Below are 72,089 nucleotides of genomic sequence, written 5' to 3' on the forward strand. Positions count from 1 at the left end.
CCATCTTGCTCTGAATTTGCGGTTCTTACTTTTAGACCTGCAATGTTTTGGTGCTACTTATGAACCACTTTTCCTGTTTCGGAACTGGTGCTTTGGGTGTCGAAAGACAGAGAACTGATTAGAAACTAGGCTCTGGCTCTGAACCAGCACTCAAACTGCCTTGGTGGAAAAGGGGCATCAGTTCTGTCTTTTGGTGTCCGTCCTGTCATCTGACAATGTAATCATCTCTCTGTAGATAAGCCGATGCAGATGAATCAAGCTCTCTTCATGTTGAACGGCAGGAGTGGTTATGTGCTGCAGCCGCCAATCATGAGAGATGATAACTTTGATCCTTTTGACCGGCACTCTCTGAGAGGAGTGGAGCTGATCACGCTGAGCATAGAGGTACAAATGCCCTGCCGCACTATAGGACCAAGTGGACATGGGTTATCTGCCAATTAGTGTTAATTTTGTCAGCTATTTTTAAATTTAGTCTTAGTCTTGTGTCAAATGTACTTTTTAGGTTTTATCATATTTAGTCAACCTTGTCCTGTTTTTGTTCAGTGAAGTTTTAGTTGACAAAGTGTTTTAGTAGTTTTAATCAATGAAAAATTTTCTTCATGCTCCGTAATGGATAAACTGATAATAATGATTATTTTGCTCAAAATTATAATTGTAAAAAAGAAATTTAGTTTTACATTTCACCAGAATTATTGCACTTTTAGCTATGAAATCAAGAGAATGTTGTCTCATACGTACGGTTTATTTCACTTCATCTATTTTTCTGATTTATTATAGGCTATTTATCGTATATATTAACGCTCTGTCTATATTATGAAAAAAAGGTAAAACTCAAAAATTAAAACAGTGAACTTCCTAATAGTAATTCCAATAATTCCAAATTACATTAATGTTTTTCTATTAAAGCAACAGCAAAAAAAGACTTTGTATTGCCACACAGAGGTTGCACAAGTGCATTTATTCAGCAACAATAATCACAATTTAGTCGAGATCCATGTTTAGATTTATTACCGTTCATCACTGAGAATGTTTGATCGCAGATTTAAAGCAAACAGCACAAGTGAAGGAACACAGACTGAGTGAATGACACTTTCATTTAAGCAGAATATATAAAATGGAGATCGCTGAACTCCAGCTAACTTGTTTTTCCAGAGAGAGTGCGTGCGCATGGTTGCCAGATTGCAAAGATTAAAAGGGTGATTGATTATGATTTCACTTTTTTTTTTTTTTTTTTTTTTTTTTTACTTTAGTTAGTGTGTAATGTTGCTGTTAGAGCATAAACAACATCTCAAAGTTACGACAAATTTATCCACTAACCATTCAGAAACATCCAGATGCATTCTAAAACTTCTTACAACAGTCTCCATCAGTGTCCGACTCCGATTTGAACAATGTAAGGCTGACAATCGTCATTTTGGCTGTGTGAGATTCTCCAGCTTTGTTGTTGTTGAGCAACTGAAGCGTGAGCTGTTGTTAAATCTCCGCCGGGAGCAGCAGCTCATTTGCATTTAAAGGGACACACACAAAAATTGCATGGTTTTGCTCACACCCAGATAGAGGCAAATTTGACAAAAATTGATAAATGATCTGTGGGGTATTTTAAGCTGAAACTTCACAGACACATTCTGGGGACACCAGAGACTTATATTACATCTTGTTAAAGGGGCATTATAGGTCCCCTTTAAGTAAAACACTAGGCAGAAAATGTGACCTTTTGATAGAAAAGCTCTGATTGAGGATTTAAAATCTTGAAATCTGGCAACCGCAAACATGACAGATTGTAGAGGCTTGTTGAAAAACAATCTGCAATATTTTGTCGTCTTTTTATTCGACAAAAACAAAGAGTGATTTTGGTAAAGGTTTTTTATATTTTTAACTACATTTTAGTCTAGTCTTTTTTTTGTCAATGAATATTCCATGTTGATATAGTCACAATTATTGTTTAATGACGTTGTTGTCACCTCACATTCGTCTTGTCTTAGCATTTGTCAACAAACATTTTTCGTCATAGATTTAACACTTCGTCAACGAAATTAACACTACTGCCAATTCCGATAAGTTGAAAGTGACCAAATTTGAAGGAAACTGAACGTTTGTGTGTTAAGGTTTTGGGAGCACGCCACCTGCCCAAACATGGTCGAGGTATCGTTTGCCCTCTCATCGAGATTGAAGTTTGTGGAGCAGAATATGACAACGCCAAACAGAGGACTGACTCTGAAGGTGAGGTGGACATGAACAAATATTATAGGGGTATGTGGGATCACCTGGGATTAAAGGAGCTGTAAGCATGTAGAGTTCATTTGTACAAATTTTTTTTCCTGTTTTACTCTCAGCGGACAACGGTCTGAACCCCACCTGGCCCAGGAAACCCTTCCGATTCACCGTGTGCAATCCTTCTTTTGCGTTTCTGCGCTTCGTGGTCTATGAAATCGACATGTTCAATGACCAGAACTTTCTTGCCCAGGCAACGTTCCCCATCAACTGCCTCAAAACAGGTACGGCTCCCAAATGAATGACCAAACGGAACTGCTCTAAATTAATCAGGGGTGTCCAGTTCTGCTCTGCTTCCCAGAGTTTAGCACCAATCCTGATCAAACCTGAATCAGCTAATCAAGGTCTTTAGGATCACTAGAAACTTCTAGGCAAGTGTGTTGGGGTTGAAGCTAAAGTCTGGAGCAGGATTTGTCACCCCTGAAATGAATATTGCAGTAATCGCCCCTGAGTTTGGAAAAACCAGTGTCACTCCTGTCCGTCTTTAGGCTACCGTTCGGTCCCGCTTAAGAACAGCTACAGTGAGGATCTCGAGTTGGCATCCCTGCTAGTGCACATGGACATCATCAGAGGAAGGGTGGGCTATGAGATCATAGTATGTAGAAACACACCTCAGTAACATCATTTACTAGACTAAATGAATATGCTGTATCGTAATGGCAATCTCTTTTCCTCTGCAGCATGAGAACGGCGAGATGTTGAGTCCATTCTCGGCAGCAGGGGCAATTGGCGTGGCCATGCAGGTGGGCCGGGAGCGTATGGGGGACACAAGCTCAGTTTCCTCCACGTCCTCCATGTCACCTCTGCCCTCGTCTCCGGGTCAGGCCCTGGGATATCGCGGTCGGGAGGGCTCGTTTGAGGCCCGATACCAGTCACCTCTGGATGACTTCAGAGTGTCACAGGAGGCGCTGTTGGACCATGAGAGCAGGAGGTGTGTTTAGCTTAAAGAGCCTGCTTTTGAAAAAGATGCTGCATTGTCAAATAATACACAGCTTGTATTTGTGATGAATACTTCCGTATTGACATAGAGAAAAGAAAAAAATATTGGTTAAGATTTGGGATGTCATGAGAACCAATTCTTTGGTACCAAGTCGGTATCAACGTTTTAAAATCCTGATGTTTTTCTACAGTACCGTAAGTAACGATGGTACCAAATGTTTATGCACTATAACATGTAGTAGGGCTCCAGACTGCGCCTAAAACGGTCGCATTTGCGACTAAAAATATTAATTTGCGACTGATATTTTTGCTGAGGTCGCCATTGGCGACCATACAAATTCACACGTTATGACTAAAATTTGAATGTTATTTGCGTGTTCCGTGACCAGTAGCCTATCACATCATTTGTTGTGTTGACGTAATTAAATGAGATGCTGCATGTGAATGTTTCACTGAGTTAGAGCGCCGAAATATGAACAGGTAGAGAAAAATTTCACACACCAAACAGACGCCAAAGAACTAGAGCTGATGAAAGCCGACTGTGTTGTCGCCTGCGTCGTTGCAAAACAGCTGCATTTGAACCGATTTGAACACACCGTTCTGCTCCTGCGTAAAGGAGACAACTGCCTATTTCTTCATATAAATTCGTCTATATTCGTCATTCAAAAGGGCTCTACAGACTGCAGATACACACACAATGCATCGCGTGCTTACCGTTTTGAATATCAATCATGCTCATACTCATCAGATAAATTTAAGGTCATTAAAAGTCTTCAGTGCCTTAAACAGTATAACAAGAGTATAAACGATCATTTTAAGGCGTCTTATATTTTGTGGATGGAAAAACAAATCGCGATACTCCCAAATGTGATTATTATTAATTTCACAACAAATGTGAGCGCTGCATGTTTTAAAGTCAAAAGATGGCGCTGTTGCGCGTTCTTCAGAGCAGCTCGCATTCAATGATTAGCGCACATTTGTCAACCGATTGCTTATGAACTAATGCTGATCAATTATCACAAAGTTTACTTTATATTATTTATTTTATATTGTGTTGTAAACGGTTGTGGCAACGTAATTATTTAATCCTCATCTGAACTTGAATGAGCAGCAAAAGTAAAGCAAAGACATTTCAAAATAAGAGTCCTGCTGTATTTCAAAGTAATCAAAGTCGAGCAGTATGTATATCAATTGCCCCTGTTTGTTGTTTGGTTACAAAAACCAAATTTAATATATTTATATATTTATTTCCGTATATTTATATTTTCATTTGATTCAAAGTAAACTGTTGTAGCTTCAGGAAGGAAGGACTAAGAACATTATTTGACACATTCAATATAAAGATTTTATAAATGTTATGAATAAATGTTAATACTAACATAAAAATCTATAAAAACTAAACAGACATGTTTAAAAACAACAAAAAACTAAAACTAAAAACAAACAAATAAAAATTAAAACTTAACAAAAAATGAAAGCAGAAAATATAAAAATCAAATCGGATTCAAAATATTAACAAAAACTATAATATTATTAAGTAAAAATAGTGACATTCATTTCCCAGAAAAGTCACAAGATGAAAGAGCTGAAACTGTAAAGGGGAGATATATAAACACAACAGGATGACTAAAAGTAAGTGATTTAAAATTTTAAGTTCATTGTTGTGTGGCTCTTAAAAAAATTATTTGGTGCCTGTTTTTTCCTCCTATAGGAGCCAATGGCTCCTTAATGAATTTTTTTGTCTAGAGCCCTGATGTAGGTTGAACCCAAACATATTATCAGAGCAAATCAGAAATGTTAAAACTTTCTGTGAGATGTAATTTCACAAACAGTGATTCAGCGGTACCGTGTCTTCTCTCTCTCTCTCTCTCTCTCTCTCTCTCTCTCTCTCTCTCTCTCTCTCTCTCTCTCTCTCTCTCTCTCTCTCTCTCTCTCTCTCTCTCTCTCTCTCAAAATGCGCAAATGGCTTCACATCCATAGTATCCACATTGAATTTGAAAATGAAAATTGTCATTAATTACTCACCCTCATGTCGTTCTACACCCCTAAGACCTTTGTTCATCTTCGGAACACAAATTAAGGTATTTTTGATTAAATCTGATGGCTCAGTGAGGCCTCTATTGAGAGCAAAGCCACTGAACCTCTCAAGGTCCATAAAGGTACTAAAAACATATTTAAAACAGTTCATGTGAGTTCAGTGGTTCTACCTATCGCCAAAATACAAAATAATGACTTTTCAACAATATCTAGTGATGACCGATTTCAAAACACTGCTTCAGAGCTTTACGAATCGAATCAGTGGTTTGGAGCGCCAAAGTCATGTGATTTCAGCAGCTTAGCCGTTTGATAGGAGAACCGAATCACTAATTCGAAACAAAAGATTCGTAAAGCTCAGTGTTTTGAAATTGGCCATCACGAGATATTGGTGAAAAGTATTTTTGTTTTTTTGGCGCACAAAAAGTATTCTCGTCGCTTTGTAATATTAAGGTTGAACCACTGTACTCACATGAACTGATTTAAATATGTTTTTAGTACCTTTCTGGATCTTGAGAGGTTCAGTGGCTTTGCTCTCAATAGTGGCCTCACTGAGCCATTGGATTTAATTGAAAATATCTTAATTTGTGTTCCGAAGATGAATGAATGACATTTTTGGGTGAACTAACCCTTTAATCTCTATTTAACTTATACAGTGTATACGTGACTATGCAGAGTTATTTTATATTTGATTATTCAATTTCTGTGTTGTTTTTACTTGAATACTACTGTTAGACCTACCTGAAAAAATATACAGCATTGTTTAATTTATATCTTTATTCTATTGTATTTATGCTACTGCTTCTGTTTATTCGTTCTTGTTTTATTACCGACTATTGCAACAAATTACCTCATAAAAACACAAATACATTGAGTAAGCAAACATTTCGGATGTGAAAATTGTAATTTCTGTTTAAAATATGTATAAAAATGCCCCCCCCCCCATTAAAGGAGTTAATGTTTAAGTATTGTTCCTTTTCTTTTTTTTTTTTTTTTTTAACCGTGGTATCGACTTTGTTATCGAGTATTATGTACTTTTGGTGGTATCACTACCAACTACTATATTCTTGGTATCGTGACATCCCTAGTTGGGACTTGGTCCTACCCATCAGTTGTTGATTGAATGGAGGCAGATCTGAATTGTGGCCAAAAACGCCCACATCACAGGAACGGGCCTGTAAATTGACATTTCTGTATGACGTTTGATGCAGATAAATCTGAAATCAGTGTTATTACAGTAGGTAATAGAGTGGAGCAGGGATATGGGATATTTTGGATTATTGCAGAAAATAAAGGCTATGACCGACAAAAGCTTATTATTCTTATTCTTATTGTTTATCATGATCATCTTCACAAATTAACACAACTTTTATGAATTTTGAGGCCTAAATACAATTGGCAGAAGTCAAAAGCTAAACGTAGGTTATAAACGAATTACACCACGATCACATGACTTCAACGTCACCATAATTAAGCTTCCGACAACTCTTTCAGTCTTAAAAGCATTTTTCCTAAAGGTTTGAGTTATAGAAGTTTGCAAGAGCGATTATAAACACAACAAGACTATGAAAGCGACTAATGACAGTGAGTACAACTGACAACCTCTATAGTCTCATTTAGACACGTTTGCAACCGTCTTTTTCAGGACAAGTAAAAGCTTTTGAAAAATCACAAGAGGGTTTAACTGATGTTTTTTTTGTCGTAGAATAAAACATGAAAATATCTTGTGTTCACCACAGACCTTATTTAAAGCATTGAACCAAAAACCCATTCAAAAAATCCAGAACGTGCTAAAATGCAACTCGTTTCTGGGTTTTGGTCTACAAAAATACATCATCCCTGCACCACTCTATAGAACAGCACATTTAAATTATAAAAATCTATTATCAACTGCGGCTGGTTGAATTACTTCAGATGGTCTCTTCCTGTCTGAGTTGGTGGTTCTTGGCAAAAGTAAGCTGTGATGTGGACCAAATATGATCAAAAGTGGTTACATTTGAATTTCTTTTCCCTCGTAGGCTTCGCAGGGCTCGTGTCAGCGCCGACAACCGTGCGTAAACGACCGGCTGAGCGTACGACAGATGGACAGAGCAGACGCAAGGCCAGCGACAAGGTTCCTTCAGAGCTGATGATGTCAAGGACTGCCGTGAAACCCGTTTCTATGGAAATCGCCAGTGTTTTTGGACAGATCTCCCTCTCTCTGCGACTCTCTCCCGCTCAGGGCCGTGTGAGTGGCAGAGGGACTTACGGGGCATGAATGGAGCCTTAGCTCATGGACAGAAATGAACAAATATCTGCTTAGCTACAATCCGAACCTGCGGCGGAAAGGACAGGGGTGTTCTGATACAGCGCAAGACTCGAGGACAGGGCCAGTGTTTCAGAATTGAGTTGGGGCTGTATCATTCATCACTTTGAAACCGATTCCAGGTTAACTTTTATGGAGTAATAATACTTTTCTTTACTCTGTCTCTGGCTTATATATAAATATATAAATGTGTGTGTGCGCCCCATTTTGCTGTCAGTTAGAAAAGCGTTGCAGCTGATCTGCTCTCAAAGAGCCTCTCACTCCACATTTTTATTTCAATTCATATTGATTATTTTTATTATTTAAACATCTGTTTTAAACTTTCATAATGTTATTGTTTTTGTTTTGTTTTTTCTATACGAGTATGTTTCTAACATGAGGGCTTGGCCTTTTTAATTGCGTTTCTCACGCTTTCTCTTCCCTCTGTCCGACTTGATGGACTGAAGTGTTTGATGTGTCCCAGGATGCACATGTTCTTGTTTATTTTTTCAGGCAGGCAGATGGCAGATCTCATTGAAGTAGTCGCCGTCTGAGCTTCAGGAAGACATTCTTCAACATTTAACTCAAGAACAGCCTTTATTTTGTTTTAAAATAAAGTTATGAAGTTATCAAGTGACCAGAGAGCAATATCACTCTCCTTGTTTTATGTTTTGCCAGTCTGCACGAGTGGACTTTAATTCACAAACAGCTCAGGTGGGGTTTTTAGGCTATGGGAGCTTTGGAAATGTTGTGTATTTAGTTTACAGAACAGAACTTGGACCATCTCATTTCAGAACATTTTTATCCCTCTAAAACCATTTCTGTGATTTATCATTTAAAGTTCCTCCATTTTAGCAATTGAAATGTCTTGTTCCTGAAGGCTTTTTATTATGTGTTGTCTTATCAGATCAAAAAGGGAGGAAATGTTATGTATGATTTAGTACTTTTAGTAGTGTGTTAGCCATTGTGTCTGTTTAAAGAAAGCCAAAGGTAGACTGTGCAGGTGGTGTAAACAAGAAATTGGGACCAAATACTTTTGTCTCAGTACATTGGGTTAGTAGAACTCACTGAATGTTGAATACTTATGGGGGAAAAAGGACATGATCTTTGAGATGTGTTGATAATGTGTTTTTTTTTTTTTAACCCCCTACTGTGGATAAGAGAGGGCATTTTTGGTCATTCCTTCTTTTGATGTATACCCTGTGCCAAGCAGTCATTTAGTTTTGCATTATGCCATAGTATTGCTCTAACACAAGTTGTCATTAATTGATAAACAAGCTAAGACTGCTAAACCTCAGTATTTACAGTTGATGTACAGTAAAAACAAGGCCATATTTATTGTAGTTCTGATAAAAGTTTCATGCAGTTCTCTTGTTTAGCCAGTAGAGGTTGAGATGTTACTGATCTGCACACATATACACATGCCATGTAGTTCTGAGAATCATTCAGTCTCCAACAACCATATACAGAAGCCATTGTGATGCTGTGTTGTACTATTTTTTTTTTTTTTTTTTTTCCATCACTGATGCTTTACCTGGCTTTCCATTTGATCATGGAGCAAGGTGACTATGCAGAGGTTGTTTGTGCTTGGCAGCGCCCCCCCTTTTTAGAAATGTTTTTTTTTTTTTTTTGCCTTTTGGCTGTAAAGTTATGGCGCTTTTGTCAGTATTTATTTGGTTCTGTGCATCAAAGTCTGAAAGATGCTCCAGAAGTTTACTCAAGTTATATTGTAACGTTGTATGTTCCCCTGATTGAGCATATGCAGAAATGTTATTTACGTTGGAAATTGGAGAAGAGGGACATTAACAGGTTTGCGTCTTTGGATACATGCATAAATTCTGTCATTCCTCTTTTCTTTTTTTTTTTTCCCCTAGTTAGTCTCTGTGGTTTAGTGTATGGCAATTTTTCGATCTAGAAATATTACAGAAAGACACAGGGACCATAATCACGGAGTTTTGAAGAAAAGACAAGGCCAAACCTCTTCAGAGGGAATTCACCTGCATTTATTCCTAATTAGCCAACATTCCCTCAATTAGTTTTGAGTGTTAAATTCCTTTCCCTGAACTTCTGTAGCCCTTCTCCAGTCTGTAAATTAGTGTCTGCTAATTCCTTGCATCATTCATGTGCCTTGGTGTATGTATACATATATACATCAACGAAAGATCCCCTGTTGGACATGTATGCCTTTTTCTATGCTTTCTTGCATCAATGTTTTGTTACCAATGTTCTTATTTACAAACCAAGCCTTTTCTGTAATGTGCCTATGCTATATTGGAGGAAGTACACATTTTAATTTTGCTTTTCATATGAAACATAATCAAGCCTGAGAATAAAGTACTTATTCAACAATGAAAAAGTGATATATTTTTTTTTCCAAAGCCTGAAAATCCATGACCTTTTTTATTAAATTTATTCTGCAAATAATATTTGTAAAAATCATACAAGCCTAAGCGTTCACACTGGTGAATCTATCATGATTTTACAGTTTTCTTTTACTTTCAATGACATTTCAGGAAAAAAAAAAAAAGGTGCTGTGGTATTGATGCTCACCTACAGCACACAACTTAACCTCTCTGAGGTGCAATTATGTCAAGTCATATTTTAAGAATTACAAAAGGGCTCAATGAGAGCTGTGCAGTTTACGCTTCGTACACCATCATTTCCCTAAAAATGGCAATTCCTCTCCAGAAGTAGTAGAACGAAAGAAATACACATTCAAGAAAAACTCTGGACTTCAACTTGGGCGTCTCGCTTCTCAAAGCCAATGTCTGTTTTCCCCTCTATTCTGTCCAAATAGAAAAAGCAGCTGGCTGGTGAAGGGGTGTATCCTGACCTTCAACAATCCACACCATGTCTTGAACAGTGGGACAGCTAGTAACTGTTGGGTGAAAAAGAAAATGTTCATTATAGAAGAGAGATTTTTTTTTTGCAGAGGTATCCTCCAGTGCTCCTGTTAAAGTTTCATCTGACATTTAAAAAAAAAGCCTTCAAATAAAGGTCGCATGTGCTGTAATCCCGTAGGGTGATATCTCTTTACATCCATTCATGCATCCACTCTCCTCCTCAGTCAGACTCTGCAAAAAAACAAAACAAACAGTATTAAACAAGAATGACTTTATACTGTGCACAATCTGAAGGCTAATTTCTTTTAATCCCTCCAATTCACACATCCTCAAATAAGCTACAATGTAATTCATTTGATGGCTAAGTTGGCAGAAAATGAATCACCTTGTTTAGTATTAGTTGATATTTCAATTGTTGACTCTACGGTTTGATCCTTTGAGATTAGGCTGCTTCCTGACTGCCCCACCTTTACATCTTCATGGTCTGGATTCTGTGACATTAGAGCAGCTTCAGTTGGGGTTGCAGATGATGACCCAGTCATCACACTTCCTGTGTTCTCAGAGTTCCTTTCCTCCAATAAAAGTGGTGTCTTATTTGCAAACCACCGCCGGATTGACTCTTCACCTAACCCACTTGACTTGGCAATCTCCTCCAACTTAGTCTCATCTAGTTTACCATGTGTGTCTAGGTGCTCCTTTAGAACACTAATGCTGGCTTTCTGAAAGTCTTCCTCATCTACCATGGTCTGGTAACTCTCAAGCCACTTGAGCTGACCATTCTTCAGAACATAGCGGCAATCTCCAAACCAACGTACCACCTCTGGTCGTGGTAGGCCCGTTTTAGCTATCAGTTCATTGTACTGGGGACTACTGGGCCAGTGGGTGCGTGCAAAGACTTGCTTCAGCAGGTGGAGCTGTTCGGGTGTTTTTTTACCTCGGTATGGGGAAGTCTGAGAGATAGATTGTGGCATCTTGGTAGCTTCAATCAGTTGACTTCCCTCAGGCTCACCTTTTCCATTAGATTCAGTAACTTTCAGCATTTTGAGATTGATCTTGATAGGGTTAACTTTTGGCTCAGTACCGGTCTCATCCCTTAGTTTCTCCTCTTTGACTTGTGTTTCTATGGAGGAATCTTCAGCTTCATGTGTCTCCTCATTGCTTGTTTTTTCCTTTTTTATTCCATCCCCCTCTTCCTCTCCCACTGTATCATCATCTTCCCTTTCTGCCTTCTCAGCTTCCTCTTTCTTCTTCTCTGCTGCTACCCTCCTTCGCCGCTCAGCAAACCAACCATGGATCTCGCGGCGAGTCATCTTGGTTTCTGCTCTTAACCGGTCAACTTCTTCACTAGATGGATCTGGTTCCTGTGCAAAGCTGGCTTCCAAAGCACGAACCTGATGAGGCTCTCGCTCCTTGTACCGTATAGCCGTGAAATCTGGCGATGGGGGTCGTGGAGGACGCCGTGTGGGAGTTGGTGGTGATGATGTTTGTGAGGGGCTGAGAGGTGACTGCTGGGGAGTTTTGGGCCTCTCCGGGGGTGAACTGTTTTCTGACAGGTCTACAGCAGCAAGTGTATCAAGCTGGGAAATGCTACCACCAGCTGTAACAGTTTGACCACTGCCACTTGACCTTGAACCCTTCAGATTCCGGAAGTGATAGCGGCGGTCACTGAACCATTTTCGTACTTCACGTACAGACAAACCAGTTAGGCTTATAAGTCTGTCTACTTCCTCTTGATTAGGAAACTGGTTAACAAGGAAGCTCTCCTTTAGGGCTGCCAGCTGTCCCTGGGACTTTTTGGTTTTGTTAAAGCTGGGGTCCAGGAAGTTATTGGAGGAGAAAATACGAGAGTTCATAGAGACAGGACATGGGGAGTCTGATTTACTTGGTATTGTGCTATCTGTTGTAGTTGTAGATGCCAAGGTAGTGGTTGGAGTGGTACTGGCAGATGGAATATTGTTCTTGCCGTTATTGTTGCTTTTAGCCTCAGAATTGCCTTTACCCTCACTTTTCACAATATTACCGTTGCTCTGAATGCAAGTGCCATTAGTGCCTGCTGTACTGACCTTAACATTGCTGTTGCTATTTGACTTTGCAGTGCTACTTCCACCAACACTGATTACACTAGCCTGGCTACATAAGCTGCTAGTACTACTAATACTGCTTGAACTGCTGCTAGCACTAGCACTGCTGCTACTACTGCAATTTCCACTACTACTGCTACCAACAGTGCCTAAAACCATGCTGATTCCTTTATCAGCTACCAGGGCTGCAGCGGGTCTGGCCTGCATCATAGGTTTTGCAGCAGCCTGAGGTTTGGGTGTGACCGCTAGTGCAACAGGGGCACTGCTGACCTGAATTCCATTAGCCATCATTGGTTGGGTGACAATCACCCCTCCTTGTCCAACCAGGCTACCTTGCAAGATGTGAGGGATGGCAGTTGTACCCAGAACTGTGATAGTTGGCTGAGTAGCAGTGTGGTGGGTCTGACGTTGCTGCTGGCCAATGGAAGGTGCTGCCTGTATGATTGTATTGAACATTTTTCTGCGGGCATCTTCTATTTCCTCAGGAGACCAGCTGATTCCTTGTTTTAGCCTCTGTGCTGTGAACCAGATCTTGATCTGCTCCTCAGGATACTTGGTGACAACAGTAAGGTAGCAAAGCTCAGCCTTGGTTGGATAAGGGAACTTGCTAAAGGATGTCTTTAAGAAACTGCTATTGTCCATGGATGCATTATAGGTAGGAATGCTGCTGAGAGGGATCATCACTTTTGGAAGATTCTTAGTACTTGATGATGAAGAGGCTGAAGAGGAGTGGGATGAGGAGACTGGAGCAGAGTGCTGATTGAGACTTGTGTTCTGCACAACAGACACAACTTGTGTAACAGCCGTCTTCAGCATGGGTAAAGCCCCAGAGCCATTAACAATCTGTATGGCTGATGGCAGAGCAACTTTGCTGGCTGCTCCACTGTGAACAATAGTGGGCACATGGGTGACTGTAACTGCAGGAGAGTCATTTTTCCCCACCGCTTTAGTAATAGAGGGTGGCGGGTCATCAGTGGCAGGGTGGGAAACAACAATCCTTTTGGGTTCTGATTTACCCTTCAGCATTTTCATGATTGGTGTTTTGGTTATGGATATCTCTGTTTCTTTAGAGCTAGTGCTTTCACAAGGTTCCATGCAAAGACTCTGCTCTACCATGATCCTGTTGTCCTTCTTTTTGAGCTGAAGTGTGGTGGTTATTGTACTAGGATGGACACGGGCATTGTGCAGAGCTAAGCCCTCAAATTTTGCAGCACTTATCCCACAATCCACACAAAGAAAACAGGGGTCAATGCGGAAATCTGGGTGCCCACTGTAGACATGATCAAGGAAAAGATTTAGGTCCTGTGTCTCAAAGTTACATGGCTTACAAGTGTAAATGCCGCCATCTTTATGGATATCCCCTGCTTCTTGCCCAGAGGACTCACCCAAACTTTCACTGCCTTTTGCACTTGTTTCCTCCCTGAAGGAAAAGCCAATGTCCTTGGTTGGAGGGGACAGTCTGTCCCGTTGAAAGTCATCCTGCAGATGCATGGTTTTTATAGGAATCATGCATGGAACGGTGGACTTCCTCTTGCTAGCCATGGTTTTGTCTACTTAAGTCTCCAGTGAGATTCCTGATTACTTAAGGTTATCCGCTCTTATAGAACATCCACTGATAACTTGGTGATGGACATGATCATCAGTCCATTATAAAGTATTCTGTGTCCTTAATGGCAATGTGTATCAGGCATCAGAACAACAATCTGTAAAGACAAAAAACAACAGCATTTAACAACCACAGAATTCAAGATCAATTTAGTTATTATACTAACAAAAAAACTGCCTATTGGCCTAAATGTTTTTCACACTGAAGGAGAAGAGCTGCTTTGTCTGTCTCTGATGGCTGAGCCACTTTCAAAGAACCTTTTACAGCCTCTCATTCTGTTCTCAAAACCCATCACACCCCATTTTTTTTTTTACTTTTGTAGTTTAAGTGAATGGCATACTATCAATCAAACCTGATTGATCTGATCATACAAAAAAGTCAGAAAAAACAACAACATTTCATTTCAACAATTAAGTTCAACAGTGTATTCACCAAACAACAACAACAACAACAACAAAAAACAGTAAAAAAAGCCACTGCAGTACATTTCTGCTTCTAATGGCTTGTTAACAACTGCTAGATATATAGGCCACTTCTCTCAAATTCACTAATCTTTGACTGCAGCAAGCAGACACGTAAGAACAGGGCAGCACAGTTTCTTAGCTGCAAGTTAACCATCTAACGGAAAGGGGTTTGGTGGGCCACAAATAGATAGAACAAATCATAATAAGAGAGGTCCACAACGATGCCAATGAGAACATGTTTCCAATAAGAGAATACTGTAGAGTTATCTATGACCGATAAACAAGCTGAAAAGTCTTCTGGGAGTACTACAACTTTACCCAATTCTACCATGTTACATAAGGACAAAGAAAGGTTTAGTCCAGTGATCCTCAAATAGTAGGCTGACATAATGACAACGGTAGCACCATTTTACCGTTTCTACAGTTTAAAGTGAGCAGTGTGTCAAAACAACAGAGCAGTACACACCACAAGCCCTCAGGCTAGTTTATGGTAATAAACTTTTGCATTGCTTCTCTCATGTTAAAGAAGTAAAGCGCCACATTAAGAGCTGCAGATGATACAGTTATTTTGAACAGCAAAATAGATTAATGCTTTCGCTAAAACACTGCATAAAATGAGAATGCAGCAAATACAATTATTTATCTGTCATACATATATGACTACGACCATTCAAATAAACAAGTTTTTTGACAAGACGTTTTTCCAACCCGATCTCCTAGTACTATGTATCTATAGCATGAATTTATGTTTGTATTTGCCGTGTTATTTATACGCAGATATTACTTTTTACGTGCATATGATATGCATTGTTAACCCTTTGGGTAGGATTGGTGGTGTGGGTTAAGTGCATATTATATGTACACAAAAAGTGCGTATCCTATGCACGTAAAACACGTGCGTATCAAATGCACATAAAAGTAATTTCTGCATATAAATAGCATGCCAAATACAAACATAAATTCATGCTATTGATACGCACTTTCATGAGATCAGGCTCATTTTTTCCATCTACATTTAATTTTATTCATCAGCATGTTAAGAGCATTTCATAATAAACAATGTTATAATTGGGGAAATTTGTAGAAGGCAAAAAAAGGCAACTAAAACTTTGAAATTACAAGTTTACTTTATTTTCTGCTCATGATGAGGGTATTTACTACTGCTGCCCAGATGGAAATGTATAACTATTCCAAAAACATATTGTCCAGACCTCCGCTGGGAAGGAAATATAGAGACAGGACCTCTTGGAACTGTAATTGGATACCCCTGGTTAAGTCTGTTAACATGGTCTAGTCAGCCCCTGCTGGTAGATGCAGTAACTACACTATCTGGACCCAAAACATATTATTCTTCATTGATGGCCATTCAATATTATTCATGTATTCTGACTACATAAAACTTCTTCCAAGCAACATATAAATCACTATTATTTTGTTTTAGTTTAGATTATGTTTTTCCAGTGCCCAACTTAGAGGGCTCTTAAAGATGCAAAATAGACTTTTCTCATTTTCTCTGTCTGATGTTGTTGACACCACATACAGTAGTAGCAAAACTTCACAAGCAATTATCTTGAGCTGTGCACGTTCTTGTGGTGGTATCAACCAATTGCCATTGTCATGATACAATTTTCCTGCAGTTTCAGAGTGATTAGTCAGATGGCATTTATGGCTCAAGTTATTGCCTCAAAAGTTCTGAGCCCAGAAGCAAAGATGGCAGATTCTAAATCACGTACTTCTAGGTGATCATGTGTTTGTCAGAGGGTAAGTGGGGGGTTCATCCTTGCAAACACACTGCCACGTATCTCCTGTTTTTCCCAGATGAAATGCCCTTCATTGTAGCTTGCAGTGTTGCCATACAGTTTTGCATGAGGGGCACGGCCCTGCCAACACTGCTGGGTCACATAACCAACACAAAAGGGTTGTGTGGTAGGCGGGCCTGACATCCATCATGTGGGTCAGACCCTGAGGATGAGAAGACGTGTGGGGGCAGGGCAAGTAAGTTTGGGCCGAGGTGCGAGCGTGTGTGTACACATGTGTTGGGAAGTTGGGGAGGGGCCATTAACTGTTGCAGGAAGCAGTGAGGTGTTTCAGCAAGGAATTTTTTTTGCCTTGATACCAATTCCCCATCCCTACCCCCATCACACACACCCTTTTTTCACCCTCATCCAACAATCACAGAGCCGTTATCCCCCCCATCTCCTCCTCCTCCTCCTCCTCTCTGGCTCACTCCAAAGACTCTGGAATGTTCCACCATGAGCTATTTAGCGAGTGGTCAACCTGGGAGCCAAGCTGCCGTTTGCGTTGAGCGCCTGTCGGATAAGCTGCGGATACATGAACAAGCACTATAACATACAAAACGAATAAACTGTGCCAATTTGTTTGCTTAAAAATTAGCTTCAACCCGACAATGTAAGAAAATGTTCAATATTGAGTGGACAAATTTGTTACTGAAAACCACATATTGATCAACCAGTATTCTGACATGCTAAAAAAATGCTGTAGCATTAGTTTAGGGTCATGGACTTGTTTGGCAATACTTAAATGTAATGCATACCTGTCTGCAAGAGTGCTGATCTTCTTTACCCTTGAGCAAACAATCTGGTGACACTAAAAAGTATGAATAAAAACTATTTTAAATGTTTGAGGCCTATATATTCAGACAAGTATCGTCCTGTGGCTTCAGACAGAACATCTTTGTCTCTCTGCCCAGAGAACACGTAAATAAACAATATCACATGTCCTGTATTACACAATAGTGCCTAAACTGACCAATTCTTGGCCATGCGGATGTTTTAGAGGCAGCGTTACACGATGATAAACATGGCTTCGAATAGTTGGAGTTACAATCTCTTCTCTATTCGTTACGTTTGCTTTGGCGAAAACACATGTACCCCACCGTCAGTTTGCCTGCTCACCTCCCCTCCCCCATTCCCTCTCTGTCTCTCCCCTTCAACAAGTTCAGCCCAGTCTACAGGGAGACGGGTCGTCAGCACCACTGGTGTGTTACTATCCCCATGGCAACAACCCCCCCCCCCCCCCCAACACACACACACACACACACACACACACACACACAAAACTGTTTCACATACACACTGAATTAAGGCACTAATACACGCAGTGGTCAACCCATGGACGGCGTTGGTCCCTGGCTCTCACTGGCTTGTTTTTCAGGACGCTGCGTGTGGCGAGAGCAGGCCCTGATCTTATTTCAGGCTGTGTTAGATAGGTGTGGTTGTTATCACTCATTTCAATAGCATGGCGTTCCCTCATTCCCTGGCCGTAGCCCCTCATTCTGAATGGCATGTTGACTCTCAAATTAAAACGTGTTTCAACTAACATGAACGCACATTTTTTAACAGTCTATTGTAACAATGTCAATAAATTGTGAAGATTTCATAAAAGTTAGTTTGATTTGGCTTTTTTTCTACTGACAATATGCTTTGAAAATAAGACCTCTTCGTCAAATAGACCAAAAGTGGCACAGTATGGCTTTTTGGTATGTTTTGCTCAGTTTGGTTATTATTACAAATGCAACTACACCAATGTCATTATAATAAGTCCAAAGGTGCCAATGAACATTGAGCTTTTTAAATGCAGAGTGGCACAGATTCGATGTCGCCAGCACCTAAGGTGTTAAGGCTCAGTTAAAAATGGAAGAGTGAGGGGAAAAAAATGGCGGCACACCACACGCTCTGCTGTCCAACCTAAAATGGCTGACATCACAGTCTCCTAACCAGCGAGGCAGTGCAATGCCAGCTCCTGCTGACCAGACCAGAGCCGCTAGAATGCACAGCGCAGGGACCCGCAACCCTTGTCCTGATTTCAAGGGAAGGGAACGCTTCCATGTTTTGTTAGGGGACAGATTTGCAATAATCCCACCTGGAAGCTGGGAAGAAGGAAAGGAAAGTAAAACAAGGAAGACATTCTAACAGAACCTTTAACTGGGCATAAAACCCCAGAGCCACTGTACTGGTCTGAGTGTTTACTGATGATTTAGGGTTTTTATTTCTTCCTACAGTCATAGAAGAAAGATAATAGTGTTAATACATGAAAACAAAGCCTATTATATCAAGACGTTCAGCACAGCCAAATATTTTCAGATGACTGTCATTCCTAACGTACGAATCTGTTTTCAAGGTAATAGCTCTGAATACTTTGTAGTCTTGCATCACAGTCATTTTGAGATGCATTTTTACATTGGCCATGACCTTTTGCTGAAGAGGAAAGGCCCGTGAAGGTGTTAAAACTTTTAGATGTTTTCTTGAATCAAACACCAGGGCCTGCAACTTCACCTCAGACAGCCTTGAGCTTCAGGACAGGAAACTGACTTCATGTGCTTGTTGTAACAAGATGTTTATCCATTTCAGTCTTTACTACTAAATTTTACTGACTTAAAACAATCTGCCACCTCTAAGTGTGGATGATCATTCATACATTTGACATTAGTAAGTGACTGCTTTTGAAATGACTGATACTGACAGATACTGGTAACTGATGTTATAGTGGAGGGTGGACTACAGAAAATGGATGAATAATACAATTTAATAATAGCAAATAAGATCTATAACAAATAGCAAATTTAAATAAACATAAATTTTATAATAACATTAATTTTGAATTTTCTCCAAACTACATTTACAATTCAAAACAGACAATGTGCACCATCCATAAACAAAACTACTGGTATATCTAAAATCTGACAAATGTACAAGTTCTGTTTATCGGTCAGTCTGGCTCAGTTATTGGCCAATGCCATAATCTCAAAATGACCAAATATTGCCCCATGTATTGGCCTTGCTGATATATCAGTCTTTCACTAAACATGACTAAAATGTGTCCACTGTCAGCAATATATTTTGAGTTCTGATCACATAAGGGTTAATACAAATTAGTTATCACTGACTAGTCTGGAAATAAGTTTAATAATAATTAGGAATAATTAACCAACCAACTTGATAAATTCAGTTTTAAGATGAAACTATTAAAAGCAGATTAGTTGAACATGATCTCAGTACTAGTAATTCACATACATACTGTAGATGTATGATCACACACGTGTGCCATTACTCTGATCAACTTTAATGTATATGAATACTAACATTATGAAATATGATCACATATTTAAAACCATAACCACAAACTACATCTCCACCCCTTCTTCCTGTCGCCATTACACATACACTCACTCACTCACTCACAGAGCAGCAGTCAGTCACTTTAAATGTAACAGTGCAGTATAGCTGCTGTAATGATAGATTGTGACGTCGATGTGTAACAATAAAAGTCAAACACAAACTCACCCGCGCGCACGAGCCAAATCCCGTCAGAGGCGCGCAGCTTCAGCTGCCATACACACAATAAATACAACTCAAGTCAGCTTGTGCTGGAGGATACAGTGATGAGTGTAACACAAAGGCCCTTCACTCTTGTTTATGTCCAGTCGAGTGTGTGTGAGAGTGTGTGTTAAACACAGACGGGGAAAGAAACTCACGCCGTACGTCACCAGCGGCAGTGTCATGTGACTGGATGCGTCACTGGCATCGGAAGCCCTGATGATCAGCTCATGAATAAACTGATAATGATGAGTAATTAACATTCATACACAAAGATACGAAATGTATCACTCATTGTCATGAATGAAACGTTATTTCTGCAAACAGAAACGAGTGAAAAAGTTTGAGGGAAGTTTAAATTACAGTGAAGTAATAGCAATTAAGCTAGTGTAATTTGTTTCTGTGGTTAAGGCTTTGCTACAAAGGTCAAGTGAGGTAATATGAATGATGCAGAAATAAGGGATGTATGTTCAGTGATTTTGAAACTTATTGTTGCTTGTGAATGCATCCCTCTTAAATATAAAGGCATCCCTCTCAAATATAAAGACTCTTTATACTGTGCATCAACAATATGCGTGTTTTTATAAAGACAGCGTTGTTGTCGAAATTATTGGCTTTTATATTGTCAATGAAGCAAATATTATGTCAAAAATATTTACATTTACTCATTTTGCAGACGCTTTTATCCTAAAAACAGTATAAAAATATGTACCTGGCATTAAATTGAAAGTTTTCTACCCACTAGAGTATACATAACCTGAAGAGAAATATTGCAATTCAAATGTATATAATGCTTTTTATTATAAATAAAAATGTAAACCAAAACAAGGGCAGTCAAGGAATCGAATAATCTTGATTAATAGCATATTAATCATCTTTAGAAAGATTTCTGGTCTTTAGAAAGCAGAATGAAACAGTAATGTCACATTCTCTAGCCTACTACGTGTTTTATTTTATTTTATTTTATTTTATTTTATTTTATTTTATTTTATTTTATTTTATTTTATTTTATTTAGCCTTAAACGTATTTAATTATTATCTCAAGTTAACACACACTAGCGCTAAAATAAAGGCAGAAAAGTAAAATGCATTCTCTATAATTCTGTTAAACTCTCTGGCACCCCCTTCCGGCCCTGGGTTGACAGGCTCATAGGGGTTAGATATCGCTGTGTCATATCTGCGATGAAGCGCGAGACACCGCGGACTGTAAATAAGGCTAGCCTGCGTTATTTTTTATAGTCTATGGTTGTTATGCATGACGCGAGTATATATATAAAAAAAAAAAAAAAAAAAATATATATATATATATATATATATATATATATGGTATGTTTACTATATGTACAATATATCACTGCCATCTTGTTGCTTTTTACGTTTTCTACGTAATAAAAAATATTAAACATTATTTTATTAAGCATGCTGTTTAAAATCCTTTAAAAAAAAAAAAAAAAAAAAAGACTCACTGTGAACAAAATACACACAACGTGTGCCATGTGATGTATATTTTGTGAAAGACCCCCATGGCTATTTCGTCCAACACTGGAAACTTTAGCCTTCTTGAAAAAACAATAGAATCTCAGAAAAAAAAAAAAAAAAAGAAAAAAAAAATCCATTGATTAATTTATTCATTCATTAACGTATTAAAGGGGTAGTTCACCCAAAAATGAAAATTCTGTCATTATTTACTCAACCGCAAGTTGTTCCAATTCTGTATAAATGTCTTTGTTCTGCTGAACACAAAGGAAGATAAATGGTGTCCCAGAACTGTTCAGTTTCCCACATTCTTCAAAATATCTTCTTTTGTGTTCAACGGAACAAATAAATTTATACAGGTTTGGAACAACCTGAGAGTGAGTAAATGATGACAGAATTTTCATTTTTGCGTCACAATTCCTCCTATCTCTAGAAGTTATTTGCTATTGTTTTTATATAATTATTTTTACCTCTAGATCTTGTAAATACACTGATTTGCTATGCTTATTTTACCTTGTAATGAAAAACAAAAACAAAATATATGCAAATGAGTCGGAACTGAACTCATTCATTTCATTCATTTACTAACGCTCTCTGAAATTGCAGTAATTATTGCTTACCTGTAGAGGGCGCAAAGTGGCTGGACGCATGCGTCTGATACCAGTTCTGTGTTCTCATTGGCTGAACGTTGAGACGTCGCATTCGCTCATTGGATGGTATGGCAAGGTCATGGCTTCGGTGCGCATGCGCAGAGTCAGTTCCCTGAGCTGTGTCAATGTGGGGCGAAAAGCAGCAAATCTGAACGCTTGCAGAAGATTTTACAATCTGGATCAAGGCTTTTAAACATCAGGTCGCGTGTTTTATCGTGTTTACACAGACGGAACATCATGACGAGCAGCTCAAAGCGGAAAGAGGAGGTTCATGTGGTTAATGGAGGAGTAAAGCAGCCCACATGGAGCAAAGCCATCAGCTGTAAAGCAGTGTGGGACGAGAAGGTCTGATTTACACTCACATCTTACGCTTCAGTCATGTATGTAGGCTACTATATGTGTTTTTTTTATAATGTGTCCTAGCAGAAGCAGACGCGTGTATGTGAATGGTGAACTGTGATGTTCACTGAGTAGTGTTCAGGGGTTTAGGTGTCATATGTAGGGATTGGACTGTTTAAAGGAGATTACTGCTGGCGTGTGCTGTGCTGCCCCCATTTATTATCATATGGCATGCATATACTATAATTTATATTATATATATATATATATACACATTCATACACTCACTATATATAAACATAAACATATATATATATATATAATATAAATTATAATATATGCATGCCATATGATAATAAATGGGGGCAGCACAGCACACGCCAGCAGTAATCTCCTTTAAACAGTCCATTATTATTCATATTATTCATCTAAGCGTAATGTGTATCTGTATAATGTATCTATCATGCTACAGAAGTGTGGTTGGGATAAATGATCTGTTATTTGTTAGTTTAAAGTTGCTAGTTTGATCAGAACTAAACTGCTCTTATTGATATTTTTATACAGCATTTGGACGCTTAAGACTCACACACTTAACATTTTTACTTTCAGGAGAAAATTCCCCAAAGTCTTCATCTTGTCAGAATCAATTGTTCATTAAATATGTTTTACTGGACTGTAACACTTCTAACCCCTTTGAGGAACTTGTTTTATTCTGTTGATACTTTTTAAGTCAAAAGTATCAATCATTTTTGTTTTTAACAAAGTAAATCCGAATTTAGTCTTTAGTTTTTTTGAAAAATATAATCTTAAACATCTTTAGTTTTATTTTTGAGTAAGTAAACCTGGCTCTCACCATGAATATAGCCATAGAAGCTGGCATGGCATTAAAAAGGAAAGAAAAAAATACACAAACGTTTATGCTTTTCTTACTTTTCCACCTATTGTTACTTGTTTTTTTTAATTTTTTTTAAATTGCAGGATGAGTTTTTAGATGTCATCTACTGGTTCCGACAAATCATCGCTGTCATATTGGGCGTAATCTGGGGTGTCGCTCCTCTGAAAGGGTTTCTGGGTATAGCCATGTGAGTACTGAAGTCCTCAAACTGAACACTTTATCAAATCATACAGTCATTATAGTGTCTGTCTGGGTTTGTTTCCTCCAGATTCTGTGTTATCAACGCAGGAGTTCTGTACGTGTACTTCAGTAGTTTTCAGCAGGTGGATGAGGAGGAGTACGGAGGAACATGGGAGCTCACCAAAGAAGGATTCATGACTTCATTTGCTTTGTTTCTGGTAGATATATTTTGGATTTCTCCTGCTAAACCTGTTATACTGTGTTTGAACTGATGCTTCATAGAGTCACCCAAAATATTTTCCATGAATTTTTTTTACTACTACAGAGCAGTGGAGGATGAAGTACTTTAGTAAAAGTACAGATACCCTAATAAAATAATACTCCAGTAAGGCCTGGTTTCACAGACAGGGCTTAGATTAAGCCAGAACTCTCATGCAGACACTCAAAATGTACTGATCTGCAAGTAAGAAAATGTTTTACATCATTATTTAAACTTGTCATGCACTGACAACTACTATTGATAATTACTAATAATTCAAGTGTGCAAACAAGTAAGAACAACAAAATATACCATATAGTAGAGATGCACCGATGTATCAGCCACAGATATTTATCTGCCTGTTTTTGATCATTTTAAAGGGGTAGTTCACCCAAAAATGAAAATTCTATTAATTACTCACCCTCATGTCGTTCCAATCCTGTAAGACCTTTGTTTATCTTCAGAACACAAATGAAGATATTTTTAATGAAATCTGAGTGATTTCTGTCCATCTATTGACAGCTATGCAACTGACACTTTGACACTTCGGTTCATAAAGAGATCGAAAAACTAATCCATATGAATTGAGAGCTTTAGTCCAAATTTACCGAAGAGATTAGATCGCTTTATATGATGAACAGATTTAATTTAGGCATCTCGCACATCAGTTGTGGTAAACAGAAGTTCAAGCAAGTTTGCTTGACGTGCGAGAACCAGTGAGGTTCATTCTCGTGTGTTATGCAGCATGTTTGAGCTTCCGCAAGAACCAATAAGGTTCATTCTCGTTTGTTACGCAGCATGTTTGAGCTTCCTCAAGAATAAGTGAGGTTCATCCTCATGTTACGCAGTACATTTGAGCTTCACAAGAACCAATGAGGTTCATTCTCATGTTACGCAGCACGTTTGAGCTTCCACAAGAACCATTGAGGTTCATTCTCGTGTTATGCAGCACATTTAAGTTTCCTCAAGAACCAATGAGGTTCATTCTTGTGTGTTACGCAGTACGTTTGAGCTCCACAAGCACAAGTGAGGTTCATCCTCATGTTACGCAGCACGTTTGAGCTTCCTCAAGAGCCAATGAGGTTCATACTCGTGTTACGCAGCATGTTTGAGCTTCTGCAAGAACCAGTGAGGTTCATTCTTGTGTGTTATACAGCTCGTTTGAGCTTCCTCAAGAACCAGTGAGGTTCATTCTCATGTGTTACATGGCACGTTTGAGCTTCATCAAGAACCAGTGAGGTTCATTATCATGTCTTGATAATTTGCGTTATTTTAACAGTTTAGTTTTTACCTAAAACCTGCCCTGTTCAGGCGGTGATACACTAATGTCCACATTCAAGTATTTCATACAGTGGATTTAACTTTTACAGCAGATTTGGTTAACAATCAACTGACAATCATTACTCTAGTCTTCAGTGTCACATGATCCTTCAGACATCATTATATTAGGCATTGATTATCATCAATGTTGTGCTGCGATACAATTTTTTTTTTTTTTTTTTTTCAGGATTCTTTGATGAATAGAAAGTCCAAAAGAACAGCATTCATCTGAAATAGAAATCTTTTGTAACATTATAAATGTCTTTACTGTCACTTTTGATCAGTTTAATGTGTCCTGATTGAAAGTGTTAATTTCCTTAAATGTACTGACTCCAAACTTTTGAACGGTAGTGTGAGGGGTGTAATATTTTAAGAAAATATTTTATTAATTAATATAGTTCAGTTTTACATGGTACGTAAAATTTAAGCAAATTTGGAAAATGGTAGGTATCTAAAAATTAAGCAAATTTTACTTGTATAAAAAGTGGCACAGCTTGCCCCGCCTTTCATGAAGGAATGTCACAGATCATCCCAAAATCAAAGTAAAAGTTACATTTCGTGTAAGGTAAATGAAGCCTATTTTAGACTTTTCTTTTCCTTTTTTTGCATTGTGACTGTATATTCATGACACATATCCAGTAAATTCTCATTATATGAAATGTTATTCAGTCCAACAAATAATACAGTCATAAAATATATCATTCATTATTGTTTTAATTGATTATTAATGGAATGGGGGATGTGATTCCTGTTGGTTCTGGTGGTTGATTCAGCATGTTGACTGATCTCTAACTCTGCCCTTCTCCAAATAATGTGAAGTGTCTGATAAATGTATGCGTTTGTTTGCAGGTGGTTTGGATAATATTCTACACGGCGCTGCACTACGACTGAGGACGTGCAGGAAACCCATAGTCCTGGAGAGACAAAGACGGACATTTTATTTAATTTAAAATGGAAGGGCTGTATCGAGCTACTTCTCCAAGGTGTCTGTATATGTTACCAGCAGCATGTGTGAGCCTTGAGGAAGAGGTGCATCATGGGTACAAGACATGTTGATAACCTTCTCGCACCCAGGGGTCATTGAATTTTTAAGCTAATATTGTCCAGTGCACTGCCACGGCTAATGGGTTAATAACTGTTATTTCTGTTTTTGTCCTTTCTGCTTTTTCTCGTTCAAATGCCGCCGTATTGAGCAGGATTTAACTTAATTTTATATTTTTGTTCGTTTCTTTCATGATTAGCTTCCAACACAGATTGTCTTACTCTGTTATGAACAGTCCAATCCAATAGGAGTATGTAAATTCTGTACAATTCATTTTATTGAATCCATAATGTATTAAAGAATTTCTTATGTCTGTTGATGTAACATACTTCTCAGTATTTTATAGTGTATTCATGGAAATGCAAATGTTCTGAATGCTTATGATTAATAAGATGTACCTGAAGCTGTAGAGAGACTATTTTCTGGCTGGAATGTTTTGGAGAATAAAATAAAACCTGGGCATTGTCTGCCCCACACTTTTCAACAGATGTTCTGCTCACGTTCTGATGGACATTTTATCCTTTTTCTTTGTAGCTTTACAAATCCAGTAAAGTTGTTTGTTTGATAACTCTATTGAGAGAAGTCCTGCATTTCTGTTGATTTTTATTTTTTTTAAATTTTTATATAACCCTTAAAGTCCAGTCACATTTACCGTTGTTCGTTGAATTTGCGCAGGTAAATCCAGTCATTTCAGCTGGAATCCACGCGATCTGGAATTTTACATAAGGGCAAAAGGTTTAGCAACGGGTTCGCCGTGTTAACCAATAGTTTGAAAGTGACTTGTGTGTGAGCTATGTTGTTACATGACGGACAAAAGGCAGTTAACCTTTTGGCAGTGAAATTTCGCTGAAGAAAATAGCGTGCCAGTCAGCTCTCTGTTGGTCAATCTGTGACAAATTTAAACCTTTTGCGAAATTTTGCTGAGCAATGGTAAATGTGACCTTACAGTAACCGTGACATCAAAATTGGCATTTCTTATTTTTTATTGAATATTGCAGTGTGTTTATTATATTTTTTATTATAGGCCTAAATGATTTTTAAATTCATGTGCCCTTTTTAAATCAAACTAACTACTTCTCCCTACTGGCGCGAGGGCGGGACAACATGTCACTCACATGAGATTGACCAATCACAAACCACAACCATCCAATCAATTCCTCATGGACAAAATCAAGCCCCGCCCTAAATGTTTTCTTGTTCGAGAAGCCATTTTGTTTGGATATGTGCAAGGCAGTGGCAATCCATCTCAACCAGGGGTCCTGATGATGACTTAAAATTGTTTTAATACTGTTGTAATTGTTTTTAAATGTTTTTTCCCCACTGTCTTCCATATGAAGTAGCCTAATTTTAAAAGATGTAATTTTTGAAATGGAGAAAAGTCATGTAAATTAATAAAATATAACTCTACAGGCATTTTTATAATGCATACACATGTTCTAGTTAGGCTATGTCAAGCTCTAAAAAATTAATTGGGTTGAAATTTTGAGTATGCTAATATATCCTTAAACCTTGTTCAGTAAATCACACAGAGAAAAAAGGACAAGTCATGGGGAATATGTTTGTGCTCATTGGGAGGTCTTGGAGTCAAAAAGGTTGAGAAGCACTGCTCTTAAGTGTAAACCAGTATTTGTCAAATTTGTGATCAGTAAAACCAGCCTTTTGTGCACTAGCAAATGAAGTCTAAAATCATGTTTAGGGTATACTTAAGTCTCGCTGTGGTTTCTTTGTGTTTCTTTATAAGCCTGCATGAAAGCATGTGATAATAATATTTTATAGAACAACTGTATTGTCTTATGTTGTGTATTGACAAACTTTAAAGCTGTGACCATAATGTGTAGATATGGATGGATTATTGAAATAATTAATTGATTGTGTTCAAACTCAACTGAAGCAGCCGTTGTTTTTTTTTTTTTTTTTTTTTTTACAACATTTTCATTTTCAATTCAAGTTATGTATTGTTATAGTTATGTATATTTTATGTATACATTTATATTTTAAATGTATTTATTTTGTACTATGAGAGATAAACATCTTGTCTTTGTCGCCCTCTAGCGTTGAGCTCACAGGTACGATGATATCACCGACGTCAATGACGTAGCATCATGGCGGCGCCCCACACCACCATGAAATTCTGGAAACCCGGTAAAATTCATGTCGTGTATAACAGAGTTATCCTATTATATTTATACATATTTTGACTGGTGATATTACCGCACAGTAAACGTATGCTGCAGCAGCGCTGTGCTGTGTGTTGATTCATGTGTAGCGTTAGTGTGTATTTGATGTATTAGTGTGTTACTGCAGTGCTGCATGACTATATAATATTGATAGCGTGCCACATGTTTAATGTCCCAGCAATACAACACACAATGCACAAGTTATCACACTATAATGCATTAGAAGGACATGATTTGATCCAGACTCAGGATTCTCTCGTACATAAGCATCATTTATCCAGAATGCTCTGAATCTACTGCCTGACAGTAAAGATGGAGCTCCTGTCAGTGTGTGAATGGCTGATGTGTGTCTCTTCCAGGCTCAGAGGCTCCGGGTGTGTGTGAGGAGAGAGATCTGTCCACAGAGACCACCGGCTCTCCCATCATCTTTAACCCACACACGGCTCTCTCCATAGAGAAGCAGAGGCAGAGGCTGCCCGTCTTCAAGGTACCTGCAGAAACACGATTTAAATACAGATATGTGTTTGTGTATTATTCATATTAGGGGTGCAAGTAACGATTATTTTTAATAATCGATTAATCTGTTGATTATTTTTCTGATTAATCGGATGAAAAAGCTAAAAATTATTATATATTAAATAATTTTTTGAATGAAAAATAAATTTTAATCCATTATTTTAAACAATGTTATTCCACATTCTGCCAAGTGCGGTCCTCCAAACAATGTGTAATATAAAGCCTATAAAAACAAGTATAGCAGCAATGCAAATACCGATCGGTGTATGACATCGAAGTACCGCGAGAGCGATTAGAGAGCAGATGGCTCCATAGGCTTTTGAATCGCTCTCGCAGTACTTCGATGTCGTACACCGATTGGTCTGTGCAGCGCCACTTCAAGTCCAACAAGGTTCACCCGATTCGTTCAAAACACGGATTCAGAAATGAAATGATGCTGTGTTACTTGGAGATGAACAGTTCTGCATTGTCTTTATATTTTCTTTGGCAAAATTGAGCAAAACAGATAATATTGTGTCTAAAATAACACAATAGGCCTAATAACTTCTTATTTATTGAACTGTCATCAACATCACATTTGCACTCGTGCTATTCTGGACAGAAAAACAACACTTGGGTGATATTGCACTTGTTGCTCATGTGATATTACATAACTATATCATATGATGTAAATATGAGACAAAAACTCATCTTGAATTTTAGGGACATTGTAACTACATTCTATAGGTTCCATCACTCAGTGAGTTGTTGCCCTGCATCATATTCATCATAAATCAACTTTATGAAATGTCAGATGACCTACGTCCAGGGTTGCCAGGTTTTCACAACAAAACCCACCCAATTTCTACTCAGAACGTTTAAGGGGGGTCCCCTGGTAAAAAAAACACGTTCCGAGGGGTAAAATCTGCGTTTTTGGCGGGGCTCCCCGGTAAAATTTGCATTCCAGGGGCTACATATCATGTTATTTGGAGTCGCTTCAACCTGCGGACATGAAAAACAACCTAATTCTGCAAGCCTAATTCTGCAGGAAAACTGCGGACTTGGCAACACTGCCTACATTGATCTGGGGCGGGGCAAGTGCATTGAATGCGTCAGTAATTTTAACATGTTATTTTTCACCGTAATTAATATACCACATATATATATTACCTTTCATAAAAAGTAATTAAGTTATGCAATTAGTTACTTTTTAGGTAGTATCGCAATATCGTGATGCATTACTTTTATAGTAACTTTCCCCAACACTATTTACAATATTGTTTGAAATTTTACAATTCAGTTTCCGTATTTATGATTGATGTTTTTTTCTGCATACAGCACAGAAACAACATCCTCTATCTGGTGGAGAGTTTCCAGACTGTGGTGATTGTTGGAGAAACAGGATCTGGAAAAAGCACACAAATCCCACAGGTTTGTCCATCAGATTCTAGGGTTTTCTTGAATTCTCCTGATTCACTTTTTGGCAGGTTTGCATGACAGAGTTTATTGTCGTGTCATGTGACGTGAGGTGTGTCTGCAGTATCTGCTGGAGGCTGGATGGGCGGCAGAAGGGAAGGTGATCGGAGTGACTCAGCCTCGACGGGTGGCAGCCACATCTGTACGTAAGCCCTTCTCCTCAGCTTATGTTTGAGCGTGAACACCTGCTGCAGTCTCTAAACGTGTGCACACAGGTGGCCAGTCGTGTGGCAGAGGAGAGAGGGGCGTTTCTCGGGCACGAGGTGGGATACACCATCAGGTTTGATGACTGCTCTGACCCACACGCCACTCGTATAAAGGTAGAGATGGTCATTTTCATCCATAGATGTTTATTACTGTTGCCTTCTGGTATTTACTGTTGTCTTCTCTCTCAGTTTCTGACAGATGGGATGTTGGTTCGGGAGATGATGTCTGACCCGCTGTTAAAGAAATACAGGTAAAACCACCACACATCTGCCAGAGGTGATTTACAGAGGATGGATTTATATCATGGCATGTTCAGACATCGGTGCTATTTCGTTGTAGTGTGTTAATGCTGGATGAAGCTCATGAGAGAACGCTGTACACAGACATCGCCATCGGCCTTCTGAAGAAGGTGACGCTTTATTTGCTCTGGATCTTCTGTCAGATGAGCATCTCTGTGTGATTTTTTGGTTCATTGTTTTCTCTCACTTCACAGATTCAGAAGAAGAGGCGAGACCTGCGTCTGATTGTAGCCTCGGCCACTCTGGATGCCAAAGTAAGTCTGACCTCTGACCCCAATTACAGCACATGTGAAAAGTATTCCTTGTATTCATGTTAATTTTATATGGTTTGTAAAAAATGTATATAGGGATGCTCATATTAATTAACTAGTTAATTGTATAACGAATTTTGACTGATTAATACTATCGGTTAAACCAGTGGTTCCCAACCTTTTTTCCCCAGAGACCCCTATTTTAACATTCAAAATACTTGACAAACAAAAACTGAACACAGGCTGAATGAAAATGCAAATCTACTTTCTGCCAGTAGGTGGCGCTTAAGGAACAGTCGAAATAGAGCTGTTTCCCTGGTAACCTCTGTAAACAAAGCAGTGCTATGCTTATAAACACTACACGTTAATCACGAAGGGAAGAAGATGAAAAGAAAAATGCCAACAAAACTTTTCTTAAGGCAGTCAGTTCCCTTCAGAGATACATTCACAGAATCCATTCATACTCCAATTCATATAATTTTCCTCAGCACTCAGTTGTATAACCTCTCACTTCTTTTTCGACATTTTTTCAAACAAAACGAAATCTACGCTGCATGCTGTGTTTGCGTAAGACTGTTGCTTACTACTGGACAGTATTTACCGTGAGTTTTTCAAATCCTGTCAATCAAATACAGTTTTAATGATGATTAAAATATTAAACCGTAATACTAACCATCAGAAATTGCATTGTGGTTTATCGTCAAACTGGTAAACGTTTCATCCCTAAACCCTCAAACAAGAGTAAGCTTGGCGACCCCTCGTAAATCTTTAGGGACCCCTAGTAGGGGTTGCGACCCCCAGGTTGGGAAACACTGGGTTAAACTGTTGAAAAAGTAATTTTTCAAGATTTTTGAAATCATTTGTTGCATGGTTAAAAAATACGCTATACATATAAAATTGGGTTTTTGAGAAAAAACAAAGATAATTTGTGTAAGTTGCATTTTATTATTACATTAATGTAAAGTGAAATGTTTATAAACACTATTTAGCTATAGACTATTTTACAGTGTATGCATAATTATTATGCAAGTTGATATTCTGGTCATTTTTTTTTTCCAAGCACGTTTTGCCAATTCCAAACCACATAAATCTTAATAACTACTATTAATTTTGTATTTTATCATTTATATGTGGTATATAATTGTTAAGGAAGGCTGGAAATGAAAGTCTCCTTATATTCATGTGTGCATCATTTATTAGGCAGGTTTTCTTTTACAGTTAAAATGGGCCAAAAATTTATCTCAGATTGAAAAGTAAAAAATTATTAAATGCTTATAATAAGGATGGAATACTAATGAAATACTAGAAATTACAAAATTAAGGTGTGACCAATGCTCATTGGGTCAGCAGGGTCATACAAAGACAGGCCAAGAAGAAAAGACACATGTTAACTGCAAAAATATTAGAAATTAAGATGAAGAATTAGGTGTGAAACCATCAGGAACCCTTTAGTCTCCAGTGCCAACATTTTCCAGAATCCTGAAATCAAAGAATCCTGAAAATAATGTATCATTGTTTTTCTACAAAAATATGAAGCAGTACAACTGTTTTCAGCATTGGTAATTATCAGAAATGTTTCTTTAGCATCAAATCAGCATATTAGAATAATTTCTTAAGGATCATGTGACACTGACACAAGTGATGTTAAAAATTCAGCCTTGATCACAGAAATAAAATGACAGTTTACAATATATTACAATAGAAAACTGTTATTGTACTAAAATGTACAACCCGAATTCCGGAAATGTTGGGATGTTTTGAATAAATTTAAAACTAAAAGACTTTCAAATCACATAAGCCAATATTTTATTCACAATAGAATATAGATAGCATAACAAATGTTTAAAGGGAGAAATTTTGCACTTTTATCCACTAAGTGAGCTCATTTCAAATTTGATGCCTGCTACAGGTCTCAAAAAAGTTGGCACGGGGGCAACAGCTGGGAGAACATCTAGCAATTAACTAATTAAGTTAATTGATATGAGGTCTGTAACATGATTAGCTATAAAAACCTTTATTGGATGCCCGTGGTCTTTGGGCCCTCAGACGACACTGCATCACTCATCAGCATGATTGTGTCAATTACATTACCAAATGGGCCCAGGAATACTTCCAGAAACCACTGTCGGTAAACACGATCCGCCGTGTCATCTGCAGATACCAACTAAAGCTCTATCATGCAAAAAAGGAAGCCATATGTGAACATGGTCCAGAAGCGCCGTCGTGTCCTGTGGGCCAAGGCTCATTTAAAATGGACTGTTTCGAAGTAGAAAAGTGTTCTATGGTCAGACGAGTCCAAACTTGATGTTCTTGTTGGAAATCACGGACGCCGTGTCCTCCTGGCTAAAGAGGAGGGAGACCTTCCAGCGTGTTATCAGCGTTAAGTTCAAAAGCCAGCATCTCTGATGGTATGGGGGTGCATATATGCATACAGTATGGGCAGCTTGCATGTTTTGGAAGGCACTATGAATGCTGAAAGGTATATAAAGGTTTTAGAGCAACATATGCTCCCCTCCAGACAACGTCTATTTCAGGGAAGGCCTTGTGTATTTCAGCAGGACAATGCAAAACCACATACTGCAGCTATTACAACAGCATGGCTTCGTCGTAGAAGAGTCCAGGTGTTGAATTGGCCTGCCTGTAGTCCAGATCTTTCACCTATAGAGAAAAATATTTCAAAGACGACCACGAACTCTTCAGCAGCTGGAAACCTACAGTGGGGATCGAAAGTTTGGGCACCCCAGGTAAAATTTTTTATTAATGTGCATAAAGAAGCCAAGAAAAGATGGAAAAATCTCCAAAAGGCATCAAATGACAGATTAGACATTCTTATAATATGTCAAAAAGTTAGATTTTATTTCCATCATTTACACTTTCAAAATAACAGAAAACAAAAAAATGGCGTCTGCAAAAGTTTGGGCACCCTGCAGAGTTAATACCTTGTACTGCCCCCTTTGGCAAGTATCACAGCTTGTAAACACTTTTTGTAGCCAGCCAAGAGTCTTTCAGTTCTTGTTTGAGGTATCTTCGCCCATTCTTCCTTACAAAAGTCTTCCAGTTCTTTGAGATTTCTGGGCTGTCTGTCACGCACTGCTCTTTTAAGGTCTATCCATAGATTTTCAATTATGTTGAGGTCAGGAGATTGTGAAGGCCGTGGCAAAACCTTCAGTTTATGCCTCTTGATGTAATCCACTGTGGATTTTGAGGTGTGTTTAGGATCATTGTCCATTTGTAGAAGCCATCCTCTCTTTAACTTCAGCTTTTTCACAGATGGCATCAAGTTAGCGTCCAAAATTTGCTGAAATTTTATTGAATCCATTTTTCCTTCTACTCGTGAAATGTTCCCTGTGCCACTGGCTGCAATACAACCCCAAAGCATGATTGATCCACCCCCATGCTTAACAGTTGGACAGAGGTTCATTAAATTCTGTGCCCTTTCTTCTCCAAACGTACCTTTGCTCATTCCGGCCAAAAAGTTCTATTTTAACCTCATCGGTCCACAGAACTTGTTTCCAAAATGCATCAGGCTTGTCTATATGTTCATTTGCAAACTTCAAACGCTGATTTTTGTGGTGAGGACGTAGAAGAGGTTTTCTTCTGATGACTCTTCCATGAAGACCATATTTGTACAAGTATCTCTTTATAGTGGAATAGTGTACCACAACTCCAGTGTCTGCCAGATCTTTCTTGAAGCACAACGTGCTTTTCTCACAATCCTGCGAGCTGTTCTGTCTGATATTTTTCTTGGTCTTCCAGATCTTGCTTTAACTTCCACTGTTCCTGATGACTGCCATTTCTTAATTACATTCCGAACACAGGATATTGGCATCTGAAAACGCTTTGCTATCTTCTTATAGCCTTCTCCTGCTTTGTGAGCGTCAACTATTTTCAGTTTCAGTTTTCTAGACAACTGCTTAGAAGAACCCATGGTGCTGATTGTTGGGGCAAGGTCAGATGAGTCTGGGCATTTAAAACCTTTGAGATTGACATCACCTGGTCTTTCCAGACGATGATTGAGAACAATCCATGACACTGTCAGGTCTCAGCTTTCCAAAGGGGGCGGTGCATGCTATTAACTCTGTAGGGTGCCCAAACTTTTGCAGATGCCATTTTTTTGTTTTCTGTTATTTTGAAAGTGTAAATGATGGAAATAAAATCTAACTTTTTTTGACATATTATAAGAATGTCTAATCTGTAATTTGATGCCTTTTGGAGATTTTTCCATCTTTTCTTGGCTTCTTTATGCACATTAATACAAATTTTTACCTGGGGTGCCCAAACTTTCGATCCCCACTGTATATCAGGCAAGAATGAGGCCAAATTTCAACACCAAAACTCCAGAACCTCGATGCCCAGACGTCTTCAAACTGTTTTGAAAAGAAGAGGAGATGCTACACCATGGTAAACATGCCCCCGTCCCAACTATTTTGAGACCTGTAGCAGGCATCAAATTTGAAATTAGCTCATTTGGTGCATAAAATTGTAAAATTTCTCAGTTTAAACATTTATGTTATCTATGTTCTATTGTGAATAAAATATTGGCTCATTTAATTTGAAAGTCTTCTAGTTTTCATTTTATTCAAATTTAAAAAACGTCCCAACATTTCCGGAATTTGGGTTATAACAATGTTACAGGTTTTTCTGTATTTTTGATCAAATGAATGCAGCCTTGGTGAGCATAAGGGACTTTATTTCAAAAACATAAAACAACATTTGAACAGCGTGTATAATTTTAGAAATATCTGAAAGCAGAAAAACCATATTATCAGTTGACAGGGTTGTTGGTCGGTTGTGGAGCTGATAGACCGAGTGGGTGTGGTTATCTGATCATCTCAGATCAGTCCACTTGTGGTCTGTAACTGTCTGTGTTAATGTACTAATAATGCTTCTCTCACAGAAATTTCAAGATTTCTTCAACCTAAATGAGTCTGGAGACCCAAACAAAGACACCTGTGGCATTCTGACGGTTGAGGGCCGAACTTTCCCTGTGGATATTTTCTACACTGTCAGGTGCATGTTTATACCATACGGTCAGTCCTGTGAGGATGAGTCTCTGTGCTTTGAATAATGAAACTGAGGAGAATGATTTTGTGTCTAGTCCTGTACCAGACTATGTGAAGGCTACGGTGGAAACCGTGCTGAAGATCCATGAGACGGAGGAGGATGGAGATGTGCTGGCGTTTCTCACAGGACAGGTGTGTGTGCTGGGAGAAAATGTTGACATCTCTGTAGTTTTGTTCTGGGCTGCAGCATTTATTTTATTTGTTTAGGTCTTAAAAAGATTCTGAAGATACACGTTCTGTTCATGTGCTATCGGAAATTTCCTACTTCCTACTTCTGAAGTCGTGATTACGAACTCATCGTATTCAAGTGCTTTGTTGTTGGAAAGAACAGGAATCATGGAGGACTAGGGCTGCCCTATTTTATTAGTTGGTTAATCAAAGAAAAAAAAAGAAAGAAAAAGAAAGAAAAAAAAAACTCATGGTGATATCACACAGTCCGTGAAGGACAGATTGTTAATGGCGGGTCCTTGTGATAATTACAGTATGTCGATCAGGAAATCCAAACTTCGTCTATCATCCATCGACCTCAAATATGAAAAAACTCACAATAACAAGAAAACATTGTGCTGTAAAATAAAGAAAAACAGGATGCGCTTTCTGCTGTCTCTCTGTGAACTGGAGCGTGTCACAAATTAACTGAAACTCAGGGTATATGCCTCATAGACAAGAGAAATATATCTATAGAAAGCTTAAAATGTCAACTTTTAAATGAACCAATTCAAATAGAAAATAAATACTCTCTGCTTATGTAACCGATATGAAAGGTGCATTTCTTTTTATTGCCTGCGGAGAAGGCGATTGGCAGCATTTTCATCTTTGCAGCCGACAATGACTCAGAAAACACAAGTTTATTAATATATAATTAAATTGTCTCCTTGCTGTTTTTTCCCCGACACATTCATAGTCATTACTTTTACTTTGCGGAAAGCTTTAAGTACGCTTGAGCGTGGAATAGGCATATTGATAGCATGTGAAGGCAGCATTAATTTAGGCTTTAATTCACATATAAACTGATTAGTGAATATACATAGAGCATTAAAGTATGGTAAATGGCAGCTCAACCGTACTTGCTGTGTTCAATTTAAGATAAACATTGCCATTTGATCATTCAACAGGAGGAGGTGGAGAAGGTGGTGTCTCTGCTCCAGGAACAGGCTCGAACTTTGTCCCGCTACGGGATGAAGAAGCACCTGTGTGTGCTGCCCATGTACGCGGGCCTGCCCTACAGCGAGCAGATGAGAGTGTTCGAGAGGATGCCCCCTACTGTTAGAAAGGTGCAGCATGATCACATTATATGGGACAGAAACTAGGAATTGGGATTCAAATGTAGTTGGTGACATTTAGTGTACTATTTAACTGTTAGACATGAGGAATCGGCACAGATGTAAATATGTCCTCAGTGCTGAATTGGATCTGCCTGATGATAGTTTGTTCTGTGATGTTTTTTTTTCAGGTGGTGGTCGCAACCAATATAGCCGAGACATCCATCACCATCAATGGTGTAGTGTTTGTGATTGACTGTGCGTTTGTCAAGCTGAGGGCGTATAATCCACTAACAGCAATAGAGTCACTGATCGTCACGCCCATCTCTAAAGCCTCTGCCTGTCAGAGAGCCGGAAGAGCCGGGCGAAACCGTGCAGGGAAGTGCTTCCGTCTCTACACAGGTACTGTGCTATTATTATACATAATGCAGAATATATAATACATATAAAATATATATGTATATAAAATATATAAATATTTACATATGTAATTAAAAATACATAGTAATATAATTAAAGGGCCCTATTATGCTTTTTTACATTGTCAACTTTCTTTAGTGTGTAATGTTGCTGTTTGACCATGAAAAAAGATCTGCAAAATTCCAAAGCAGATCTCCAGCAGGAGTTATTCTCTATATCAGTGCGCACTATTTCTGAACTCCCTGAAATGCCTCTATTGTAGTCTTGAGTTTTCTTCCAGAAACAAACACGTCACAATATTCCTCATTTAAATAATTCCCACCTAAGTCATGCGCTAAATAAAGGGGCGGAGCCTGGTTGAGTTAGTAGTGTATTGAAACTGCCAGTTATGGTAAGGGGTAAGACATTTCCCAAACACACTTGAAGCACTTGACCAATCACAACACACTGGTCCAGCCGAGCACATGATCGCCATCAGAGCACATTGCGCTTTTCAGAAGGAGGGGCTTCATATAGACAAACTAAACAGAGCGTTACTGACAGACTGTGAAGAGAGGAGCTGCAACAATGTCAAATATGGGGAAAATAATGTGTTTTTTGAACATTCAAACACTTGAAGCTGCATATCGCCACCTACTGCACAACACCAGCATGACAACTGATGTAAAATAAAGGACCTGGCTTAGGATAGCCAATATGACCTAGGGCTGGGCGGTATATCGAGTTTGTACGATATACTGATATATTTTTAATATACAATATGGAATGAGGCGATACCGTTTATATCGATATACAGTAGTTTTGTACCAGTGCATCTGAAAAACAGCGGTGGACATTGCAGAGTGCTGCTTCAGGGGATATGCATAATACAGTTTAGCTTAAACATGAGACATGCTTATTAAGGGCTTTAAAAATACCTCGTAAGATTAAGATATAGTTAACACGTAGGCCTATCGTTTAAAGCGGCTTGCCCGGTCAGATACTCTGACAGATTCATGTGCTGACATTTGCGTTTTTTAATACTTTTGTGATTGTTTTCCTAAGCGCATAACTTACATTTCACAGGTATATTCTCCATCTGTAAATGTTAGAAAGTCATACAAATATTTCCATTTTGCTGTCAGGAGTGGACGAGCCTTCTGCTTGCGAATCTCGTTCTCCTCTAAACTTTATAGACTTCCGTGAACGAGCGCCACCGCGCGCATTCGCGCCAAACAGACGGAGCTCAATAGAATGGGATCACCATAATTCTGACTAAAATATACATTTTGATAAAATGTTTGTTGTTGAACAATAAATGTGCCATATGTAGAATTTAAAACCTACAAGTACGTGTATTTTTATGATAGCATAACTATATATATCTAATATATAGCTAATTAGTCTGTGCTTTTTTTTTTTTTTTTTTTTCAATTTTTAGTCTAGTGAATTTAACTTCTGCTTTAAAAAGCATTATTTTTATTTTTAGATTGTACTGTTACAGTGTTAGAATGTAAAGTAACTTTCTCTTTTTTGCACATAGGCCTATTAGTGTGCCAGACTACATGGTTACATTCACTATATTTGTATTAATAGCTTTCAATATAAACACTGTTTGTAGGACAACATTAGGCAGGATGTTAAATTAAGATTTTTAATCTTAAATAGGAAGTAGGAAATTCTAAATCCAAATAGAAAAATGTAGAAAATACCGCGATATATACCGTATATCGCCATTTAGCCAAAAAATACAGAGATATGACTTTTTGGCCATATCGCCCAGCCCTAATACGATCAGTTAAAAATTTAATCTGCTTAATCTGCCCCGAGACCTAAACTTGAGAACGGCTTGGCACGACCCTGATATAAATAGTAAATAGTGTACATAAACGCAAATATATTAGTATGTAAATAATACTAAAATAATGTTGCACTAGACTCTAATTTAAGAATTTACTTCCTTTCTTGTTCATACGTTGGAATTTAAATTGGAATGACAGGAAGTGCCAATTCAATGCAGTCACTAATATCGTACAAACATTTAACAAATGTTACAGCCCACATGTTTTATAATAAAATGCAAAATTATAAATAATTAAAAAAAATGTACTAAATTATTTAAATATAATTAAAAAACAATATTTTAAATATTATATATATATATTTTTTATCCCTGTTTAATAAAAAATAAATATTGAGATTGGCATTCAGGGAAATAAGTGAATTTATTATCATTTCAAACATTTTTGTGTATGAGCGTTTATGTATAATACACTGACAAATGAAATGTATCGAGTATGTTCTATTTAAAATCACCCTTACTGCAGTTACATGATTTTTAAACATTTGTTTTCATTTGAAGTCCACTTGAATTTTGAATTCTAACAATTTGTTACCCCTTTTTTGAATTCAGGAATGGAATTATTTTTAAATCATTTCTGCCCCGCCACACTGTAGGTCTGTTATACTGTTGTAACACTGAACTCTACTGTATGATAGTATATTGTACTGTTCTGTGCATCTGTCTCTGTCAGAGGAGGACTTTGAGAAGTTGCCCGCGTCTACAGTTCCAGAGATGCAGCGCTCTAATCTGGCTCCAGTCATTCTGCAGCTGAAAGCTCTGGGCATCGACAATGTGCTGCGATTCAGCTTCCTGTCTGTGAGTGCCACCTACTGTTATATCAAGACATTTATGAGTGGTTGTTCTTCAAGATTACCTTGTCTCTGATGGCATCAGTGTGTTCGTATCGCAGCCTCCTCCTGCTCAGTCCATGGTTCAAGCCCTGGAGCTGCTCTTCGCTCTTGGAGGTAGAAGAACAAGACTTTATCTTTCACTGTCGCATGATTTCTGCTTGATTGTCTGTATGTGATCTCATCAGATCTGGTTCTGACAGGTCTGGATCAGTACGGGCGTCTCACTGACCCGATGGGTGTGCGAATGGCCGAGTTCCCGCTCACCCCCATGTTTGCCAAGATGCTGCTGGAATCAGGAAACTTCGGCTGCTCCAAGGAGATAGTCACCATCGCAGCCATGATGCAAATTCAAAACCTCTTCACGGTGCCACACAATCAGAAGAAAGCAGCTGTATGTCCTTTTTTTTTTTTTTAACTTTTGTTAATTTTTACTTTATTATTTTTTTTTTTTTTGTACATTATGAACCATTTTAAAGGGTTAGTTCACCCAAAAATTAAAATTATCCCGTAATTTACCTTCAAGCCATAAAAGTAATAAAAGTAATAAATCCTACTCCAGTGGGTTTCTAAAGGAACTTTCCAGAATATCCAGAATTATAACTTAAACTATAATATATTATAATCACTGGCTTCCGGTAACCGCCGTACACAAGACCTTACATGTAACGTAGAATGTAGGTGAGAGTAGACAAACACATAATCAAAGAGGATAGAGCAAAACAAAAGGCTGGTCACGAATTAGAAGTCTAAAACGAGACATTTTAAATAAAAATGTCGGAGGATTTCGATTAAAAAAAAAAGCATCAAGAAAAGCATTGATACAAAAAACCCATCGCTTCGCTTCAAAAGGCATTTATTAACCCAGTTGTATGGATTACTTTTATGATGGATGGATGGATGAATGAGCTTTTTGGAGCTTCAAAAACTTGGGTGCCATTCACTCCCATTACGAAGCTGGGAAGAGCCAGGATATTATTTAATATAACTCTGATTGTGTTCGGCTGAAAGAAGGTAGTCATATACACCTAGGATGGCTTTAGGGTGAGTAAATTATGGGATAATTTTCATTTTTGGGTGAACTATTCGTTTAATGTATTTGTACCAATAAAACATATTTTTCTGTATGTTCATGTAACGTCAGGCGCGGGAGCACAGGAAGTTTGCTGTGGCTGAGGGGGATCATCTCACCATGCTGAATGTTTATGAGGCTTTCATAAAGGTAACTGAGCATCCTGTTGGTCAGGACCGCACTCATATTCAAATTTACTTTATTAAACATTGGTTTATTTTAGGGCTGTCCACTATTCCTCGATTCAATTTGAGTGCTTGATTTAAAAAAATCCTCGATTGCAATTTACTTGTGTAAAATACCGGAAGTGGCGCATTCCATGTATGAGAATCCATGAACCGCATTATTAGACCGTTTTCTAAGGCTGCACGATATATTAACCATTTAAAAATCAAACTGTAGCATAGTGATATTGTGAAATCACAAAGACTGTGATTCAGTTAAATACATATATGGGCTACGGGTTTCAGAGTGAAGCATTACGCTTTAATTATTTACATGCGTGCAAGTTAAGAGTTTCTTCTAGCTTCTCAGAGCGGCTCCGTTTACAGTAAATTCTGCTCCATATGAACTGGGTTTCCAATAACGTGCATTTGGGAGCGCATATAAAATCTGACGCGCTTTGTGTTTCATAGCGAAGTGTTGCACTGTTATCATTTACATGCGTGGAGCGCGTTTCAACAACTCGCCAATATTTTATTCACATTTTATTCATATGTTATGCTATGTCCTCGTAAGTGGACTCCAGAACTCAGTTGTTTAAAAAATAAAATGACATGAAATGACATATATAGGCAAAAACAATTTTTTCTTCATTCACCAATCAATTTTTAGGTTTCAGGATTTTTTTTTTAACCAAGCTTTGTTTAATGATGATTCTCAACTATGTTATGAAAGATATAACGGAATTTATTGATATAACATTTTACTTTATGCAGTATATGGGTAAAATGGCCATACATGGGTTTTCCCATTCAATGCAATGTATCTATACACTATCTAATTTGCATATTAATGTGTTCTTGTAACAACATGTAATGTAAAAAAAAGTGTAATAATGGGAGTAATAGTTGGCAACATTCTCATAATAATATCTAATATTTCATAGGAATATTGATATATATATAATTTATTTCGCTATTCACTTGTTGTGTCTCCTAAAATGCCTGATGTACATACTTTAAGTTGTGGTGTCTTCTACAGTGGACATGTATGAAACCAATGCCCTGTTTTGTAACAGAAAGTCATATTTTGATTTAGAAACCCCATAACATTTTCCTGAGATGTTGATTTATAACATACAATTTGAAAATTAGTCATTTAAATGATAATTACAAAATATGACCATATTTCTACATTTGCTAAATTTGATCATTCAGTCATTTTAAAGACCAAGGAGGAGTTGTTATCCTGGTGAAACCTCCAAACATTTGGCATCTCTGAAAAGCCCTGAATGTGCTCTTTACAGGACATCCAGACTTAAAACTGTGACATATGGTGTCTGAGAAATTCATTAAAATATAATGTCGTACAAGGACAGAGGGACCCAGGAGGTTGTCATTTTAAAGGCAATTGTTCACTTAATCGACCGATTACTATAATAATCGTTAGTGACAGCCCTAGTTTATTTTGCATTTAGATCGATTCTCAAGCTTTTTGACAATGCCAACCCCTTGGCAGTTTGCTGAGGCCTCCTGGTTGAAAACCACAGATTTGTGATGTTTGGATAAAGATATATGGTTATTTGTATTGGTATTTTGATATTGAATCCATTCCAGCTTATAAAACTCCACATTTGTCCCCACAGCATCAAAAGAGTTCTCAGTGGTGTCAGGATCATTTCCTCAACTATAAAGGTCTCCTCCGTGCTGTGGCCGTACGGGAACAGCTGCGGCACCTCCTCAACAAGTTTAAGGTGCCTCGGACGTCCAGTGAAGGTGAGCTGTCATTTCTGTGACCAACATGAATCTAATGTTTTCATACTACTGGTTGCCATATCGGTTTGTTAAAACTGCTTATTTTATCCTCAGACGTTGTCATTGGTTTGTCATATTGTCTTACTGTATTTTCATAAGAGTTTAGAGATGTCTCACTCTTCTGTCTGTCTCAAGGTGATCCGGATGTGATTCTTAGATGTATTGTGTCTGGGTTTTTTGCGAATGCCGCCCGTATGCATCACTCAGGCTCCTACAGGTCGGTTCGTTCATCCTTACTTGTGTTTCCTCAATAGTTCCTTTTCATCAGTGGCAGTCACCTGACTTTTCCAGCCATATTTGCATGTCACTGTTCTTCTTTTAATGCTGTACATCGTCCAGGACTCTACGTGATGACAGAGAGCTGTACATCCACCCTGATTCGGTGCTTTATGGAGAAAAACCCCCAAAATGGTACTCATATGAACCTAATGGATAAATTGTACTTTTACTCCAGTTTGTTTCTTTTTCACCAGATATTAACTGAACTGTTTGTTTTGGGACGTGTCTCAGGGTCGTCTTCAATGAAGTGGTTCAGACCAGCAAGTACTACATGCGGGACGTGACCGCGGTCGAGTCGTCCTGGCTGGTGGAGTTGGCTCCTCACTTTTACAAACAGGCCAAGGTGAGACGCACAGGATTTGTAGATAGATGTGTTAATCTAGACTCACGTTTAGTCCATTCTCTGCTGTCTGGATTGAAAATTGAAGTTTGCCCACTTTAATATGTACACTACTGTTCAAAGGTTTTGAAGTCAATAAGATTTATTAAATGTTGTTGAATGTTCTCTTCTGCTCACCTAGGCTGCATTTATTTTTTAGTTAAAAATGGTAGTATTGAGAAACATTATTATAGTTTTAAATAACAGTTTCAGACTGCGTCGCAATTAACGAATAGCGCACATTTATGCCAAGCGATTGCTTATAAGCTAATGTTGATGAATTATGACAATGTTTACTACACAATGTTTATATGGTAGTATGTTTTAGACGGTTGTAAGAATGCATGTTTTATCTCCCTCATCTGAACTTAAATGAGCAGCCTGCTGCTGCTACAGTGCAGACTGTATACATTTCAAAATAAGAGTCACGGTGTATTTCGGAGTGGTTTATAATTATTATTTTTTCCTGGTCATTATTATTTACACAATAAACTGTATTTAATTGAATTGAATTTCTATTTAATTCATAGTAAACTACTGTATCTTCTGTCACAGGAAGGAAAGTTTTTCTATATACACTGAACAAAATTATAAATGCAACACTTTTGTTTTTGCCCCCATTTTTCATGAGCTGAACTCAAAGATCTAAGACTTTTTCAATGTACACAAAAGGCCTATTTATCTCAAATATTGTTCACAAATCTGTCTAAATCTGTGTTAGTGAGCACTTCTCCTTTGCCGAGATAATCCATCCACCTCACTGGTGTGGCATATCAAGATGCTGATTAGACAGCATGATTATTGCACAGGTGTGCCTTAGGCTGGCCACAATAAAAGGCCACTCTAAAATGTGCAGTTTTATCACACAGCACAATGCCACAGATGTTGCAGGTTTTGAGGGAGCGTGCAATTGGCATGCTGACTGCAGGAATGTCCACTAGAGCTGTTGCCCGTGAATTGAATGTTCATTTCTCTACCATAAGCCGTCTCCGAAGGCGTTTCATAGAATTTGGCAGTACATCCAACCGGCCTCACAACCGCAGACCACGTGTAACCACACCAGCCCAGGACCTCCACATCCAGCATCTTCACCTCCAAGATCGTCTGAGACCAGCCACCTGGACAGCTGCTATGACGGTCGGTTTGCATAACCAAAGAATTTCTGCACAAACTGTCAGAAACCGTCTCAGGGAAGCTCATCTGCATGCTCGTCGTCCTCATCTGGGTCTTGACCTGACTGCAGTTCATCGTCGTAACCGACTTGAGTGGGCAAATGCTGACATTCGATGGTGTCTGGCACTTTGTAGAGGTGTTCTCTTCACGGATGAATCCCGGTTTTCACTGTACAGGGCAGATGGCAGACAGCATGTATGGTGTCGTGTGGGTGAGCGGTTTGCTAATGTCAGCATTGTGGATCGAGTGGCCCATGGTGGCGGTAGGGTTATGGTATAGGCAGGCGTATGTTATGGACAACGAACACAGGTGCATTTTATTGATGGCATTTTGAATGCACAGAGATACCGTGACGAGATCCTGATGCCCATTGTTGTGCCATTCATCCACAACCATCGCCTCATATTGCAGCATGATAATGCACGGCCCCATGTTTCAAGGATCTGTACATAATTCCTGGAAGCTGAAAACATCCCAGTTCTTGCATGGCCATCATACTCACCGGACATGTCACCCATTGAGCATGTTTGGGATGCTCTGGATCAGCGTATACGACAGTGTGTTCCAGTTCCTGCCAATATCCAGCAACTTCACACAGCCATTGAAGAGGAGTGGACCAACATTCCACAGGCCACAATCAACAACCTGATCAACTCTATGCGAAGGAGATGTGTTGCACTGCGTGAGGCAAGGTGTGCGGTTGTGAGGCCGGTGGTCACACCAGATACTGACTGATTATCGGACCCCCCCAGTACAGTAAAACTGCACATTTTAGAGTGGCCTTTTATTGTGGCCAGCCTAAGGCACACCTGTGCAATAATCATGCTGTCTAATCAGCATCTTGATATGCCACACCTGTGAGGTGGATGGATTATCTCGGCAAAGGAGAAGTGCTCACTAACAGATTTAGACAGATTTGTGAACAATATTTGAGAGAAATGGGCATTTTGTGTACATAGAAAAAGTCTTAGATCTTTGAGTTCAGCTCATGAAAAATGGGGCAAAAAGTGTTGCGTTTATAATTTTGTTCAGTGTATTTTACAGGTATAAGGGTTATTATAGTTCACTAAACCTAAAACCATAAAAAAATCTTCATTACTTGAAATAAACATTAACTGAAATAAAATAAATATATAAAAAATGTGAACTTATTTTATTTCATCTAGTTTCCAAGCTTTAGCTTAACCCGATGTACTAAAATAACTAAAACAGAAATAAAAAAACTATATAGACATTTAAAAGCAAAAACTAAAAGACAAACACAAAAAATTACAACTTTTATTAAAAAATTTAAACTTTAATTTTTAATTGAAGTTAAATCTGAAGTTAAAACTTAAAACTAAAATTACAATGAAAGCAGAAAAACTAAAAATCAAATCTAATCAAAATTTTAAACAAAAACTATAATAGTACCTCAATGATAAGTGTGTCAATCCCTGACAAATACTGAATTGAGCTCTCTGAGGTCCATTCTGTTGTGAGGCCAGTTTCAAGTGAAATTGGTAAAACCTAGGCCGCTACTGTGTGTCACAATATTGTGTTACTCCCTAAAAAAGTAACTAATTGCGTTAGTTACTTTTTTTTGGAAAGTAATGTGTTAAGTTACTTTTTTCTCACCTGGGCTGGGCTTTCTTGTTTATTTTTATAACAATAACATTTCTTATATATAAATATAAATAATATATATATATATATATATATTCTATTTTCTGTAATTGCAAAGGCCCTTTCACACCAAAAGTGAAATGATCCTTTGATGATCCAGCGCACTCAACACCTCTGCATTTACTCCCAGTTTCCCTCAACGTGGGGACAGGAGAGCTGTCAGTCAATAAATGGGAAAACGGAGTAACTTACATTACTTATTTGAAAAAGCAACTCAGATTTTTTGTTGTAATTTTAAAAGTAATGTGCTACTTTACTAGTTACTTGAAAATAGTAATCTGATTATGTAACTGTAACTCATGTTACTTGTAATGCACTGGTCCCGCAACACTACAAAAACAGGTGACCTGAAATATTGCTTTTCACATCTGTCACTCTAATTTGTCTTGCAGCACGGGTCTCTGAACAGCAAACGGACCAAAGTCTTCTGATTCACATCTTTAGGAGCCGATGGACTCGGTTTTCCTGAACAACAGGCCATAATTAAAGCAAGTTCTTAGTTAAAGGAACTACACATGCAGACTTTGGGTGTTTATTGCAGCTGTAAGGCGAAAGAAACACTGTGTTATTTTGTATATACAAATGTATATGACATATTTATGCTGTCATGGTCATCTTTGTATTATTTAATAGCTTTTTAGTGAAGGTGGAGAGCCATTGGAATGACGTGACTGTGATTGTATTATTGATTACCGTTTGAGAGTGAGAGAATGACTGGATGGATGGATGGATGGATGGATGGACAAAGATGTACAGCTTTACAACATCGCACGAACATCTACCCTCAATAATAACCAGAATATTATTATAATAAGCTATTTTTTCCCAGTTTTTTCACACCCTCATCGGAGAAATACTGTGTAGCTCAAACGTAGTGGCCTTTTAACCATTATGTGCCAAATATTATAAAACCATAGAACATTTCCTGATGTATATGGAATGTGCAAATAATTGTAGTTACACTGTAAGCATGTGACAAAAAAGTGCCATTTTTTTATATTATATATGTATATACAGGTTCCTAAAAAGTAGCCTTGTGCGCCTCTGGCCAAAAAAAAAAAACTGTGTTAATAGATGTAATTATTCATTTAATCATATAGTGTAAGGTCTCCTTTAGGAAAGATCAGCCATGACTAGTTGTTTAAGCCTGGTGAGTTAATAGCACAGTGAAAGAGATGCCTCAGGGAGGAGCTTATTTCGTACTAAAGTAAAAATACTGAAAATGGATGCTAACAAAATAGGATATAGTGCCACAATTCTGGGCGTGGCATTTAATAGGAAGGCTGAGGTGCCAATCATGTGAGTGGAGGCAGAGCCTTTGTACAGTGTAATGTTTTGGCTTTTGGCAAATGGGCATTTTATTCCCAATTTGATTTTACTGTGACTTGTTTATTATTAAGTACTTTATTATGTCAGAAAAAACTTTGAAAGCAATGTAGTTAAAATCTACCATCTAAAATCTACTTTCAAGGTAACTTGCCAAATGTCTTCAAGACAATATCTGTGGTTATATATGTAGTCAGTTCAGTACCCTTGAGTAGTGTAGATTTAGCTGTCGGTTTGACTGAGACAAAGTCAGATACAGTCAGATTAGCTGATAGCAGTTTAAATGTTCTTGCATGTCTTTAAACAATACAAATCTCAAGTAGTTTCACAGCAATGCAGTAATTTGCTGAGGAAATACATAAATAATCTGACGTAAATGTGCAACATGTAGTGACTTTGTAGTGACTGACTTTGTCCAAATGTTGTTCCTCTCTGTGCAGCATAAAGTCAATAAAGTCTTATGTTCGTAGTAAATAAATGTGCAGAGTCTGTACTGGCGTCTGTTTTTAAATAGAATAAAGAAGGAATCTGTGGAAAAGGTATGTGGTTTTGATTTGTACAATGCAAATTTGTAAAATTTGCCAGTAATGAAAAAGGAGTTTTCCAGAAATCCACCTCATGAATATATCTCCTATTCTACACAGACTCCATTGGCTACCCGTTTGTTTTCGCATTCAATACAAAATACTCCTCATCACATTCAAAGCACGTCATAGTCTTGCCCCCCAGTATATTGCTGATCTCATTCATACCTACTCTCCTGTGCGCACATTCAGATCTTCTGATACTGGTCTGTTGTTGAGTCCATGTCACAAGCTAGTATCATTTGGTGGTCGGGCATTTTGCATCTCTGCCCCCACACTTTGGAACTCCATTCCCAAACATTTGTGATCTCTCATCATTACATGATTTCAAAACCCACCTTAAAACATATCTTTTTGTTTCTTGTTTCTCTGACCTCTGACTGTATGATGTTATGTGTTATGCATTTTGGGGAGGTTTCCCGGACAGGGTTTAAATTAAGCCAGGATAGGCCTTAATCTAGAATGGTTAATCATGGCTTAAAAAATGGCTTTCTGAAACACAGATTAAGTACAGATTACTAAAACCTGGACTATGGAGTCCTGAATTAAAATAAACTAGATTAATTTAAAACCAACTGTGCTAATCTGATTTAGCATGAGAGAGGTTGCCTAGAAAACATGGAATGAACCAAGAAAAGCTTAAAATTGAGAAGCAAATCCAAGGAAAACAATGGCAGCAGAAAAAAAAATGCAATCCAAAAAAAAAAAAAAAAAAAACTTTACTAAACAAGAGACAGTTCTTTTAAAGCAAGCAAAATACATCAGCTGTGAAAAAAAGAGAAATGCCTGGAAATTTGTTCGTAATGAATTCTACTTAAATAGATTAATTCTAATAATCCTATGATTATTAGTGCTTTTGTTTTGTCCTTTAGCAACGAACTAAACATAACTATTTACACATGTGATAATCAGCGTTAGCAGTCTAGAAATGATACTGGTTTGATCCAAAACACTATCATAGTGGTTGCTTTATTACATAAAAAAGGCAATTTTTGTTAGCAGGTCCTCAACCCAAGCACAAGCTCAACGCTTCACCACAACGGTAATCTCCAAAAAACACTAACATAACAAAAACTTTTACATAATAGAACATTAAACAGTAAGAAGTCTCTGCATATTCTCATCTTACTAAAAAAAATGCATAAAATACTTTTTCAACATTTACTCTCCCAATTCAGCCCGGTGCAAAACATGATGGGATGTGAAAGTCCTGTTTAATTGGGTTACTTGACTGAAACATCAAGTGAGTTCTAGTAACCATTTCAAGTCAATTTAACATGAAGCAATCACATTTGAACCAGAAACAATGGTGTTAAATCAAAATAAATTGTTTAAATAAAGTGAAGTGCATCAAAAAAAAAAAAATTATATATATACATTAGTTTAGTCCTGGAGTAGTTCTAGTTCCTCCAGGAAATCAGTTTATTAAACTCTGGACTAGACTAAGTCTAGGACTATTTTAAACCATGACAGAGACAGCAGATTTCTGTTAATCTAGTTTAAAGGGCCATTTTATTCTAGGACTAGGCTTAATCTCTGTCCGGGATACCGCTCCCAAATGTTTTCGTATTGTTTTTCTATCTGCTGTCATATTTATGTATTATAAAGCGACCTTGAGTTTGCAGAAAGGCACTATATAAAATAAACTTATAATTATTATTATATCTACAGATCACTGATTGATATATATATGTACTGTTTAAAAAAATTAAAGGAACACTTTGAAAACATCAGATCTCAATGGGGAAAAATATCATGCTGGATATCTACTAATGTGGACTGGGTAATGTGTTAGGAGTGAAAGGATGCCACATCGTTTGATGGAAATGAAAATTATCAACCTACAGAGGACTGAATTCAAAGACACCCTGAAAATCAAAGTGAAAAAATGATGCACCAGACTAGTCCATCTTGTTGAAATTTCATTGGTACTCAGTAGTTAGTATGGCCCCCACGTGCTTGTATGCATGCCTGACAACGTCGGGGCATGCTTCTAATGAGACGACGAATGGTCTCCTGGGGTATTTCCTCCCAGATCTGGACCAGGGCATCACTGAGCTCCTGGACAATCTGAAGTGCAACCTGGAGGCACAATTGTCTAGCCTGTAGAGGTCTTTGCATCCCTCCATGGATATGCCTCCCCAGACCATCACTGACCCACCACCAAACCGGTCATGCTGAACGATGTTACAGGCAGCATAACAATGGCTTCTCCAGACCCTTTCATGTCTGTCACATGTGCTCAGGGTGAACCTGCTCTCATCTGTGAAAAGCACAGGGCACCAGTGGCGGACCTGGTGTTCAATGGCAAATGCCAATCAAGCTCCACGGTGCTGGGCAGTGAGCACAGGGCCCACTAGAGGACGTCAGGCCCTCAGGCCACCCTCATGAAGTCGGTTTCTGATTGTTTGGTCAGAGACATTCACACCAGTGGCCTGCTAGAGGTCATTTTGTAGGGCTCTGGCAGTGCTCATCCTGTTCCTCCTTGCACAAAGGAGCAGATACCGGTCCTGCTGATGGGTTAAGGACCTTCTACGGCCCTGTCCAGCTCTCCTAGATTAACTTCCTGTCTCCTAGAATCTCCTCCATGCTCTTGAGACTGTGCTGGGAGACACAGAAAAACCTTCTGGCTATGGCACGTATTGATGTGCCATCCTGGAGGAGTTGTACTGCCTGTGTAACTTCTGTAGGGTCCAGATATCGCCTCATGCTACCAGTAGTGACACTGACTCTAGCCAAATGCAAAACTAGTGAAAAACAGTCAGAAAAGATGAGTAGGGGAAAAAATGTCAGTGGCCTCCACCTGTAAAACCATACCTGTTTTGGGGGTTGTCTCATTGTTGCCCGTCTAGTGCACCTGCTGTTAATTTCATTAACAGCAAAGCAGCTGAAACTGATTAACAATCCCCTCTGCTACTTAACTGACCAGATCAATATCCCAGGAGTTTAACTGACTTGATGCTATTTGATTAATAAATGTTCCTTTAATTTTTTTTGAGCAGTGTATGTATATATATATATATATATATATAGTATTCACAGCGCTTCACTTTTTCCACATTTTGATGTTACAGCCTTATTCCAAAAGGGATTAAATTCATTATTTTCCTCAAAATTCTATAAACAATACCCCATAATGACAACGTGAAAGAGGTTTTTTTTTTTTTAATCTTTGCAAATTTATTGAAAAAAAAAAAAAAAAGTATTCACATAAGTATTCACAGCCTTTGCTCAATACTTTGTTGAAGCACCTTTGGCACCAATTACAGCCTCAAGTCTTTGAGTATGAAGCTACAAGCTTGGCACGCCTATTTTTGGGCAGTTTCTCCCATTCTTCTTTGCAGGACCTCTCAAGCTCCATCAGGTTGGAAGGGGAGCGTCGATGCACAGCCATTTTCAGATCTCTCCAGACATGTTCAATTGGGTTCAAGTCTGGGCTCTGACTGGGCCACTCAAGGGCATTCACAGAGTTGTCCCGTAGGAGCTTCTTTTGTTATCTTGGCTGTGTGCTTATGGTTGTTGTCCTGTTGGAAGATGAACCTTCGCCCCAGTCTGAGGTCCAGAGCGCTCTGAAGCAGGTTTTCATTAAAGATGTTTTTGCTGCATTCATCTTTCCCTCGATCCTGACTAGTCTCCCAGTTCCTGTCACTGAAAAACATCCCCACAGCAGGATGCTACCATCACCATGCTTCACTGTAGGGATGGTATTGACAAGGTGATGAGCGGTGCCTGGTTTCCTCCGGACATGACGCTTGCTATTCAGGCCAAAGAGTTCAATCTTTGTTTCATCAGACCGGAGAATTTTGTTTCTCATGGTCTGAGAGTCCTCCAGGCAGGCTGTCATGTGCCTTTTACTGAGGAGTGGATTCCGTCTGGCCACTCTACCATACAGTCCTGATTGGTAGAGTGCTGCAGAGATGGTTGTTCTTCTTGAAGGTTCTCCTCTCTCCACAGAAAAACACTGAAGCTCTGTCAGAGTGACCATCGGGTTCTTGCTCACCTCCCTGACAAAGGCCCTTCTCCCCCGATCGCTCAGTTTGGCTGGGCAGCCCGCTCTAGGAAAAGTCTTGGTGGTTCCAAACTTCTTCCATTTATGGATGATGGAGGCCACTGTGCTCATTGGGACCATCAATGCTGCAGAAATTTTTCTGTACCCTTCCCCAGATCTGTGCCTCGATACAATCCTGCCTCTGAGGTCTACAGACAATTCCTTGGACTTCATGGCTTGGTTTGTGCTCTGACATGCACTGTTAACTGTGGTACCTTATATAGACAGGTGTGTGCCTTTCCAAATCATGTCCACTCAACTGAATTTACCACAGGGGGACTCCAAACAAGTTGTAGAAACATCTCAAGGATGATCAGTGGAAACAGGATGCACCTGAGCTCAATTTTGAGTGTCATGGCAAAGGCTGTGAATACTTAAGAACATGTAATTGTTTTTTCCGTTTTTTATTTTTAATAAATTTGCAAAGATTTCAAACAAACTTCTTTCACATTGTCATTATGGGTATTGATTGTAGAATTTTGAGGAAAATAATTAATTTAATCCATTTTGGAAAAAGGCTGTAACATAACAAAATGTGGAAAAAGTGAAGCGCTGTGATTACTTTCCAGATGCACTGTACACAGACACACACACACACACACACAAATATAATTTCCCCCGGAATTAACACGTAAATAAACATATAATAGCCTACTACCATCAAATATATAGAACTACATGCCATCTTGTTCATGATTAAAACAAGTGTGTGATTCACCAGAAGGTGTCAGTGTTGGTCAGGAGAACACACGAGTCAGATTGAGACAAACTCAGAGGACAATTTCAAAATAACAACCTTTCTGTTTTCTAGCATGTTATAATATGTGTATGTCTGAAATAACCACTTTGAATATACACTACTTTTCAACATTTGGGGTCAGTAAGATTTGTTTAATGTTTTTGAAAGTCTTTTATGCTTATCAAGACTGCATTTATTTATTTATACTCCAGTCTTCAGTGTCACATGATACTTCAGAAATCATAATATGCTGATTTGCTGCCCAAGAAACATTTTTGATTTTATGAATGTTGAAAATAGTTGTGCTGTTTCATATTTGTAGGCTATGGAAACTCTGTTACATTGTTTCAGAATTCTTTGAAAAACTAATTTTAGTTTAAAAGAACAGCATTTATTCAAAATAGAAATCTTTGTTACATTGTAAATGTCTTTACTGTCACTTTTGATCAATCTTATCCTTGCTGAATATTAATTTCTATTAAAAAACATCTTACTGCCCCAAACATTTCAACAGTAGTGCATGTTCACTTGTTACATAGCAGCTATAGCAAAATATGATATAATTTTAGTTTAGAGGACAACAAATCAAAGTCTTTAATTGTGGTTCTTTATTTGAATGTTCATTTGAAGTCATTTAATCTGTCGTAACGATTAATGGCTTAATGAACTATATAAATTATGTATTTACATGTTGTACAATTATAAACATGCCTTTGATGTTGTCTTAAAATATTTACATATAAAATATTAATAAAAAGTAATAATTCTCAGTATTTATAGTGATAAAAAGAAGTGAAAGCATTTTGATGTATACTGTATGTAATATGTTTTTATTTCACAATTACCTTGTATCAAAATCATACTGTTACAATAACATTATTTTAATAGACATATGTAACAATAACCCTAAGTTGATAATATGAATTTGAATGAAATTAAACACTTAAATAAAAGGGTTTTGGTAGCAATGCAATAAAATAACTAATTTTTGGGTTGCACAACAACCTTTCAGCAGAACCATTTTTTTCTTAGTGTGGAGAACATTTTAATAATCTAGCCTAAAGAACCCCTTTCCACCATAAAGAACCTTTTGTGGAATGGAAAGGTTCCATGGATGTTAAAGGTTCTTCACAGAACCTTCGATGCCAATAAAGAACCTTCATTTTTAAGAGTGCACAATGCTCCATTATGTTACAACATATCACTTCAAGAGCTTCTATAAACGGACAAGTAGACGCAACAATCAATTATTCTAGCAATTGCTCTGAAGAGTGAGGGGGTTCATACTGGTAGCATGAAAAAGTGTCTCTGACAGACAGTCCTTGCTTAGTCTTCAAAGCGGTCTGCAAAGAAGAAGAAGAAAAGAAACAGGGACTCACGCGAGGCGACACCACAGCACACACTGCACGAGTCACGGCTGTCATCAGTGACAGTTTCTTCGTTCTGTTAAAGTTGTTTAATTTAGTTTAAACTAATTCATTAATTCGTCTAAATGTGATACTATTTTGGAGAATCACAACAACAACAAAAGCAACAACACATCTCAGTCGTGTGTCTTCTATAACTTTACGGTCATTTTAACAGTCAGACAAAGGTTGACAACGACGTCAGAACATGTGTCTGCTTTACTAAATCAACTTAATGTCCTTTAATGTCCTTGTCTAGATAAAATGTAATGCCCTGCCTCCGAGCTAGAAAGTCTGCATAAATATATACCCTAGATCGCATATTATTAAACCTCTTATAAGCAATTTCAATTGTGAAGCTATTTTTGTCTTCACACAGAGCACCGAAAATAGTTTGAAAGGGAATTTTGTCCTATAGGCCTAAATGATTTTTTTTTCCTCAATGAGAGGTTTAATTTTTCAAGCTAATATAATAGCATGCACCGTCTGCATATGCCAGCACATCATTTCCATATGCAAGTTAATAAACATTTAAACGTGATTAATGCTAATGCTATTTACATTAATGGATGCACACTGTACAAACGTGATTGATAATATTAGTAGTTTGTAATACAAGAGAAAACAAAACTAAATAGCCAAGGTAGACTGTATAAATCGATCCATGTAGGAAATTGTGGTAAATCAGTATCAAATAGCCTCTATTATGAAGTATTATGTTAAGTGTAAATAATAAGCTGGAGGTGTGCGGATGGGGAAAAGTTAGAGTTGAATGAATTCCTCCGCGGGCGCGCGTGTGTGTGTGTGCGCGCACGTGGAGAGAGGGATGTAATCAGTCGTTCAGCCACCCCGGCTCTCGGGCCGGTGACAAATCGAAAGTGTCTCGCTCTAGTTTATTGCCCTGATCAGGTCAAACGAAAAATATTGGAGGTCTGGGCGAAGAGACAGTTCCGTCTGCCGCAGATAAATGGACTGATCATTTCTTATTGAGAAACAATTCCTAAAAGGTAGTTTACAGCATGACTGAGGGAAGCAGGCGGCGCGCAGTTTCACTCCGGCGCGATGCTCCTACCCTGACCCTTCCCTCCGCCGCTGGAATTAAATGGATAGAGAGAGGGCGAGTTTCTGATGGCACAACTCCACCGCAGAGACACTCCATTTATTATGAAGTAGGGGCTTCTGATGAAGTGTAGGCAGAGGGTTCTTCTTCTTTATTTATTTATTTTCTCTCTCTCTTCTCTCTCAGGTGAAGTACAAGGCTGGCCTTCAGGCTTCTACACTTCAAATGGATAGAGGGAGGCAATTGAATTTTACACTCCTCTGGTTATGATTAATGCCTGTCTGTGGATGGGTGTGGAGGCGTGGAGCCGCCACAAGGTGGAGCTGGTAATCTACAAGCGCCTGTAGTCAACATTAGCGACGTTGCTGCTTCCCAATTCGCATATTGTGCAATAAAGCCATGTTCACACTGTCAGTCCAAATCTGATTTTTCTACATATCCGATTGGAATCAGATTATATTTAGTAAGTGAGAACATCAAAAATTCACATGAAATACGATTTTTAAAAAAACGTTTCAAGCCACATTCATATGTGATTATGTGGTTTGAAATATTCATATTTCTGGAAATCCGTTTCAGTCAGACTGCTCTGATCAGATTTTGCGTAGCTTTTCTGCCTAAGTTGCTGTCTTACACCACTTAAAACAATAACAGACGTTGTTGTAGGGAACACGCAAACAATTCAGATATTGCGGAAAACGAAAGAGTGCCATGGGCAAACAAATCAGATTTAAAGAGTTGCAGTAGGCTACACAGTCAATTATTTAGATCAGATTCCAATTGGATACACAAAAAATGAGATATGGACTGAGAGTGTGAATGTAGCCTAGAAGCATGCACTTCACCGATGATGGGGAAGTACATACTTTTGAGTACGCAATTAGACAGTATGTCAGTATTTGTAAAATCTTGACCGTGTTGATGTTAGCAGCTAGCCTAAAATTCACTGAATAACTTTTAGTTTTGTAAATTAAAAACCTGCTGTTCCACATTTTCATCTGAACAAGTCAAGAGAACAACACAAACAACTCAAGGGGTTTCCTCGTCAGATAAATTACATATGCTTCATGGCCAAAAGTAGGTATGTTTACACTCCAACACCATTACAGTGGTTGTTGAGCATTTAAATAAAAACTATTGGCATTAATTGCTAGCTAACATCATCTGCTATTGTGGATCAATGGATGCAGGGAATGCTCACTGTTCTGATTCATTCCAACAATGTTCATTGGGCTTCAGGTCCAGGCTGTGTCGGAATAAACACAGCCTGGAATCTTGGAAATGTTGGAAGTAAACAATCCTCTAGAACAGAGTTTCGCAACTGTTTTGACTCAAAGGCCCCTGTTGTCACAATCACTCCCACATATAGGCTAAATATATCTGGTATTTTTGCTGTAATTATTATGAAGCTGCTTGTTTTCAAACTTTTTTAACAGAAACCGGGAGTATCAGGGTTATTATGGTTAACTTAAACCAAAACCATAAAAAGTACCCTCACCAGCCACTTTATTAGGTACACCTTGCTAGTACCGGGTTGGACCCCTTTTACCTAAATTCTTCATGGCATAGATTCAACAAAGTGTTGGAAACATTCCTCAGAGATTTTGGTCCATATTGTCTTGACAGCATCACACAGTTGCTGCAGATTTGTCGGCTGCACATACATGATGCGAATCTCCTGTTCCTCCACATCCAAAAGCTGCTCTGTTGGATTGAGATATGGTGACTGTGGAGGTCATTTGAGTTTAGTGAACTCACTGTCATGTTCAAGAAACCAGTTTGAGATGTGACATGGCGTGTTATCCTGCTTGAAGTAGCCATCAAAAGATGAGTACACTGGTAATAAAGGGATGGAGATGGTCATCAACAATCCTCAGGTAGGCTGTGGTGTTTAAACGATGCTCAATTGGTACTAAGAGGCCCAAGTGTGCCAAGAAAATATCCCTGACACCATTACACCTCTAGCAGCCCATTGATACAAGGCAGGATGGATCCCTGCTTTCATGTTCTTTATGGCAAATCTTGACCCAACCATCTGAATGTCACAGCAGAAATCGAGACTCATTAGACCGGGAAATGTTTTTCCAATGTTTTATTGTCCAGTTTTGGTGTCCTGTGTGAATTCTAGCCTCAGTTTGCTGTTCTCAGCTGACAGGAGTGTCACCGGTGTGTCTTCTGCTGTAGCCCATCTGCTTCAAGGTTGGACGCGTTGTGTGTTCAGAGATGCTCTTCTGCACTTCGCGAGTGCTTATTTGAGTTACTGTTGCCTTTCTATCAGCTGAACCAGTCTGGTCAACCTCTGCTGACCTCTGGCATCAACAAGGCATTTTCTACCACAGAACTGCCGCTCACTGGATATTTTCTCTTTTTTGGACCATTCTCTGTAAACCCTAGAGATCGTTGTGCATGAAAATCCCAGTAGATCAGCAGTTTCTGAAATACTTAGACCAGCCTGTCTGGCACCAACAATCATGCCACATTCAAAGTCACTTAAATCACCTTTCTTTCCCATTCTGATGCTCAGTTTGAAGTTCAGCAGATCATCTAAATGCACTGAGTTGCTGCCATGTGATTGGCTGAGTAGATATTTGCATCAACGGTATTTGAACAGATGTATCTATTAAAGTGGCCGTGGATGTATTTTTGTTTCTTGAAATAAAAAATATACACTAGGAAAAAATTTGTACATCACAAAATCAAAATGGACAATTTTATACAATTAAATTTATACAATTCATGTGTCCTCATAATCTTGAATCTGAGGCTGCGTATACACTGGCACAAAAAATCCGATCTTTTGCTCACATCTGACACAGATCGGAATTAGTTGCACACTTGTAAACACAAAAATCCACACGAGATCCGATTTTTTCACATTCCGATCTGAGCCACTTCCAAATGTGGTTTTAAATCCGATACATATCCCATCTCTGGAATTGTGACCTACATCTAAACACGCATATCCGATTCCCATTGGAATTCCAAGCCACCACAAGGCGAGGGCGACACATTTGCTCACTAAAAGTTGGCTTCAATGTTGTATTATGAAGCAGACGTGCTTGTATGCACTCGCACTAAAAATTCGCAGCTTTTTTCAACAGCAATTCGCAGCAATTTCAACCTTTGCCCGGTTAATTTAAAAGAGACCGCCACGTTGTTTTTTTCCTTATAAGCCAAAAGCTTCACTGTAGTTACTCTCTGTACATACTCTCAAAAAAAAATGGAATTCTAAAACTAATAACTGTAGATAAAATATCAAACGCAAATTACTTTTTTTCCAGTCTATATCCGTTCAGTCAGATTTTGCGCTGCAATACATCCATGACACTGACAGCTGTTAACTTATCCATTCTGACAGGTAATCATGGCCACTCGACATGAAATATATAATAATTGTTATTCAAAACCCGAGGATCTACCATGTGCATGTAAAACTATCAATGGCAATCATTTTTGGGCAGGAAGTAATGTAAACACAGATATCGGATACCAGTCGCATCTAAAGTGAATGTAAACACATGGGCCAAAAAATCGGATATGGTCAAAAGATCGGATCTGTGCATTAAGACTTGCAGTGTAAATGCAGCCAAAATAACTTCCCCTCCGTCTTGTGGCGACATCTCTTCTCTGATGAAGTGTTTACTGGCATGAGGGCGGGGCAACCTGTCACAGACATGAGATCCACCAATAGCAAACCACAACCATCCAATTAATTCTCCATGGACAAAATCAAGTCCCGTCCTACATTTGTTCTTGTTACAGACGTCGTTTCACTCAGATATACGTCACAACAGTAAAAAAAGAAAAGACTATTTCAGCTTTTGTGTCATGCAACATTAATTCTAAAACACAACACAACACAATACAGTAAGTTATTAAAAAACCTGTGAAAAATCAAAGCAGAAAATTCCTTCATAACAACAGTACGTTGGACCATATTTTTACAGACTTTTTTTTTGAGTGTAAAAAATGTAAACTTGTTTTATTTCAGCTAGTTGAACATTTCTCATTTTAATTTAGTTTAACTTGATGTACTAAAATAACTAATAAAACTAATATAAAATGTGTAAAAACTATATAGACAAATATTTTTAAACCCCAGAAACTAATAAAAATGTCAGGCACTCAAATACTAAATACTAAAACTAAAAATTTTAAATGGAAAATATAAAAATAAAAATGAATTCAAAATAATAATAAAAACTGTAATAGTATCTTAATGATACTAAAAATAACACTGGACTGTTATATTAAATAAAGTAACCACAATGGTTGTCATTCCAGAAGTTTCAAAAACTATATGTTCTTACAATAGTTAGAATATGATGATTTTGTTTTTTAGCATTTTAATTTAGATTCAAGTTTGCTGAGGCCCCCCAGGCCCCTGGTTAAGAACCAATGATCTATAATGTCACTAAATTATATATATGAATGAAAATGAAAATTACAGGAATAGCCAAACTCTGCTAAAAAAAAAAAGAAGAAAAAAAAAAAACCCCACATCTTATTGTAAATAATTTGTCCATGAATATGGTTTTCTGATTTTAGCCTGGTCAGTCTGGTCTGGTTTGCTGGTTTTGCAGGGATATTTCTGCAAAAATTAGCTTTAAAATAAACTCCATTTTGTTCTGCAGTCAGTGTTAATAGAAAATCCGCCCTACCAGCAGTGTGTTATTGCCCTGTGCTCCGCATGTAAGCTGGTGAGTGGGCAGTAAATGTCACTTTATCACTTAACCCATTATATAAGGGTTGAAAGGTCTAATAAAACCCACGCAAGGTGGTGTTATTGGACTACATAATGTGTGTTTATGGCTCTGGTGCAGGTATTCAGAGATCACTTGTAAAGGAGAAGGTATGAAATTCTTCTTATGATGAACATTAATGGAGGTTTGTTCATTTGGCAAATGGATTTTGTAAAAATTTGTAAACGGATCTGGTTAAATTTTGTTCCGTTCACAAAATGTCAAGATTGATCTGTGGCACCTTGACTCAGGGAATGTATGACATGCATCAAGTGTGATTAGATCTGTTTATGTGCAGTTTCACCCAGAATGCCTCAGCAATATGTAAAGAACTTTATGGAGGTTCTTTGGTAATGAAAGGATCAATATGTATTACTGTGCTCAAGACAGGAGACAGGGGCTGCTTTAATTTAGCATTAATAATGCAGTAACAGATCAAGTTGAGTGTGTGTGAGAGTGTGTATCCGTTGTGATTTGAGCTATGAAATATCCACGAAGACAGTATATTACACAGTTTCATACAAAGTCATTTTTAATTTAAAAGGAATGTTTCTTCAGACGAGACAACATGCTTCAAAACAGAATGTGAGCTCTAGTCTAACCCTAACACTAATGAATATATTAAATAATAAGTGTTATTTATTATCCAATTAATTATATTATTTAGAGGGGCTATCTGTAGAAATGAGAAACTCTTGTTATTAGTGACACCGGTGGCCGTTAAGTGAACTGCAGCCCACAACTTATTGCTTGTGCTCGCACTCATTCACACGTAACATACAAGAGACTGAACGTGATTCAAAGCCCTGATATTCTCATGGTGAAGTTCTTTTTCGTTCTTTGCTTAGAAGTAAAAGAAGTTGGAAATACCTTTGCAGTGATTTACTGTTAACAAACATCCCAATACCATCCACAATGCTGAGAGCGACATTTAGATGCATTTGTAAATATGTGCTGCACACTTTTCTCTTAATAACAAAATCTGTATGACAGATTTGAAAACACAACAAAATGACAGCAGTGAGAAAATAAGTTAAGAAAGCATCTGATCATAGCGATGTGGATATATTTGAATGGGCATCGTGTCGACAGATGAGGTAATTAAATTTACACTGTTATGATAGTTTGATTATAAAGTATATTTGAGACTATAGATTATATAGATCTGACTATGTGAGACTATAGTTTGAATTAATCCCTTTTCTTTGCATGACATTACAGTACAAAATAGCTCTTTCAGCATTATCCTGAACATTATATATGCATGTTTCATGTGTCTTTGATTGAATGGAAGAGAGGCTCTCAAGAGCGCCTGTAACATCACATCCTTTTGATTTTTTTCTGGCAAAAATGTCCCGAGTCCTTAACATAAAAAATTAGTCTACAGGCTTTCATAGACAACCTAGGAATTTGGGGAAGGTCTTGTTTTTAAGTTGTGAGCTGTTCACACAGTGGCAATAAAAAAATAATTCATACATAAAAAAAATTCTTACATATAACCAGAGCTTGAAGTAGGGAAAAAAAATCAGCGTCACAATAGGAATGGCTCGCATAAGTCTTATCCTGTTTTGGAGTGTGCTGTTGAACGTGCACAGAGTATATGGTGATTCGCGCACCACTCATGCACAATTAAACAATTGGGCTCGAGACATTTTGCACAAATAATTGGTCCGTTCAGTTCATGCGGCTTATAAATCTCAGAATGTGCAAAGATTGACTGAGCGAGTGCATTACTGTCACGTCTGTCTGTTTTTCACTATGTTCTTTTGTCACATGTCTCCCTTTGTTCAGTTTGCCGCCTTTAGTTAGTTGCCTTGGTTACTCATTTGATTAGTGTCCTTGTTTCAGGTGTGTCTTGTTTATAATCTCATTAGTTCCTGTATAAGTACTCCTTGGTTTGTTCACTCCTTGTCCAGTCTCTGTTGTCATTAGATGTGTTTGCACTGCTTGATTACCTGCCTTTGAGTTGAATTAAAGCCTTTTGAGTTTTGATAACCTTATTCCTCTGCCTACCTTGGATCCTCCTGCATGCATCGTTACAATTACCTGCATCTAGCTGATATTCGTCAGGTCAATCAAAATCACAAAATCAGTTTGAATGTCCACTGAGGAAAGTGATCTCTTTGTCTATGTCCTTTTAACAATTACGGGATTTTCCATGACAGCGCTAGTCAATGCATTTGTCAGTTGTGTCTTATAAGGTGTTAAAAAGGTGTTAAAACAACATCCTTTTTTACAACCCTGTTTCTGTCCCTTTCAACATAAAAGTCTTTGCTACTGACTCACTCATAAAGACAGTCTTTGCTGCCACCTAAAGGTGTATTAATGTAACTGTCACTGAAGTCAAAATCACAATTACTGATCACCATTATAAATGTATAAGACGTTTGTACAATAGGAAAAAACACAAGCAAACAGTTCAGTCAAAAGTACAAAAGCTGCGCTAGTTATAGTACAGGATTTCAGACAGTTAAATAAAAATATAAAGTTATGAAACTTAATATAACCCTTAAGCCAAATCGATTTGCTCTGGAACAAGTAATCGATTAATAAGACCAAAGATTGCCCGTTTTATATACCCCAAAATGAATTATACCTCATGTTTAAACACTATCTACATAAGAGCCAGCAGCAAATTCCCGAAGGACTGGCCGAGATAAAGCTATTCTCTGTGGGTACATGAGCGCTGAATGGCCGCTGACGGCCTGGAGCTCAAATCTCTGAAAACATCTTAACAAATTGTCAAATATGTGCTATATAAGTCACATATTTGAGGTCTAAATAACTACATTCTTGCCTAAAAAACTCCTAAAACTACATTCCGTGACACAACAACAGTAATATTTGTAAAATTATGTGGGTTTGCTCGTCCGCCATGACACTCGCTGTGAGAAATGCTGCAAGAGGAGTGATACAAATGGTAAAACGTTTCCCTTGGTAGAATATCGCATGGCTGGAAAAGGCGCTCAACCAATCAGATTCGAGAACTAGAACAAACTGTTGAACAAATAATTTGTCAGGGAGTCAAAATTTGGCACAATGCAACGGCCCACTCCAAGCACTATAGCCTCCTTTAATATCTTGAGGGTGTACAAACTGACCTTGAGCATTTTTAAAGAAGCCATAAAACACTATTAAAAGTCTTAAATTTAATTTAAATATACAAATGTAATTCATCAGAAATACATTTAATGAATAAAGTGGTGTTAAAAAGTCAAATGCATTAACTTTTTTTAAAGATCGGTATTGAGAATGTTCCTCCTCTAATCCTTCAGCACTTTGGTCTGACACAAAATGGGTTCCTGTGTAAAGGAAGGAGACAGCGCAGTCTTTTAAAGGTGGACAGATAACTGGACATACAAACAATGTAGGAGTGACGGGGCAAAGGGTGTTGAGATTGAGGGAGAAATCAATAGAAAATCAGCGTTTTGGGACGGCCACTCATTTATCAGATGACACGGTTAAATAGCGTTAAGGCACTAAAAATGAGAAAAATATGTCCCGTCTCAGCCATCTTATTGATCACGCGTGAATGGGCCTGTGGAAGGCTGAAGCTACTAATAAAATAAGACATATCTGAAAGTGAATCAGCCAAGAATCGATCGGAATGGTGATCAAGGCCAAAAACATCTTCACTGGGATTTAAACCCTGATACTTTGACGCCCCCACACAAAAAACATGCTTACACACCTCATGCGACAGAGGTTTGACAGGGGTGATTCTTCTCAAATCTCGATTTGACTGGAATGACCAACACTGTCCGGAAATCCTGCCAAAAGCCATAAGGAATCCGGAGCTCAAGGTTACTGAGAAACCATCAACACAAGCTGGACTGTTGTCTGTCCACACTCAAATCACAGAACCAGACAAACATTTAGATTCATGACTGAATGTTTCTCATGACCTTAAAACTTATTTTGATCTAAAAGCTTATGATTATGCGATTGAAATTAGTTTAGAAAAGAATTTATTTTCACAACTAAATGGCAGGACTTTAAATGTTATAAGCCACATTCATATAAGGATCATGAGGTCCTGTTTACACCTGGTATTAAGATGTGTTTTGGTCGATCGGATCAAAGTAGATGAGGGAGACACATTCCCGTTTACACCTGGTGTTTTAATCCATCTCTTTTGCCCACTTTCAACCACTTCTGTCCGGATTTCTTCTAGGGGAGGGTCTATGGGCGGGTAAATCTATCTGTTTCTTCAGATATTTCAATCGAATAGACTAAATAAGCTCATGCAATTTAGATGAATGTGACCGGAGATGATGGAAAAACATGGAGATTCATCAAACCAAACTTAGGTCTTCAGCTGACAAAGTTTAAATCCCGTCTGGCTAGGGTGCTTCCCATAATGTTTACGCAGTATGTCAGGTGAAAGAGAGTAGGCGGTCTTTTGTGGCTGTTTGAACACATTCTACCACACGACCGTCTACACTACCACGTTTTCGATTACCTCTGGAAGTGGTCGAAAGTGGACAAGCTCAAAATGTTTTAGACCCCGTTTACACCTGTATTTAGCGTCATCCTCTTGTGATCCGATTGATGAAAATGCATCTTAATACCAGGTGTAAACAGGGCCTGAGATGAGTGTGAATCAGGTTTGGGTTTGTGAGTAATGAAAATGGATTATTATAAATATTTTATATTTAATGTTGAAATGTGGTTGAAATTTTGTCAGTTGTTTCAATGTTGAAATATATTTTCTAAATGCATGTTATGAACCATTCATCCATGCATATATTTTTATGTCACAATATGGACGAAAAGATCTGTTGCTACTTCCATTTTATCATGACTTTGATGCTAAATGTTGTAAAAATTTTAAAACAACTTTGAAATGTAAACAAGATCTGCACGAAAAGATGTTTAAACAACTTCGCAATATCAGCGCTGATTCAGTTTATAAAATTGAAAAACAAAATTCAATAGTAATTCAACCTAGATGAATCATAAATACACTGTAAAATAGTTATGAATTGCCATGAGATTGTGTTGGGATTTTAGGCTGGGTTTTGTCATTTAATTTGACAGTACCAGCTGAATCAGGCCATACAGTCTTGGTTTTGGGTTGGTTGTCTGAAAGAAAATGAGCAGTTTTGCTTTCTGGTTGGGTCTGGGCTTATTTTGAGTCGTGGTCACGTCGGGTAACCTACTATCTTTTTTATGTTAGGCTCAGGCTTAATGTGCAACAAGACCTTTAAAACAATGTGCCACTGCTCTGGCTTCAGCAACCTTCTGAACTAACTTATCCAGCACACTACTTTTCATCATCAGATAGACCAGTGTCATTTTTCCTTTAGCTTATTTATAATTTCTCCTAATTGGATGCACTGTCGCTTTATGCAGATGCATGAATGTAGATGTGGAGCTCATGGCAGTGGATGTTGGTGTAAGCTGGGGTCTGTAGAGCAGCGGGACCCCTGCTGGCTCCTGCTCTACCGTCTGTGCTGCTCCTTCATTACCTAAGTGCTTTATGCTGTGATTTAATGGGTTCATTCAGCACCTTTCCGCCGCGAAGTTCTGAACATGCTTTATGACTGTTGTGACTTGTTTTAAGTAGAGATTTTAAATGAGGAAATGTAAAACATGCCCTTTTGTGAGATCAGGGATCAGAGCACCGGAAAAGCAGTTAACATTTAACGTGTCAACGAACAAACGAGAAGCCTCTGGTCGACTGAGAAGTTGATGCAGATCATTTTGTGCTTAACAAAAAGTGTTGTGTTTCAAGTTAGTATTTGTATTTTTTTCCCCACTATTTACTATGGTTCTGTTGGTTGGTGTTTATCTATGCTTAAAGGCTGCATTAATTTGATGAAAAGTAACTAATTTTATTACAATTTAAAATGACTGTTTTCTATTTTATACTGCAAATGTTTATATTTTAATATTTATGTTGTATATAGTAAAAAGTCTAATTAAAACTTTTTCATGATGCAATGGTTTGAAAATACATTGCGTGCAATGAAGATCTCCTGCTATATACAGAGCTTTTTGTAATTAAATAATTTAAATTAGAGCTGTCAATGTTATCATGTTAATGTACTGTATGCGATTAATTCAAAATACTTCACAATGTAATTTAACAAAAAATTATTAAAATATTTTTTATGGTTTCTCAGTGACCAGTGGAAAAAAAAAATCTATTGGCAGCACTAATATAAATAAATACAATTAAGTTGGGCACTATCATACACCCAGCGCAATGCAAGTGTTTTTTGCTAGTTTCAGCCTAACGCAGTTATCATTTTCACGTCCTGCGCCACGTTGTTTAAATAGCAAATGCATTTGTGCCCATCTGTGCGGCCATGGGCGTGCTGGCCTAAAAACAAGGTGTGTTGTAGGCGTATTGTTGGCGTGTTACTATTTTGAGGCAATTGAAAACGACTGCGGCATTGACCAACTGAAACCTGGTCTAAAGTCAATGGTGCAATATTTGTTTTGTTATTTAAAGAGCGCGTTAGTAATATGTGTCTATATGCGGGTGCACAACGCGCGTACATTCTGCTTATTACACACACAGGGGCACGCAGCAGCACACAAACATGCCAAATATTAAAAATAAAAGGATTACAATATAAAAGATTATTATTGTGTGCATAAGGATGAAAATGCTTTGGTGGAATCCGGCTTTTCCTGTAGATGGTCTGCTTGCACGCTTTAACCTCATGCACGATCAGATCCGTTTCCTCACTAGAGAAGCGTTCAGTTTCTCCGCTTGCAAATTCCGCCATGTAAATAGCGAATCTGCCATGGCGCAAGCGCAACTGGCTTTTAAAGGGAATGGGAGATGAGACTCTGATTGGTTTATTGCACGTTGCGCCCAAAACACACCCATTACTCAATAAGAGAATAGGGACAACCCTTTTAGACCATGCGCCGGCCGCGCCAACCATTTTTCCCGTCGTTAAATTAGCAAAAGTGGATTCGGACACGCCCTAAGTGAACTTGTGCCTTAGACCATGCGCTTAGATCGTTAAAATAGGGCCTGATATCTTTATGCATTTAATATATTTCTTTAAATTCACACAAAAACCACAGTTCATCACATTAAAAGTAACCTATCCAAATATGTTTTTCTTGATTTTGAACAATATTTCTAATTGTTTTATTATTTAAAACCTAACAAATTTATTTTTGTAAAATGTTTGGCTTGAGAAGTTTGCTTCTGCCAAATGTCCTTAAAATAAATGGTTTGCTTTTTTAATTGAATGCAAAGACATTTATACATTTTAAGTGTGTCTTATGTGTTTATAGAATTCCATTTTCCCCAAATGTTTCCACTAGGAAAAAAAAAAAAAAAAAAAAAAAAAAAAAAAATCAAGTTACACTTTATTTCTATAGCCCACTTTAGACATTCTACTAACTATAAGTAACTTTGCAATTACATTTCAACTAACTCTCATTAGAGTATTAGTAGACTGTTGGTTAGCGTTAGTAGAATAAGTTGGCATGTAGTTGCGTAAGTTATATAGTCAGTAGAATGTCTGTTGGGGAGCATCAAAATAAAGAGTTAGGAGATATTAAGCAGACAGTTTACTAATACTCTAATGAGAGTTAGTTCACATGTAGTTGCAAAATTACTTAGTAGAATGTCAAAAGTGGACCCTCTAAATGATGTTACCAAAAAAGTGTTATGTTACAAAAAAGTGTTAATATTACCATAAAAACCATGAAAACATTATACAATCTGTTTCTTCCTTTACATATGGATCTGTACATCCACATATCCTTAAAGAAAGGTCATTGTTGAAAGTCTAGCTGATGTAAGAGTGAATCTAATAAGTGGACAGATGGCGGAAACAGTAAATGTCAGAGCAGTGCTGCTGGGAAAAAAAACTCTGTTGTGCACCACAGAATGATTACGCACAAATTTTTGAGATCCTTTCCAACATTAGCCCAAAATGTCCCCTAAATCATGGGGAACTTAATTTCTGGGATTTAACTGAAGAAATTTAATACCTTTTTCAGTTTTTCATTTTCCCATAAATATCTTTTCTTTCCCACAGTCATTTGATTGTTGAAAGCCATGTCTGTAATTATTCTGTGGTGTCTCCGCTCTCTCCATCCACTGATCTCTGATCGCTCGCAGATATGAGGGATCAAATCCAGAGAGAAACACAGTGAGAAACTCTGTCTTGGGCCTGTCAGGATTGAATTCATAATCAAATGCCCCATGCCCTGAGCCTGGCACACTACAGCAAAGTTCCCAGAATTCCTCAATAGATCCATCGGAATTTCCTCGAGTTTCCAGGTTCCAGCTGATCCTTTCCAAATGGAAGAGAAAACATCCTGTCAGTGGAAGTAGGTGTCTTTTCAGGCTGTCAGAGGAAGTTGTTACGCTGTGAATTTTCATCAGTCTAATGATGTTTGCATCAGTCATACTCATTTACGTCAGAACAGAATGCAAATAACTTCAAATAACAGCTTTCATTTCACAATGGGGAACAGTCAAACAAGGTGTTGAAAAGTTGTGATGTTTTATGGGAAAGTCTCGGGAAGTGACTTTCTGAGGAAGAGCTGTCATTATGTTCTTGTCCCTCTGGAACCACACCAGCTTTCCTTTCATTTTGTCTTTCCCGTTCAGGCCCGGACCAGGCCGCAAGAACAAGATGTTCAAGATGGATGGTCCGGTTTTTCTTGACTGCCTCTCGCTGAGTTTTCCCTCCAAAAGTTAACAAAACACAGCAAGCGAACTGGTGTGATAATCCCACACAGGATCAGATCAAGCAGAAAATGTGCAATGCTAAACATCTACATTAGCGAAGCCGTCAGCACAAGAAACAGCTTTTTTACATTTCCTTAAGCACAACTGTTGTGCAGTATATGCTTTCCAAGAGTTCTGTGTTTGCAAAAAAGGAAATGTGGACGGGTGGGGTGGCATGAGGGGGTCGAATCCACCAGCTGGGCTCAGAAATTGAATATACAGCTTCATTCCACAGTTTTTTTTTTTTTTAGTTTTACTGAAAATGTTTACCATGGCAAAAAAATCCTGCTTGGGTTTTGGGTTTCTGGTAATGCGTCCTGATGACGATTATGAAACTAGAAATCCAATAGGAAAATAATTAGGAAATTAAGGTGGGGTCGATAATGTTTGCTCCAGTGTACTGCAGGCCTGCTGCGTGTGTTTGCTGGTCAGTCCCTCTTTGCCGAGACCCTCATCCCTAATGTCACATATTGAGTTGGGCCTCTCGAAGCAATCTGTACCAACCTCCTCTGTGGATTTAGCTGGGACGTTTAAAAAAAAAAAAAATAGAAATAGCAATTTATATTTGGTTGACGGCTCTGCCCATGACTGTTTCCCCCTGCTCTCACTCTATCCCTCTGTAGTTTTGCTAATTCTATCTTTCTAATGCTTCGCTTAATGTATTCAGAAATATTTTATTGCTTGGGCTGCGGATTAATCACGTATTGCAGTTTTTCTTATTTTGTTCATTGGACATGATGTTTAGGCACAGGAATGATGTCCATCTTCAGAGAGTTCTAAAAGATTGAGTATGTTTATACTGAAGCCCATTTCTGCAAGATGTAAGAAAAAAAATCATGCTTTGGTAAATCGTAATTATGAGATTCAAGGGTGGTTTCCTGGACAGGATTTAAATGAAGACAAGAGTAGGCCTTAATCTAGAATTGTTAATCATGGCTTAAAAAATGGCTTTCTGAAACATAGATTAAGTGAAGATTACTAACACCTGGACTAAACCAACTGTGCTAATCTTAATTGGCACAAACAAGTTTCTAGGTGAAAAGAAGTACACTTCATGTATTTAAAGTGCTCTATTTTCACACACTAATTTTGTACTTAATATACTATTTACTATAATTCTATTCTATAATTTAGTACTTGTGCTTTTAACATACTATCTCTGTATTAAAAAAACGTATTTAGTACACTTGAACCTGTGTATGAAAAGAAAGTGTATGAAAGATGGGTTCAAGTGTACTACAAGTAGTAACTAAATACATTTTTTTTTAAATACAGAGATAGTATGTTAAAAGCACATTTTAGTTCATATTCATGGTGTCTTAAAATAACACAGTTGATTACACTTAGATGTTCTTAAGATTATTAAGATTATACATTTTTAGTATATTAAGTACAAAATAAGTGCATGAAAATAGAGCACTTTAAAGGGATAGTTCACCCAAAAATGAAAATTGAAAAAATCATTTACTCACCCTCAAGTTGTTCCAAACTTGTATAAATTTCTTTGTTCTGCTGGACACAAAGGAAGACATTTTGAAGAAAGTTTGTAACCAGGCCGCTTTGGGGCACCATTAACTTCCATAGTAGAAAAAAAAAATACTATGGAAGTCAATGGTGCCCCAGAACTGTTCAGTTTCCCACATTCTTCAAAATATATTCCTTTGTGTTCAACAGAACAAAGAAATTTATATAGGTTTGGAACAACTTGAGGGTGAGTAAATGATGACAGAATTTTTATTTTTGGGTGAACTATCCCTTTAAGTACATTATGGAAGTGTACTAAGTGTACTAAAATAAAGTATATTTTACTGCACTTTTTTTTTTTCACCTGGGAAAGCACAGAATTTATAAAAGGTATGGTTGTCATACCTGTCCGAAATATTAACTGACACAGACAGTGTTTAGTGATTTATTTTTGATTCCTGTCAAATGTGAAATGAGTGAATCTTTGAAATATATCGTTTTTTTAATGACAATAAAGGTGGACAAATTTATATATAATTCAAGATTGTCCTGTTGTACTGCAAAAGCAAAGCACACTTTTTTGCAACATGCTTATATATTTTGGGGTAGTGTACTTTTTTATATGAATGCACAATCCAATCATTGGTGCATTTATAGTGGCTTAAGCACAGTGAACCTATAGGGTTTACTTGTAATTAATTCATTTGTACTGTACTTTTCATGAAAATCCATTAAAATAGAACTTAGTAATTTTATGTACAGCATTCATAGCATACTTTTAAGTAATGCACTTATAAAACACTGTATATTTGGTTTACTTAACACTGAAGTGTTAGTGCTAATTAGTGCATTTATATTAAGTGTAGTTAAGTACCACAGTTGGGAAATTGTACTTATGATTAGTACATTAGTAATATATTTGTGATAAAATCAATGTCATTTCAACTTAGGATTACTATGTAAAAGTCTACTAAGATTGAACTTATTTAGAACTTATTAAGTACACTTTTAAGAAATTCACTAATAAAACTCCTCTGTATATTTTTGCGGTATACTTTATTTCAATGCACTAAAAAACTATTTAAGTGTTAGTGCTAATTAGTGCATTTATATTAAGTGTACTT

At 37.8% G+C, this 72,089-nt stretch overlaps 4 protein-coding genes across 7 annotated transcripts in view; 3 read left to right on the forward strand and 1 right to left on the reverse strand.

Moving 5' to 3' along the window:
* Nucleotides 1-9,884, forward strand: part of plcg1 (phospholipase C, gamma 1) — a 56,297-nt gene extending 46,413 nt beyond the window's left edge. For 2 of the 4 annotated variants that reach the window (XM_051879099.1, XM_051879100.1), the window contains exons 28-33: nucleotides 236-384; nucleotides 2,106-2,220; nucleotides 2,334-2,495; nucleotides 2,760-2,848; nucleotides 2,952-3,202; nucleotides 7,263-9,884. In XM_051879099.1, the coding sequence (XP_051735059.1) occupies nucleotides 236-384; nucleotides 2,106-2,220; nucleotides 2,334-2,495; nucleotides 2,760-2,848; nucleotides 2,952-3,202; nucleotides 7,263-7,302 (806 nt within the window). In that variant the 3' untranslated portion in view covers nucleotides 7,303-9,884. Of the gene's footprint in view, nucleotides 1-235; nucleotides 385-2,105; nucleotides 2,221-2,333; nucleotides 2,496-2,759; nucleotides 2,867-2,951; nucleotides 3,203-7,262 lie in introns of all 4 variants that reach the window. The other 2 variants (XM_051879097.1, XM_051879098.1) reach the window with 1 other exon arrangement.
* Nucleotides 9,379-20,030, reverse strand: zhx3b (zinc fingers and homeoboxes 3b). The gene is made up of 3 exons (XM_051879101.1): nucleotides 19,826-20,030; nucleotides 10,757-14,155; nucleotides 9,379-10,602 (listed from the first exon to the last, which is right to left on the reverse strand). The coding sequence occupies exons 2-3, from the start codon at nucleotides 13,992-13,994 to the stop codon at nucleotides 10,592-10,594; spliced, it is 3,249 nt and encodes a 1,082-aa protein (XP_051735061.1). The 5' UTR covers nucleotides 13,995-14,155; nucleotides 19,826-20,030; the 3' UTR covers nucleotides 9,379-10,591.
* Nucleotides 20,031-22,057: 2,027 nt separating this feature from the next.
* Nucleotides 22,058-26,503, forward strand: rab5if (RAB5 interacting factor). The gene is made up of 4 exons (XM_051880038.1): nucleotides 22,058-22,329; nucleotides 23,302-23,405; nucleotides 23,487-23,616; nucleotides 25,827-26,503. The coding sequence occupies exons 1-4, from the start codon at nucleotides 22,222-22,224 to the stop codon at nucleotides 25,866-25,868; spliced, it is 384 nt and encodes a 127-aa protein (XP_051735998.1). The 5' UTR covers nucleotides 22,058-22,221; the 3' UTR covers nucleotides 25,869-26,503.
* A 1,523-nt stretch (nucleotides 26,504-28,026) lies between these two features.
* dhx35 (DEAH-box helicase 35) lies at nucleotides 28,027-48,687 on the forward strand. Its single transcript, XM_051880037.1, has 21 exons — nucleotides 28,027-28,161; nucleotides 28,556-28,683; nucleotides 30,030-30,122; nucleotides 30,232-30,309; nucleotides 30,383-30,487; nucleotides 30,563-30,624; nucleotides 30,714-30,783; nucleotides 30,868-30,927; nucleotides 35,822-35,934; nucleotides 36,023-36,119; nucleotides 37,103-37,261; nucleotides 37,441-37,651; nucleotides 40,183-40,307; nucleotides 40,402-40,456; nucleotides 40,543-40,733; nucleotides 41,484-41,561; nucleotides 43,219-43,348; nucleotides 43,523-43,604; nucleotides 43,727-43,798; nucleotides 43,898-44,009; nucleotides 47,276-48,687. The coding sequence occupies exons 1-21, from the start codon at nucleotides 28,122-28,124 to the stop codon at nucleotides 47,312-47,314; spliced, it is 2,100 nt and encodes a 699-aa protein (XP_051735997.1). The 5' UTR covers nucleotides 28,027-28,121; the 3' UTR covers nucleotides 47,315-48,687.
* The last annotated feature ends 23,402 nt before the right edge of the window (nucleotides 48,688-72,089 follow it).

This window comes from Ctenopharyngodon idella, chromosome 22 (assembly GCF_019924925.1).
Source record: "Ctenopharyngodon idella isolate HZGC_01 chromosome 22, HZGC01, whole genome shotgun sequence".
Lineage (NCBI taxonomy): Eukaryota > Metazoa > Chordata > Actinopteri > Cypriniformes > Xenocyprididae > Ctenopharyngodon > Ctenopharyngodon idella.

Coding starts and splice junctions, on each gene's coding strand:
- zhx3b (XM_051879101.1), bottom strand. CDS start 13,994: ATGGCTAGCAAGAGGAAGTCCACCGTTCCATGCATGATTCCTATAAAA.
- rab5if (XM_051880038.1), top strand. CDS start 22,222: ATGACGAGCAGCTCAAAGCGGAAAGAGGAGGTTCATGTGGTTAATGGA. Junction 23,406..23,486: donor GGGTTTCTGGGTATAGCCAT/GTGAGTACTGAA, acceptor TGTTTCCTCCAG/ATTCTGTGTTATCAACGCAG. Junction 23,617..25,826: donor CTTCATTTGCTTTGTTTCTG/GTAGATATATTT, acceptor GTTTGTTTGCAG/GTGGTTTGGATAATATTCTA.
- dhx35 (XM_051880037.1), top strand. CDS start 28,122: ATGGCGGCGCCCCACACCACCATGAAATTCTGGAAACCCG. Junction 30,928..35,821: donor CGGCCACTCTGGATGCCAAA/GTAAGTCTGACC, acceptor CTTCTCTCACAG/AAATTTCAAGATTTCTTCAA. Junction 43,799..43,897: donor GGAGAAAAACCCCCAAAATG/GTACTCATATGA, acceptor GACGTGTCTCAG/GGTCGTCTTCAATGAAGTGG.